Source organism: Zootermopsis nevadensis, unplaced genomic scaffold (genome assembly GCF_977971745.1).
Source record: "Zootermopsis nevadensis isolate Lab colony 2312 unplaced genomic scaffold, Znev_1.0 Znev_ptg000068l, whole genome shotgun sequence".
NCBI classification, from domain to species: Eukaryota; Metazoa; Arthropoda; class Insecta; order Blattodea; family Termopsidae; genus Zootermopsis; species Zootermopsis nevadensis.
The window spans coordinates 2,241,281-2,313,369 of NW_028259199.1; the positions used below are offsets into that span (position 1 = coordinate 2,241,281).

Genomic DNA, 72,089 nt, shown 5'->3' on the forward strand with positions numbered 1-72,089 from the left:
TATGTCAACTTCCTGTCAGAGTCACGTCAATGTATGTCCAAGGGTTTGGAGGATAGAGACATTTAAATTATTAGAGATTATTCGAAAGTCTATTTTTAAAAGGCAAATATCTCCCGATCTGTACAAATCTGAGAGACAAAACTTATATAACCTTGAGGGAAAGTATATGTCAAATTCCTGTCAGAGTCACGTTAATGTATGTCCAAGGGTTTGGAGGATAGAGACATTTAAATTTTTATAGATTATTCGAAAGTCAATTTTTAAAAGGGAAATATCTCCCGATCTGTAGGAATCTGAGAGACAAAACTTATGCCGCTTTCTAGGGAATGTATATGTCAACTTCATGTCGCAGTGACGTCAATGTATGTCCAAGGGTTTGGAGGATAGAGACATTTAACTTTTTAGAGATTATTCGAAAGTCAATTTTTAAGATTCAAATATCTCCCGGTCTTTAGGAATCTGAGAGACAAAACTTATGTCACTTTGAGGGAACGTATATGTAAACGTCCTGTCAGTGTCACGTCAATGTATGTCCTAGGGTTTAGAGGATACAGACATTTTATTTTTTAGAGATTATTCGAAAGTCAATTTTTAAAGGGCAAATATCTCCCGATCTGTAGGAATCTGAGAGACAAAACTTATGTCACTTTGAGGGATCGTATATGTCAACTTCCTGTCAGAGTCACGTCAATGTATGTCCAAGGGTTTGGAGGATAGAGACATTTACATTTTTAGAGATTATTCGAAAGTCAATTTTTAAAAGGCAAATATCTCCCGATCTGTACAAATCTGAGAGACAAAACTTATACCACTTTGAGGGAACGTATATGTCAACTTCCTGTCAGAGTCACGTCAATGCATGTCCAAGGGTTTGGAGGATAGGGACATTTAAATTTTTAGAGATTATTCGAAAGTCAATTTTTTAAAGGCAAATATCTCCCGATCTGTAGGAATCTGAGAGACAAACCTTATGTCACTTTGAGGGAACGTATATGTCAACGTCCTGTCATAGTCACGTCAATGTATGTCCAAGGGTTTGGAGGATAGAGACATTTAAATTTTTAGAGATTATTCGAAAGTCAATTTTTAAGATTTAAATATCTCCCGATCTGTAGGAATCCGAGAGACAAACCTTATGTCACTTTGAGGGAACGTATATGTCAACTTGCTGTCAGAGTTACGTCAATGTATGTCCAAGGGTTTGGAGGATAGAAACATTTAAATTTTTAGAGATTATTCGAAAGTCAATTTTTAAACGGCAAATATCTCCCGATCTGTAGGAATCTGAGATACAAAATTTATGTCACTTTGAGGGATGGTATATGTCAACTTCCTGTCAGAGTCACGTCAATGTATGTCCAAAGGTTTGGAAGATAGAGACATTTAAATTTTAGAGATTATTCGAAAGTCAATTTTTAAAAGGCAAATATCTCCCGATCTGTAGGAATCTGAGAGACAAAACTTATGTCACTTTGAGGGAACGTATATGTCAACCTCATGTCAGAGTCACGTCAATGTATGTCCAAGGGTTTGGAGAATAGAGACATTTAAAATTTTTAGAGATTATTAAAAAGTCAATTTTTGAAAAGGCAAATATCTCCCGATCTGTAGGCATCTGAGAGACAAAACTTATGTCACATTGAGGGAACGTTTATGTCAGAGTCATGTCATAGTCACGTCAATGTATGTCCAAGGGTTTGGAGGATAGAGACATTTTAATTTTTCGAGATTATTCGAAAGTCAATTTTTAAAAGGCAAATATCTCCCGATCTGTAGGAATCTGAGAGACAAGCCTTATGCCACCTTGAGAGAACTTATATGTCAACTTCATGTCAGAGTCTCGTCACTGTATGTCCAAGGGTTTGGAGGATAGAAATATTTGAATTTTTCGAGATTATTCGAAAGTCAATTTCTAAAAGCAAATATCTCCCGATCTCTAGGCATCTGAGAGACAAACCTTATGTCACTTTGAGGGAACGCAAATGTCAACTTCATGTCATAGTCACGTCAATGTATGTCCAAGGGTTTGGAGGATAGAGACATTTAAATTTTTAGATATTATTCGAAAGTCAATTATTAATAGGCAAATATCTCCCGATCTGTAGGAATCTGAGAGACAAAACTTATGTCACTTTGAGGGAACGTATATGTCAACGTCCTGTCAGAGTCACGTCAATGTATGTCCAAGGGTTTGGAGGATAGGGAGATTTGAATTTTTCGAGATTATTCGAAAGTCAATTTTTGAAAAGGCAAATATCTCCCGATCTGTAGGAATCTGAGAGACAAAACTTATGTCACTTTGAGGGAACGTATATGTCAACTTCATGCCAGATTTAAGTCATTATATGTCCAAGGGTTTGGAGGATAGAGACATTTGAATTTTTAGAGATTATTCGAAAGTCAATTTTTGAAAAGGCAAATATCTCCCGATCTGTAGGAATCTTAGAGACAAAACTTATGTCACTTTGAGGGAACGTATATGTCAACTTCATGTCAGAGTCACGTCAATGTATGTCCAAGGGTTTGAAGGATAGAGACATTTTAATTTTTCACAGTTATTCGAAAGTCAATTTTTCAAAGGCATATATCTCGCGATGTGTAGGAATCTGTGAGACAAACCTCATATCAGTATGAGGACACTTATATGTCAACTTCATGTCAGAGTCACGTCAATGTATGTCCAAGGGTTTGAAGGATAGAGATGTTTTAATTTTTCACGGTTATTCAAAAGTCAATTTTTCAAAGGCATTTATCTCGCGATGTGTAGGAATCTGAGAGAAAGAACTCATGTCACTGTGGGGTCACGTACATGTCAACTTCATGTCAGAGTCACGACAATGTACGTCCAAGGGTTTGCAGGATAGAGAACTTTTACTTTTTCGCGGGTATTCGAAAGTCAATTTTTCAAATTCATATATCTTCCGATCTGTAGGAAACTGAGAGACAAAACTCCTGCCGTGTCTTCAAACTGTTGGTAACGTATCTGAAACACGCGTGTCATTGCTAAATGTACCTCTGCCTTGTCTTCACGGTGGTACTGTCTTTTCTCAATCTCGTACGTCATAGGTAAATGTACTCTTGTCGTGTCTTATGGAATTCATCGGAATAAAGTATAAATATCACAAAACAACGCACTTGCATACAGCACACCAGCTCAAGGAACACAATACATCATCATACAGTAGCGTATGACACAATAAATTGCCATTTGAAATATTATAAATTCTGTGTGATGTGTGACTAATTTTTGTCTTAACAAACAAAATACGAGCTACAAAACATGCATGATGTGGGTGGGTGCGTGTTTGGGTTAATCTTCGTATGTATACATAGATTGGTAAATACATGAACGGATGGATAGATATGTAGATGGGTAAATAGATAAATAGGCAGACACATAGACAGGAGACAGAGAAACAGATACACAGAGAGAGAGAGATAGAGATATTCAGATAGATAGAATAGATAGATTATATAGGTAGAGAAACCGAGATATCTAAAGCCGGCCTGATAATCTTTTATACTCCTACTATTCTGTGGCCTGAGTGAACAACCGTCTGTCATCAAATGTTATATGAGTAAGGATCGCTTTTCACTACATCCTCGAAGCTAATTCTGAAAATACCTAAACCCCATCTCTAATGAGTATTTGTATTCATAACATATTAATAATATAATTGGCTTCTTTCTCTAAATAACTAAACTAAAATATTTAATCCAAGAATGTATTCCACACATACTCAAGTGTATCCACTCATGTAGCCAAAAATCTATTATGTCATATGAAAAAAGTAACGCAGTCCTCATACACGCCATGTGGGACGCTTGGCTGGAGAGGCAGTACAGTGTATACACAAAAGAATGGTGCGGTTTCAAACGTTAATAAAAAAATTATTTACCAACTTACATGTGCACAACATACACCGTCAGCGGCGGCAACTCTCAAAGTTTCTCATGCGTTCATTACAATCCTTCAATGTGTGCATCCTGGATCACACGACACACATCCACATGGTAATCAAACTCATCCCACACCAGCGCTGTGGAAAGACATGGTTGAGAAGCACTCGTACATTCCTATGAAAATGTCCAGTTGTAGAATGTAATCGTCATAATTGGTATTCAGTTGGGGTAACAATCAGCTTTCCAACATGTCCAGAAATGAGTCGCTGTCTAAGTTGCTTCAGCGAAGAAAGATGAGCCGTGCACTTTTTTGCTGGACACCGCACAGAAAACGTTGACTTTTGGAGAGTCACGCTGGTGCTCGGTTCCCCAGATACGGACATCGTGTATGTTCACCTTGCCACTGATGTGGAATGTGGCTTCATCGGAGAAGATCAGTCTTTCGACGAACCCATCTTCCTCCATTTTAAACCGCATCTCCTCGCAAAAGCCTCGCCTTTTCACTTTGTCTGATGGTTTAAGGGCCTGCACCAATCGCAATCTTGTACGGTTTGGCATGTCCAATTCCATGCTTCCTCTAGCCACTGACTTGCGGGGACTTCGCTGAAACGCCTCACGAACTCTTTCAATGTTGTCATCAGTCATACGAGGTCGACCAGGACTCTTGCCTTTACACAAGCATCCAGTTTCTACAAACTGTCGGTACCACCTGCTTATGTTATTCTTGTGTGGTGCGTCTTTTTGAAACCGTGCACGAAACTCACGCTCTGGACACCTCAAAACGGAGCACACAGAAAGCCTTCTCCTGCTGCAACGCCATCTTTGAAACCGGCCACGCAGTAAGCATGAGAAACTTGGACAGTTGCCATGTTCACAGCACCTGTTACTACTAGACACTATATTATCTTCACATCAAATTTTATGTCTTCCCTTCGGGGTTTTTTTCATACCCAAAATCCGTATTCACTTGTAATTTCTAAGTCATCCCCGATTTTTACCACGATTAATACTTTATTTCTGGATCCTCTGCAAGTCCGCGGTTCAACTACCGACAGCGACACAATCAAGTTCGGTCCAATTCAATAATATACACAGAAGATACCGTGAATTTTTCCTTCGGGTAAAACCGGCTGGAACGTGATGCTGTCCACGTATCTCTATCTAGCTAGCTGTTAAAGATGCACGTACCTAAACCTTCAATAACCCATACGCCTTCATGCCGTAGTGCGTAATTAAACACGGACGCAACTTATATTTAAAAAGAAATTAGTCTATCCCGTGTAAGTAATAAGATGATGAGAAAGAGCGAGAAGATGAAGATTTGCAATTCGTTTTCCTTCAAGGATGGAAACAAGGACTTCATTAGATAAAACCTCTCAACTACGGGATACTGGCAAAAACTAAGCTACAAACTACTTCTACTGCAACATTGAAGAGATAAATTTCACCCACCAGCGATGAACTGGAGGTTTCTTAGATGACGTCGTCGCTGGACATGGCAATCGTCCGTTGTTTCTCGTGTCGTCTGCTACAAGTTCACTCACGTTTCAGAGCTACGCGCTGCCTCCATTCACAAAGCAATGAGCAATTTTAGTTGACTTCTTTTTTTGGGGGGGGAGGCTCTCTATGATTTCTGTATTATTTGATTTATATATAATATGAGCGACGTTCTTTGCAAATGACTTGACAATGCAAGCTTTCATAACTCTGAAAGAACAAGGGAATTAATAGAAAGTGTCGGATGCAAAGTTGAATTTTTGCCACCAAACTCGCTAGATTTAAATCCAATTGAGAACTTTTGGTTTGCCATCAATGCACACTTTAATTTGCTAGTACGCTACTATATAATTAATAATTATAATGTAACAAGTCATGGAAATTTTAGCTGCTGTTAAAATCTGATCTCATTGAAAGTCAACTCATATGCGAAAATTTAAAGACGAAATAGTGACATGTCGTTCTTCTACCTGTTATAAAGGGAGATGAAAACAGAGGTATACAAGCAAGTGTTACAGTTTTCGATGTTTCTACAATCGGAAAAAATAAAAGTACAAGTTATTTATTTATTTATTTATTAAATAACATCTTGAACATATAACAATCTGAAAACTTCATTTAAAATCTCAGTGGCGGCGTTTCAATTATTTCGGCTTCAAAAAGCCTGTATTATTTTATTCACATGTTATTTGTATGTGATTTCGTTGTCCACTACGTCTCGTCCCTAATTTCAGTGTGGATCTCCCATCAATCCACACTTTAATGTCATAGTACTGATGCCTACGATACCATAAATCTCAATCACTTTCACTGAATGAACTTTGTCTGCGTCAGAGGTGGTTAAATTTGAACTGTACGTCTGTCCTGCAATATGATTGTAATCTAAGGGCAAAGCTATGTAAATAAAGAACGATAATGTAGTTTTCAGCCCCATGAAATTTTCCAAATTTAAAATCTTCCCCGCTTTATAGTTTGTGTTAGCAGACGCTTAAGTCACCTCAAAATTACTTAACTTGAAAAGCTAGCCGTTACTCAGATCATCAAAACAGAAAATCCCCACTTTTTAAAATCCTCAATATCTTCTATATATGCTTTAGCAAATCCCACCACTGCAACTTAACGCATGGTCTGTGACCTCACACCCTCAACATTTCTAATATTGTGGGCAAACTAACTGCGTCTTTGCTGGATTCCGCTGATATTCCGTTGCAGCGCAGCGGCTGGACTGCAGGGTCGATGATGTTGTTAGTGGTTAAGAATGCATGCAGCTACAACTCTACACTAACCCGTCTATCCTCTGAGGGTAGGAAGAAGGCGAAAAAGAAGAAAAGAAAGAAGAAGACGAGTAAATAGAAAGAATCTGAATTCATTTTGCTCAAGGGATGGAACAAGCAAAACATTAATTGGAGACTCAAAATTAAGGAACATTGGAAGGAGTTTAACCCCTGCACCCCAGGCGTTAGTCGTGTGTTAATTTAAAATTAAAGTAATTCGTTTCACTCGCCAGCAAAGATGGTAGAAACGAAATATGCCGGAGAGATGACCGCCGACACTGGAAACACGACAAGAGTGCAGCGTCCGGGTTCCCCGGAGCGTGTAGACGCAACCGCACGGGTGAAAATGCCATGAAGATCCTCCTCTGAGTTTCGGAACCACGAAGATTCACTTGCCGTTCCCCTGAAACCAGACAGAATGTCCCATATAATGACAAGAATTTATATGTAGGGTCTAAAGCTCCATATTATTCATATTAACATTAATTACGATGATAGCAAACCAAATTAAAACATAACCGTGTGTTGTTCATTAATATTTACAACTTTTATTTATCAGACTAGAAGACAAAAGATTCTAAATTCATGGTCAACGTTATTTTGATTAGAACATACAAACAGCTTGGTTGAAAGTTATCTCCTAAACACAACACACTCTTTTCTGAAATGCTAGACTAATTATAGAAAAAGCACTCATTAAAAGCAGCTTCGGGGGGGGGGGGGGATGCGGGTATTATCTGTCCCGACACTACGCCTCGGCCTCGCAAGATAGAAATTTGTGCCTTACATCTTCAATCTGCGCGTAAATTGTTATCTCCTGTTCTCACTGTGGTAATTGTGATGATTAAGTTTACCGACGTTTAGGAAATGATATTGCTACCTCCATCATAACAGCGATGATGGTGGGCCCTTATGATGACGCAACATCACAAAAGACATTCATAAAACATTTTTCGGTTATGATTATTTGCTCCCAAGCGATTTTGGACCTTACGGGATAACATTTATAAATAACCGTTGCCATGGTAACGCTGCTAAGAGATGTTGGGTCTAATCGGATAATTCTTATGATTATTATTGTTTACTACTTTATATTTTTGCCGTCATTCTTAGCGGGCAATTTATTAGTCTTAAAATTTTGTCCGTTATACCCCATAAAATGGCATGATTCTTCTAAAATATGAACTTGAAATTACATTGAATAAAGCGATAGCTGTCTACATTTAATGTGTCTTAAAATATGCTTCAGAATACTAAAAAGGACGAGAAAGATCTCTAACGATTGTCTGTCGACGGGGAGAGATTCGAACCCGAAACCTATCGAGTAGGACAACTCAATATTTATTTCTTTTATGTTTACTTACCCAACTCTCCTGATCTGTGGAACTAACCCTGACCGATCATTAAACAGACTACGTGCATGATGAGGGACTATACATCAAAGGAAGACAGTGATTTCTATCTACACCAAGACATTCCAACAGCACCAGGTTCTAGCCAGTGTGCTCAACGGTTAAACGGGTACGGGGTTACTGCGACCTGCTGTAAACATCTGACCAGTTAACGACGTATTACGGAACAGAGAATGACGTCCACATGTTCATAATCCCATGCTCTGGCAAAACAGATACGGGTGTAATTTGTCAATATTCGATTTAAAAGAAATTGGATAATAATCATTTTATGCGGAAAAGTTTACAAAGATATGAGAGACTCAAACAAGGAACAGAAATGTGATTAGTCCGTGAAACATTAAACAAGAATAATCTCTTTTAAAATTGACATATTGCAGAGGATATAGAGTCTGGATGTAATGACTCATACGACCCGGATTTAAAGAAATCAGATATTATTCGTTCAAGTATCATGTGGAGTAACAAATATTTCCGAGGAATATATTTCTTCCATCCTCAGGGTTAAAGATCGGTGAGCATTAATGTTACATTCTACAACATTAGGTGTAACTGGGAGGATAATATTAAAATTGTTCTTACGGAAGTACTTTTCAAGGTTGCGAAATGGATTAATATGGCTCAGGAAAGACACCAGTGACGGGATTTTGTGAACACTACGCTGAACTTTCCATTCAAGGCGGATAATTTGACTGGCTGAGCCTATTGTTAGCTTCTAACTCCCACCTCAGAAATTCGCAAGACTACCTTTGATGGTCATATCGATGGCAAAGCATGTAAAATTTAAAAAAGAAAGTAGTATGGCATCTGGTGTCATTTCAATAAAATAAATTCTTTCTAAAATAATTAATAATGCCATACACGCATACGATAAAAATAGAAATTAAAGTCTCACTGATTATTACAGAAATTTGGACATATAATAATAATAATATTTGCTTTAAAGGGTTATTTTGATCTGGGACCATGCACAGCTACTGTATAACTCACAGTCGAACGCACGTATATGTACGATGGTGTCCGACGCTACCAGAAGCTTGCTGGAATATCGGCTGGATACCGGCCCTGCGATACGACCTTAAGGTCAAAACGTGCCCCCCATTTCCAAACAACCATTCGCAGTCAATACTCTTCGTTTCTAACACGTACTACTAACATTACACAGGCCGATTTTCGTCAAATTCGATATTAACTGTATGTCACTATCTGTTACCTTCCATTGGTACTATCAGCCATGACCCTCGTTATTAATTTATGTATTAAAAGTACAAATCCACGATTAAGAATATCCATAAATTTAAACTTGCATGCATCTAGGACAAAAAATTCTGAATGGATTAGGCATTGGACAAGGCAGGTAGCTCCAAAATTGACTTTCGATATTACGCCCGTGCGCACAGACATGTTTAATTTGTTACCATGCACTTGGGCAAACATTACACGGATCCCTAGGGTCAAATCAACAGGTCACGCCGCCATTGTGCCAATTCTTTCAAGTACTGCATAATTTTTTGAAAGCGTCTCCACGAACAGCGGAGAATTTTATGGAAGTGCATTAAGACGCACTCTTTCAACCAAGGTCAACAGTTCATGACACGAAATAACAGAAAAAGATAATTATTTGTCTGAATTCGATTCCACAAGGAATTTAATCCATGGTTACACGTGATATGAGCAATGCGACAAAGTTGGAGAATGTGTAATATTCCTAAGAATTCCATTCACGCAGTGCATTTATTGAGACTATCTGCTGGTTTCTTCCAGCTTAAAACATGTTTTCAAACACGGCAGCAATTTCTTTCTCGTACTGAACACGTACACGTGTTCAACTTATCAAATGGGACACGAAGTGCTGGAAACAGCGACTTCTTCAAGTTTTGCTATTATTCTCGAGACAATGTTCAATGGCGCAACAAATATTCGAGCTGAGGAACGACTGGATTTTAGAGCAACACACACCTGAACGCGGTCCTAAATTCGTCAGAATCTGTCGAGAATCGATGAACCAATTTACTGTAACCTGAGTGTCAACCCATCCTAATCTTCGGAACTTATTAAAAACACAGACAGACAGACAGACAGAGAGAGAGATGCTTCAACTAAGTTAACAGTCCTATAATATTTCTTGATGATTTAGACAGGCGTAATACTTCGTTTCTCACTCTGTAAGACAATCCGAACTTGAAAACACTTAGGGAAAGAGATTCAAGAACATTATTTACAAGCGAGTGGGGCGAAGTAATACTGATAAAGAAAAAGGTATGTAAACGGTACATTAAGCCTTCAACAGAGAATGCTTAATACCAATTAGTTCAATTCTGAAAGTTTACTTCAACGTATGTACCAAGTGTTTTATTTATGATGCCTTTTATATTTATGGATTTTCTATGATTCTCACTATAAACAACGATCATTTCCTTAAACAGCGTTAACCAGTTGATCTTCGTAATGGTGAAGAGTTGTGTTTTCTTCGAGGTACGGACTGGATTCTTAAATATAAATCAGACGAACTATGATTCTCGGAATAAATAGCGATCATTTCCTTAAACAGCGTTAACCAGTTGATCTTCGTAATGGTGAAGAGTTGTGTTTTCTTCGAGGTACGGACTGGATTCTTAAATATAAATCAGACGAACTATGATTCTCGGAATAAATAGCGATCATTTCCTTAAACAGCGTTAACCAGTTGATCTTCGTAATGGTGAAGTGTTGTGTTTTCTTCGCGGTACGGACTGGATTCTTAAATATTATTCAGACGAACTATGATTCTCGGAATAAACAGCGATCATTTCCTTAAACAGCGTTAACCAGTTGATCTTCGTAATGGTGTAGAGTTGTGTTTTCTTCGCAGTACGGACTGGATTCTTAAATATAAATCAGACGAACTATGATTCTCGGAATAAACAACGATCATTTCCTTAAACAGCGTTACCCAGTTGATCTTCGTAATGGTGAAGAGTTGTGTTTTCTTCGAGGTACGGACTGAATTCTTAAATATAATTCAGACGAACTATGATTCTCGGAATAAACAGCTCACAAAACTAGTCGCGTCCCTGGCAGACGGTTAATCCAAATCAATACAGACTCCGTACGCAATACTCGGTCCACCTAACACCAACAGCATTTCCTTACGAAATTTATCCAACAGAAATGAAGTAAGGACGACCAGTCAGTTTTTAAAATTTCTGTGTTTATACACGAAGAGAAAGGCCTTGACCAGTTAAACGACTGTCAGCTACACGATGACTGCCGTACATGTTTACAAGACAGACGCAAGAAACTGGTCTCATACCGCAAGTGTGCGTGTCCATCACCGGACACGCAACGTCTCTGCGATTGTCAGCATTTTCTCCTTTTCCAATCTTTCCCATCAACAATTCTCAAATGATCTGTAACTTTTCCTTTCTGTTTCCAACTCATAAAAGAACTCGATTCCTTACCGTACGTAGGGGGTTTCAAACATTCTTTGATTTTTGACGATATCGGTACCTTCGCGAAATCCCATCCACGTAGACCAGGTTTTACTCAGACACTACATTACCGTCGAGACATACTAATTTCTAATTTCCCACAGAACACTATCTACGAAAGTCATTATAATTTTGAATCAACCTCGAAATAATACATCACCGTACTCACCCGAGTCCATCGCTCACTGGTGCCTCATCGTTTCAGACGTCTCGAGCCAGACGACGTCACAGAGCAGCGTCCAGGAGCGAGGCGTGGAAAAATCTTCTGGTTCAGAAATTCACGACGGCGATGAAGAATGATGATATCATAATCACCGTGAATGTGAAGAGGACTCCGCCAATCACCTCAAAGCAGACATAATGACAAGAATTTATAATTACGTCGCTTCTGTACGTACGCTCTGAAACTCGATCAGTGGGCATTATCTGACAATTTCTCATTGTACTCACCGGAGTCCTTAGTTCGCTGCTGCTGTAATATAATTTTCGGGTTGTCGTGTTAGCGACCTCACGATGTAAGCGGCCGTCATCCTCACCGCTCCGTAAACCTCAAGTCTTGAACGAGTGTCACGTGGTTGTTACCACTGACCTAGAAGGAGACGGAATGCGTGGGCAGAATCACAGAACAATCAAAACGTAAAATAAAATAATATCTCAGAATACTTAGTTCAGTATTGCAACGTCATTTCAGCCATCTTGTCTTGTGTGACGTATGCCAAGTCACGTTGTATCGGTAACAGCACGCAATATAAGTTTTTCTCTCAACGTACTTTCAGAACTCTCTACTTCAGAGGACGGAATATTTCATGCAACTCACCTTGAATGACTTAAGTAGGCTCGCGTTGTACAGGACGTAGCACCCGAGGACCCACAACAGGACACATGTACTCTCGCATGTGCGTGTCACAGTCCTTGAGAAAAATATATAGACGATCTTATATCACTCCACTTTCTCCATGGAAAAGCGACGTAATTCACCTGTAAAGCCGCCAGACAGAAATGCCGATAAGTCAGGGTCGTTATCTATCCGACCAGGTTAAATCTGTATTCATTATGATAAGGTCAAATCCAGGAGTCAATTATAATCAATATTACAATTTTCATCGCTTTGTGCTTACATTACACGTACAGTGAATGGAAAAAGAGGTGGAAATCCACACAATAAGAATTTATTATTATTATTTTCGCTTCAGATTTCAGGATTAAATTTTCAATGGTGCAAGGGTTAATAAAATCTAACTCAAAGACGTTTGTAATTTCTAGAGAAAATCGGTTAGTATTTTCACTGTCACGAAATCGCCTGCATTCTTTAGAGCTTCGTACTACCACCACGAAACCTTCAACAACTCTTTGGCTGTCGAATAAATCGAGAATTAAACCAAACACAAGCTGAGACGTAATATCAAAATGGCCGACTGAAGCTCCAACTTACCTAAAGACTGCGTACATACGCGCTGTACCGAAGCAGGAGACAGACAAACGGAAAGAACTCAACTTGTTCGAGGAAACAAGTTTCGCGGAGCATGCTGGGAAAGGCAAAGATGAAAAACTCATCCAACGCGTGTCGGCAGAGATGACTAAGGGGCAGATAAAATTATACGTCCAGTAATAAAACACTAAAAGCGAAAATACTACGAGCAGCGAAAACTCAATGATTTAATCGGATGAAACCAAATCGAGGGACCGAGGATCCTGTAAATGGTCGTACAGAATAAAACAAGGCTCAAAAACATAAAATAAATGGCACCGTCCTCTGTGCGGGAACATCGGGACCCACCACAAGCGCCGTCCCGCACAGAGGGCGCAAGAGGTTATTTTGCTTTAAGAGGTTTGTTTTAAGTTCCTATGACCACTTAGCGGCTGGGGTTGAGCCCCCCTGTCGGTATTATTCCATATCAATTACCGCGCTTTCGTTGCTGGTACTATTTTCGAATTTTGAGTGGTCCTCTCATTATACCTAATCTTACTATGTTCCTGCTATATCCCCTAGACAAGATCTGTTGCCAGGTCGGTTAGTCGAAAGAGTTGAACGACTCGCCTCGCCCACGAGGTCCTGTTTTGCGTAGCGTGCGAGCGCAAAGCCAACGAGTTGGACTCGTCCGACTCGGGTGGTTCGTTGGAACCCGGCGCCCGGGCCATTGTCCGGAGCCGGGTCCGCGCCTCTGCTCGCTCAAGAAACGGCCTGGGCCTCCACCTCCCTTCGTGGGGTTAGGGCGCGGGGGTTAGGGCGCGGGGGTTAGGGCGCCCGTTTTGAATTCTGGTTGTGGATCCTATGTGGGATAATATGGGGATTTTTGGTGGGGAATCCTGCAGGATCGTGGGTAATATTATGTGGTGAATCCAGGGGAATATCCTGGGAATCATGGGTTGCGATCGTGGGAAATTCTGTTGGAAATGTTTGGTGGCAGATTCTGCTAGATCTGGGTAGGGAATCCTTGGTGGGGATCCTAGGAAATCTGTGGGGAATACTAGGATGGTCATGGGGAGTCCTGGTAAATCCGAGGAATCCTGGAGGGGGTTATAGGGGATCCTAGAGGTGATTGTCTTCGGGGATCCTGCCGTGATCCTAGAGGGCAGTGTCCAGGGAATCCTGGGGTCCTAGGGGATCCTGTGGTTCCTGGGATATGGTGATGCTGCAGGGATCCTGAGGGGATGGTCCCGGGGGGGCGATCTTGGGTAGGGGTGATCATGAGGGTTGGCCCAAAGAAGGGGATAGCCCTGGGAAGGGGTGCGACTGGGGTAGTGGCCCTGGGGTAAAGGGTGTGGCCCTAGGGTGGCTGGCTAGCAGAAATATTGGTGAGAAGATATAACCTTGAGATTTTTTAAGACCAGTATCTACGAAACTATTGGGCCGAATTTGTCGTGGCTTCCTTGACCTATACGTGACCTCATTTTGACATGAGTATGGTCAATCAGGTATTTGCCGTTTGGCATAAATACGTATGACCTTGAGAATTTTAAAGACCTCTATCTGGCAAACTTTTGGGGCGATCTTGTCTTGACTTTGTCATGACCTTGACCTAACAGTGACATCAATGTTACAAGAGAATAATCACTCTGATAACTGACGAAGATGTGAGGGCGAAATAATGTACAACAGTGGTCCCCAACGCGGTGCCCGCGTTGATACGGAAAGAGGTTATACTGAATAATAAATGCCGTTCAACCATGAACATTATAAAATCAAAGCACAGTTCTCTACGTACTAATGCCCATCTTGACGATTGCGAGCAGCAACATTTTCCTACTCTTCCAAATTTGTAAAACTGGCCGCTGAAATGCAGCGCCAAACATCACACTAACTTCCCACTTGGGTAATAATAATTGTACTTATAAAAGTACGTATTTTTTATTGCGTGGTTTCTTGTATCAATAAACGTCGTGTTCTTTTGTGTATTATTTGGTGTCCGTATCTTATTTGTCCAGAGAAAACAAAATTTGGCTTTGTTAATTGGTTGGTGCCCGCCACAATCTCATAAACTCTCAAATGTGCCCTTGGGCAAAAAAAAAGGTTGGGGACCACTGACGTAGGGCAATACATGCCAAACATTATCATCAGTGCGTTTGGTGTAATCACGCACGTCTGCTGATATCGAAGTTTCAACGTTCCTACGTGCGGATATCCGTATATCCCATGTACACATAAGATCGAGATTAGATACATTTCTTTTGTACATTCATATTTATTTATGACGGACTTTGCTCGACTGTCTTAACTACCACGCACCGTGGGACATAGCCGCAGAGCTCGACCGTCCATGTACGACGCAGTGCGAAGAATGAAACAATAAGAGAAGGGGGGAACTCCAAATTAAAATATAAATAAACATCACGTACAAGCAGCTTACCGTGTCTCGTTTGTGTGCGGTAGTTGGCTGCCTGAGTCAAAGTCACACGGTGCGTAATATCTGACTGGCTAACTTCTTCGGTGCGTGCTACTTTCCGCGTTGCCTGACAGCACAAGTCCCTCGGCGATACCGACTACATAAGAATAAAATTAAGAATATATAAATACGCATGTGTATATAAATATGCATATATATTTTTGAGAGAATAAGAAATTTTGGTAGAATCAAAAAAGAGTAAAAACATAATATAATAAGAAATCACATAAAGTACGTTGCCGTGGCTTCTGTGTGCGCGCGCGAGTGCGGTGCATGCTACTTGGTCGGTCGAGTTCCGAGTCAATGTCCGGCGGTGCGTTGTAGTTTTCTGTAATGCTTGGCACCACAAACCCCTCGGCGATACCGACTTGGTAAGAATAAAAAATAATATATATATGCATACATACGTTTTTATGTACGTATTTATATATATTTTTGCAAATAAGTGTTAGTGAGCTGTCAAGGGGAGGCTGCCCGTGCCTCTGGCGGCAGCCGAGGAGCCGACTGCCGGCCTGCGGACCCCGACGACCGGCGATTGCTGATTTACGGGTGGCTCAGAACGCAGTGCCGCGAGCGAGGCAGGCCTCGAAGAGGGGACAGATACAATGGTCGGCCGGTCGCCGGGAACTCTTTCGCGGGAAAGGCCCCATGGCCAGCCCGGCCGAGACCGTGAGAAGCAGAGATTGGGTGCTGCACAGACGGAGTCTCGCATGGACTGGGTGTCATTCAACGTTTCTGGTAGGTATAGAATGGGAAAAATTTCGACATTTTCATAATTTTTTTAAAAAAAACTAAAATTGCTGGAAATTGTCAAAAAAAACAACACAAAACCCAAAAATTTTGAATTATTTCAAAATTTTTTGAAGTTTACATTTTTCAAATTCTTTAAGCTTTCTGCGTCCTTTCGAAGTAAAGAACTATATTGAGGAGACTTTATGGCCTTACAATTTAATGACATTGCACATTAAACAACAAAGGTCCTAATACAGATCCTTGAAAGTTACCAGACAATAAATCAAAAGGAAATGACAAAACTTCAGAATAACGTACTTGCGAATGTCTGCTGGTTAGGTAACTAAGAAATCAATCATATATCCAGCAGACAGTTCATAGTCACCAAGTTTGTGCAAACGTAAGACATGCAAAACAACACTGATAAATGTTTTAATATTTGCCGTCAAATCACAATTTTTAATAAGATGATAAAATATAAAATATTTAAAATATCATTTCACGTTCCGCATCGAATGATCGATTTACAAATTGGAACGTCTCTTACGACATGTTTCGGTTATATTTAACCGTCTTCAGGTATAAATTAGATTGGTAAATTTAAAACTCGAATTACAATCCTTTACAATGTTATGCAGTTTATGAAAGATGTTCTTATCAGATTACTCTTATATATTAGAACGAAGGTATTGTTTTTTATATGGCGTGGTTCATCTGATGTTCAATATTAGTCTGTAAAGCAATGATTTAAAGAAAACATTAATAAATATGGAGTAATATAGAAAACAAAATGATAAAATCAACATAAAAGGCATCATGTACACATAAGATCGAGATTAGATACATTTCTTTTGTACATTCATGTATGTCTGAAGGTTGATATGGGTTGCCATTATCCACACATTGAAGGCAGATTCATATTTATTTATGACGGACTTTGCCACAGTACGTACGTGTTTGCCGTGTGGTATTCTACGTCCATACAGCATCCAGTTGATGTGATGTGTCCAAATGGGGGGGGGGAGGGAGGAGATCATAAATGCAGAGGGAGTTAAAGAGAGAAAAGTAATGCCGCACCAGCTTGGCCCAAAAGTTATATTCTGAGCAAAAAATTTCGAAAAGGAATTCCCACAGTGGCAAAGCGTGACTTTTTCAAAAGTGTTGGCCAAACCCCACTCCGGGATGGGGGTCAGGGGAGTTAAAACTTTGGCAGTTGAGTTTTTGGATCGTAATTTATCTTCCATGATGAACAATTAAGTGTTAGCAGTCGAGGTTTGGCTAGCATCTTAGCTTCGTAGGTCATGTAATCCTCTACTTACCCCCTCAAACCAGAACTATATTGTAAGATTTGAGGTTTCCACAGCAGATATTGTTTCTGTCATAATTGCGTTTGCGCAAATAGACTGGGAGCTTACGCCTGAATGAGGTACCCATCAACGCTTGTAGGGGGAGGTATTCCCATATGTCATTTCAGATAAATCCATTAAAACAGCACACCCAAGTTACTGCTATTCTTATGGGCACACACTCCAGAAGCATCTATACGTTAATGTGATTAAGTCAAGGTTCTTTACAATGTCTTCCGTGGTTTAATGCGTCACTGGGACATACGATTGTGTGGGTCGTATTAACCCGGCCAGTATCGCACTCCATTGCAGCACGCTGCCACTACAAACAGTCCTACATATCGGGTGGGATATCTAGTTGCTACAGGTTGCAGCGTGAACTTGTAACTTAATCAGTACACGAACTGTAAAGAAGTTCTTGACATAATCTCGCACAGTGCTAGGACAATGGATGTAAAATAAAATGTCGTACCTTTAGTTGCAACGAAGGTAACTGTTGCGAGCAGCGACAACTGGGACAATCATAATTAATAAGGAAGCTGGCCATGTCGTTGACCGATTGACTAACTAACTAGATGGCTTACCGAACCCGAAGGTTCATCACCGAACTAACCAAAGCTCTGTCCTGGGCCAACAAAATCCAGTCTCCTTCAAATCCTATCTCCCACAGATCCCGCCTGACATTATCCTCCCATCTACGTCTAGGTCTCCCCAGAGGTCTCTTCCCCTCAGGCTTCCTCCTGCCTGAGATTATCCTCCCATCTACGTCTAGGTCTCCCCAGCGGTCTCTTCCCCTCAGGCTTCCCAACCAATACCCGGTGCACACCTCTTGTCCCATCCATGCGCGCTACATGTTCCACCCATCTCATTCTTCTCGACTTAATCACCCTGACAATACTGGGAGAGGAGAACATCATTATGCAGTTTTCTCCACGCCCCATCGTCTTCTCTCCTAGGCCCAAATATCCTCCTCAACACCCGATTCTCAAACACCTGCAATCTGTGTTCCTCCCTCTGAGTGAGAGACCATGTTTCGCACCCATACAAAACAACAGGCAAAATTATTGTTTTGTATACTTTAATCTTCAGGTTCTTAGAAATCAGACGGGAAGACAAAATATTTTGGACTGAGAAGTTGCAAGCATTTCCGGAATTTAGTCTCCTCCTAACTTCGTCGTGAGCATCATTTTGAATCGTTTTTGTTGTTCCCAAGTATTTGAACTTTGTCACACTTTCAAAGGATTTATGAGCCACCTTAATGTCTGTCGGGTACATCATCGTGTTCACAAAAGCCCGCCACCGGGGTCTAGCCTGAGTCAGTTGCATCCAGTTCACTCCATTGAGACCCATCTCCGTAAGATTCGTCTTAATGTTATCTTCCCACCTACGCCGAGGTGTTCCCTTCAGGCCTTGTAAACTTTCAACTCGCCCTAAAAACATCGGCTGAGGAGCTCGTCATGCATTTTCTCTGTTATCCGTCCCACCTTCATTTTGGGTCCAGACATCTTCCTCGACACTCTGTTCTCAGAGCTCCTCAGTCTATGTTCCTCCCTCAATGTGAAAGACCACGTTTTGCACCCATAAATACTTTGCACTCAATAATAGCAAGCACTCCCCGGATTTAATCTGCTGATGTAGGGAGATTCTTCAATATTTATTCTTCTAAATCCGGAATACAATTTCTTTCAGTTCCCTAAAACGCTTTAATAATGTCGATGTATCAAGAGATGAAAAGCGTTAGAATTATTGTTCAGAATATAAACCCCACTTCTTAAGATCCATTAATTTTTATTAAGATTCTGGGATACGAAACACCTTTCATTCCTTTAAAATATTAATTGCCTACTGGAATATTCTTTTATTATAAATGTTGCCATGAACAAACAGAAGTCAATCTAATGTTACTTGAAATTGTGTTAAAAAAGTTTAATTCTCTTACACGAGTTCACAAATGCAGACGAAAACATTAAATGTGATGAACAACAATATTTATAATTAGGAATCCCTTATCTCAAACTTTGTTCAATTGTAGGAGACCACGACGTCCACCGTCAATGGTCGATCTAATCTAAAATATAATGGAGAGAGTTGAGGGCAGTTTCACAGATTTCTTAATAATTCTTTTATAAGATAAGAACTTGTGATATTCTATATTAGTAAGAATTGCCACAAACAACATATTCCCTCCACCTAACATTTACCTGGGCAATACTCATTACAGCTGAATCTAAACGGTGACAAGCCGCTGCATCCAGTCTGTACAAAAAGTCATTATTTCACGGTCACCAACTCTGAAATGACAAATGTTCATGTAAAAGACAGATCAATGAAAATGTCACCTTATATTTTAAACTGCGACAGTAGCTCAGTCTCTTGTGTGGAAGGAAACGATCTTGGATGAAGATAAGTGCAAAATTCCTCTGACAGCATAGCCGAGTTTCCAGGAAATTCCAAAGTGCAATGTCCGTGACATTCCGCATGAAACCAGGTTCATTCAGAATGGAGTTGCCTCTTTCCACATCCTACGTCATTAGGAACCCTGCTTATTCCAAACTGCATTACAACACTGATATTTAAACACCGCAACCTATCTGCTGTCACACCACAGCGACCAGAATGGCATATCCAGATCACATCAGGTGTTCCGAGTAAAGGTGACGATTCTGAAGAAAAAGTAACACACACATCGCGAAGACAAGTTTACTGCAATTACTGTCATCATCATTATTGCCATCTTCTTCCAAACATCTAATCTGCCATATGCAACTTCCGTGCTCATTCTTTCCCTTTCTGACTGCCTCACTAGAATCGTAACAAACTGGTAATATTACCAACTACAAAACATCAGTGCCTTCCTGGACAAACACGTAGTAGGTAGTTTTAACACTTTTCTTAGTATTCAAATTGAGCTGAGTTGTTTTTTAAAGATTACGAGGACGAACAAGACCTCAAAACAATGTAGAAATACACGAATTCTGTCGGCCAATGTACAAACGTTCTAGGCTACGCTTCAGGAAGTTGTCAAATGTCACTTTCATAAATTACAAAGGGACCCTTTTCCCCCGCCCAGTAACGTATCCAACGCAACGAATTATGGTCGTATTACGTAGGAAAATGGTGGGGACAAACAAAGTCAAATCAGACGACAAAATGATGAAATAAAGCAAACGCGAAAAGCCGTTCAATACGACCTTCGTGACTGTGTGTTCGTAAATAATTTGTTTTGGCTACGGTAAAAAAAATGATCATTTCCTTGTTAACCAAAGCAACGCGCCATTCATTATGCTAAACTACATTCAATTTTTCTGCTACCCTTTTTAAAACAATCCGCACACCTACGCCCACATCTTGGGGAAGATTTTTATTCGAAGTCTTGGTTACTCGTATGGTCACATTTCCAGCAATTACAGAACCAGCAGACAACTGCCTGCCTTCTCTCTGTCGCTCCACACCCAATTCACATAACATGATGGAAGGATGACTGTAAGTGCTAAAGAAACTGGCAGGGTGCTGGGGCCACCAACCCGGTCGCAAATACTTAGACACTCTGTACTGTGGACGTGGGGATTCCCCACTAAGTAAAGGAGAGCCACCAAAAATTTCTTACTTTGAGGAAACATCTCTCCATGACACCAGCAGCAGCACTCTCAATGTAACAACTTTAACAAGTAGAAACACAACAAAATAAAGAAAGCAATTCTACAAAACAATATTTTGCATCTGACATTACGTCAATAAACAGTTTTACGAGATGAGTTTTAGTGCACGCTGATTACTGAATTGCCAGCATGTCTGCATGAGAATTTCTGATTGTGGTCACAATGTTTATTAAGATCCCGGGACCCCTTCAACATCGTCATCGTATGTTGACTGACTACCCAATAACAAGATCAATAAAACGTGCAACAAACAAAGCTACGTTCTGCCTCCAAGAATCATACGCAAAGGAATCTTCACTCACAGACGGCTCGAACATCTAATATTTTAACAAACATCCTGCAAAAGAGCTGTACCACTTAAAGTCCTCTCCCTTCCATTTCAGCACAGATTCTTACAGTAGTAATACGTTTTAGAAATGAAAGGAGGGGAGACACGGGTTTCGTATTGTATGCATTTCCTTCCTGATTTCTGCCCTCTAAAAAAAATAACTGAGGGTTTCGTGGGTGCGATATGGGAGCCCAAGATGAGAGGAAGGAGGGGTTATGTAAAAATATATTTATGAGGGAGCAGCCAAGGTGGTCAACGAACACCAAACAGACATCATATATCATTTCATTTCCAGGTCAACAATCTTTAACCAAACTAAATGGTCAATAACTCTACATTCTTCCTATAAACAATCTGACTGACAAGACTAACAAATTAGTCTTTCCTAAGCCAAGAACTCTTCACAACCATTTTACACACATAATATAACAATCCTGACAACACCAGCACTGGTACATTGTGACCCACATAAGTGGCACTGCCTTTCTATACTTGGTTCCAACCAACCACACCACTCCTCGATCCTAATGCAAATCCCATCCCCACCCCCAACCATGAAATATACCAGAAGTAATACTGAGCCTCATCACATGTCCATGAGACTGACACCTGACAACTCTCAACTTATGGTTAAGTCTCGAATAAATGGAACCTCTGACAGTCATCTCCATTTTTGCAAGCAAATCCAAATTCATAACGAACACCACACCACAAACTTACAAGTTTTGTAACCGATCCCCTTCCTCAACACAGCAAACTCTAAACTTAAGCACAAGAACAGAAAATATCCCGGCAGCTCCGCTCACTGTGCACATCTCACATGTAACAAAACCTTATCACAAATAGTCACCACCCTCGTCTACAAGCTACACCTAACCTCCAATTTTGGTGTCCTATGAACAATATATTCACTAGAGAATCATGAATGCCTCCAGCGTACCACAGATACTGCAATAATGCCAATCCCTCAACACATTTACGTCTTTCAACATATCAACTCTCACATTTAAGTTCACAACATCTAAAGTACCTAATAAAATTGGACAGACTCATCTCTCTCACACGACAACCACATCAAATACATTCTAATGCTCATGTACTCACACAACGAATGCCTGGTTCAGACCGATATCAGTCTCTTGCGGATTCGAGGTTCCTTCTTTGTCCCAGCAGGTTTAATCTTCTGACATCAAGTCGGTCTGCCAACTGTTGCCGCACGTACTTCAACGCTTCTCTGGCTAGCAGTACGCAGGTCACGTGGTGCTCAGTAGAATCTGAAGGATCATTCTGTTTCTCGTAATCTGCTACTCCCACAAAGAGAAAATACATTCACATTCAAGAAATCAAGACATCACACTCTTCAAAGAACAAACAGTTTTACTTCACCAAGCAGTTAACACTCCCACCTTAGCCAATGAACAAGCACCTTCCATTTTCAGAAGACAAATTTTGTCATGTTCATTACAAACCCATTCACAAGTTAACTTTAAATATGGGTCACGACCAGCGACCTGACAAAATCTGAACTCCCTCGCTTACAGATTCATATTGCAACCTTTCTTTCGTCCCCCCCAGCAAATTTAAAACATTCGCCAAGTGGGCCATTATTCCACACGTCATAATACTGCAACTACAAACTCTACAACTCACACACATCACGTCAGACCCACGCAACTTCCGTTGCCACTGATTCAGTGGATATTTAACGAACAGTTCGCTTGCCGTCTGTCTGGAGCCGAGGATGTTGATCGCTGTCTCCAAGATAGGAACAAGTGCCAGGTGTCCCGGCTTACACGGCTCCCTCTCCTCGTGCCCCATTATGACAGCAAGGGAGTCTATAAACACCAGTCGGTCCATGCCCTTCAGGTTCGCCTGTTTTGATGTCATGGAGAAACGACGTAAATGAAAGATTAAGAAATGGCAAGCCTCTACCACACAGCCAACATCTGTAGCACTTCTACTACTAAGGTGAATTCAACCGACAAGGGGCAAGAGGTAGCCGTATCAATTAGATTTATTTTCCATATCACCATTAGTAATGCCACTTTATAATGCCTTCTGGAAGCAAAGGTGGAAACTTCACCGTCAGTAATATAAATTGTTTCAATGTTGAACAATCTAAATTTATAAAACTGAACTCACCAGCTTCCTGTGATATCGCCACCATTGTGTAGTGACAAACAAGGAACACCGTCATAACTCTTTCATGGCTGCAGCAACAAACACTCCTACCAACTTACACAACAGGCCTTACTGGTTTTTCCAGATATGAAGCAGAAATAAGTACGTCAGACGCTTTCAACAAGTTCACATACTAAATATGGTTTAAAGAGAGATTTCAGGTTCTCACAGTCGTCTTTGGGTTCTAACACCACTTGGACTTACAGAAAACCAACACCGATTACGATTTTTAAACATTTAATGGTTCGCTATATCAGCTGAAGTTATCCTTGTGACTAAGCGCAATGCCATGAGGCAGTGGGAGCATGGAGGTAAACTCCATGCATTCTCAATTACGATGTGCGATCAGAAAGTTTCTAGACTGCGCCTATAAAAACCCGTACACTTATCTCAGGTATTAAATTCATCCATCACCCTCGAAGTAGTTCCCCTGGGAGTGAACACAACGATCCCAGCGCCGCTGCCAAGCCTGGAAGCATCCCTGGAAATCTTTCTTTGTCAGCCTGTCAAGCACCATCTGCGATTCTGCCTGAATCTCTTCTATCGTCTCAAATCTCCTTCCCTTTAGCTGAATTTTCATCTTTGGGAAGAGGAAGAAGTCACACGGAGCTTAGAAAGGAAGTTGGGGTCGGTTCTTGCAAGATCTTTGAGCTCCTGACAAACGAGAAGTCGATTCTGCTTCTGGTCCTCAGACAGGATGCGTCGCATGTGGAGTTCTTCCTTTAGAATCAGCTGACAGGTCCCATAGCCTATCCTAACAATGTCGCACAAGTCGTTGATGGTACGACGTCGATCTTCGTGAATGGCCTGCCGAATCTTCGTAACATTTTCGGGCGTTGTGCTCGAAGATGGTCGTCCAGAACGCTCGTCATCATCGACAGAGGTTCGGCCATTTTTAAAACGTGAATGCCACACAAAAGTTTGTGCACGACCCATTGTGGACTCCCCAAATGCTTGCTTTAGCATTTCATAGGTTTCCGTAGCCGTTCTGGCGAGTCTTTGGCAAAATTTGATGCACACGCCATTCCAAAATCGCAGGAGGGTCGGTGTAATGCACTACCAAAACGCCCGTAACTAAGAAACAAATGCTAATTCGATGATGCCGGCTGGCACACTGATTCACTATGAATGTAGGCCGCACCCCCTAAAGGCAGAAGCTCGTACTACATCCGGTTCACCCTCTATTGACACAGCCTGAAACTTTCTGATCGCACCTCGTATAGAACTATGTGGAGGTCAGCCTCAAAATGTGGTTCCTTACACTGGCAAAGAAAAATCACGTTCTTCATTGTTTCTTTTTAGTCTCAATAGAAGAAATAGACAAGTTCTTTATTTCATTAAAACCATTTACTACTTTTCAGGAAAAAAAGGTCTTCTTCTTTCAATAATGGCATTATAATTCAGAAAAGAAGTTTATTAAACAATTTACTCAAATAGATGAACTTGCCTGTGACTGACGTCTGGTGAGTGGCTCTGGCTTGCTTGTCCTGCAATCTGTAGGGAATCCCATGGACTGCGGAGATCTCCACATGTGGATCATCAAAACTGCAACAGAGAATCACAATGAGTACAGATAATTACACTCACATCCTAATGTTCAATGGTCACAACAGTGGCCAATGCAGTAGCTGCTTCCTAAATCAGCAACTGATGTACGGGGCACAGAGCAAATGGGAAATCTGGGTTTATGATATGACAAAGAAATACATTACTTGTAGAAGCCTCCTGGTACTGGCAGGATACTAAACACAAACTAATTGTGATACAGCCTCTAACGGGCTCACTGTACCAGTAAATAATGAGTTCTGGGTGCTCAGAGAAAAGTCTATAACAGTGCCTCATGGACTGCCTTGGGACTCGCTTACAATTCTGCGTTGAAAAGCCAGTGATTAACAATCTGTTATGTCATGTTAGTACCATCAGGCTGGAAAAACATCTTTTATTTTGTACACTATTTTAATATCAAGAATGAGGTTAGTTTGACAATATTCTTCTGCCTCCAACTGCTCTTATATACCTTGGACAGGAGAAAAGCTGCTGCACTGTATTCTCATCATCATTAAAATTCAGGGATGCCACCAAGAAACAGCGAATTACTTCCCAGCACTGACGACGGTAGAACGGATCCGTCGTGCTTGACTTCAGAGCACTAGATGCTGTCTCCACGACCTGGAAAACACAAGCAACAGTTTCAAGTTATAACGAGTGACAACGCAGGCCAGATTCACTGGTAAGGGAAGTCAAATGTTTTAGTTAAAGTAACTTTCACGTACTGCACTTACTGTAATACTCTAAACACCTTTTCTCCACATCAGGGCGCATGTCATATTTATTTCCAGAACCTTTGGGTTTCATGGACACCTAGACTTTTATTTTGTATGTAAAAAACAAATTTGACAAATCTCAGCAACACTGAAATAAAAATTAACTACAAGCATATAATTTTTGTATAATCTATGCTAACCCTAATAAACGTCAAAAAGGAACGTACTATACAGGTATCAAGTTATTTAATAATCTTCCACCAACAATTAAAACTCTAAATGATTTAAAGGTGTTCAAGCGTGCATTGAGAGGTCACCTCTTCACTCACTCTTTCCATTCTGCAGATTATTTCACCTCTGCTGAAATTTCTTAAGATTTATGTATTTCTATAATCTATATTTAAAGTGGTTTTGCATTTCTATTTAAAATTCTGAGGTTTATGTATATTAATTTGTAATTTTTTTTAATACCTGTATTGCAGAATCTGAAGGTTATGTACATTCACATATGAAACACGTCCTTGCATTGTGTCAAAAGTACTGAGGTTTACATATATTGAATGAAGTCCTGAAGTTTATGTTTATTGTATGAAATGACTTGTACTGCATCCTTTGGATTACTCCTAAGAAGGATCTATGGAATGCAAAGAAACTCTACTCTCTAACATACCTGAATAATGCAATTCCTTATCACACACACTAATAAGGCTTTTTACATGCAAAAGAAAATAATCACAACAATGGCAGGTGTCAAAAGCTGCTTACCTTATAGAGAATAATTTCGTAAATTTAATATACTTCCACTTGCAAGTGAATTTATATTCTGCTTGCTATCATTTGTGGTGGAAAAGTTGGATAATTTTAAAAGAAATACAGATGTACATAATTGAATTACAAGATGTAAACCCTGCTAAATGTCAAAGAGGAGTGTACTTTACACGTGTCAAGTTATTTAATAATTAAAACTCTAAATTGTGATATAAATGTATTCAAGCCTGCACTGAAATTAGCTTTCATACTTGAATTGCAAAATCTGAAGGTTATGTACATTCATATGTGAAACACGTTCTTGTAATTGTGTCAAAAGTACCGAGGTTTACGTATATTGAATGAAGTCCTGAAGTTTATGTTTACTGTATGAAATGACTTGATCTGCATCCCATGGTTTAGTCCTAAGAAGGATCTATGGAATGCAAAGAAACTCTACTCTCTAACATACCTGAATAATGCAATTCCTTATCCAAGTAACAAACACTCCAGGTGCTTCGTTCTGTCTCGTTCTTCACATCTCCAACTCCAAATAAGCTGCTTCCCCATCACGCACACAACTGATCTTCTGAAACACTGATATTCAGACAAATTGGTCCTCCATGTCTTCGTTGATGCCAGTAAACACACACTACAGCTACAGTTCACATGAAAGTTGCTACTCAGCACATCCCCTGATCTCAAACTCCTCTTTGAGACAGACTAGGCACTCCCACTAAATCTATAACAGTACACCTCCTAGGAAAGCAAGGTATATAATCGCACGAGGGCCTGAGGTCTTCCTTGTGGCATTGTGAGGCATGCTACGAACACCCCATATTTGGTCACTAGGAATCAAAAGTGGGCAACTGTGGTGTGGTGTGGTGTGGTGGCCACATAACCAACATTACAACCTGTAACCCTAGCTGCTTACTTCTAGCTTCTTCACTGCGATAAGCTCTTGCACAAAGTTAAATCAACAGCTACTGAATTTCCACATGCAAGTCACAAAAACAGAGGCTGCCACCACGAGTCTGTGGGTCATCCCAACCGCATCGACTGATGAATTGTGTCCATCATGCACAGTGGTCATGTCAGCTACCGGAGCAAAGTCTTGCTACCTCCGTAGTAATGATGGACTCGAAACTGCATAACGGCTGAAGTATCCCATATGCTTGCATTCACGCCTACCTGAAACAAAACCATGTACAGAAATAAACATCCGCATTGAGAGACCAGTATTAATTCTTACTACGAAGGCACTCTACACCACATTAATAACCTACTGGCAACTAATCCGGCCTTTCGTGCAACCAAAATATTTCCCACTTTACGTACTTCACACAGGAGAAAGATGACAAACATCAGTTAAAATAAACTTGCAAGCATTGGAAATATAAGAGAGTAAAGCTGCACTCGACTGGGCATGCATCCTACCATCACGCCGTCCGAAGTAAACAATAACAGCAGAGGAGCTGCGCCATTTTCTCGCACGCAGGGACGGCAACGTCTGAAAAACAGCGAACACATCCCGCCACCGGCGGAGCACGAGGGATATTCAATGATCAATATGTGCGCACCCTGACGAACTGTCCTGTCATCTACCGACAATACACCTGAGGTACATGCCCGTCCGCGAACACTACACGGCACTGCCGAACCAAATGCTGACTGAAATACCACTCCAAAGACTGTAAAATTATGAAGACCTCAAACTTTATTCCGTGAATACCATTAGTGACACATCTTATCCTTTAAAAACGACAGGAAGTAAAGAAAAAAAGTAAGGCGAAACGAGCTACCAACTTCGCCTATAAGAAACCAACTACCAATCACTTCCATAACCTCAAAAATCATAAAATAATTTATGAATCCAACCACACCCAATAAACTACAGCTCAATCAACTTAGCACGAAGCACTATGAAACAAGTAGCCCACAATTTGCATCTACATCGCCTACATCCTAGGGCACATTTGTCACATAACCTGTCGGTCGCCGTTATGATACTGCTCAGATTGATACCAGACACAACTCTTGAATACCTGCACGTCTACCTATAAATCACCCAGTGAAATCGTCCACGTCCTTTCCAACACGAACTTATCCCCGTCACATTTCATGTTGGCACTCAAGACATCACGGAAATTCAGCACCGACATTCTCCCTACGCGATAATTTCTCACAAGTAATTTTGCAGAAGGGCGAAAACGTCTCGCGAGCTGAGTCATTTGAAAAGTACGACCAACATCACCTATAAGACACCAACTAATAAACATTTCCATAACCTAAATATCTTCCATCATTTATGAAAACAGGTGGGATTTCGTAAACTACAGCTCAATGAACGAAGCACTATAAACGATTATTGCATATGTCGCCACTACACAGCCCCTCTGCCACCAGGTTGTACTTCACGAGCATCTATAACACACCCAACGACCCAGCCCACTGGTGACCGTACTTCAACAACACCAACTTCACTTCGTCAGACTCCATTTTGGCACATGCAGCAATCAACACTTAATACACTACCAACAAAATTAATGCCGGCAATATTCGCTGAAAACCACTTGCAGAAAAACACACACAATCCAGAAAACTCATTGCACTTACCTGACTTACAAAAAGCAATCTCATCACTGGCAAGTCACACTTTTCGATCATAGGACAACTGCTATTGCGCATCTCCCGTTAACGACTGTATGGAAACTCCCTCTCGGTGATGATCACCAAGTATTCCCGTTACCTCCCGCTTTGACATCTCTTTACAGATTTACATAGAGAAAATGCAAACTAAGTAATGCGTGGTCAGCACACTTTTAAAGCCCTCCTGGGTCAGAGAACGGACACCCACTATTATCAAGACTGTCCGGTATAGCTATGCCAGAGATCTTCATCACCGCACTTCCTAAACGAGTGAAACTGCAGAGCCCCCCCCCCAACTGCTTCCGAACAGATTCACAATGACTGACGTTTTGAAGATCTTTCTGTGGCATTAGCTTGAACTGAGAATGTGAAATGGGATGAAGCAGATAAAAGGAAATAACATATTCTTTCCAGGAAGCAGACTCTTATCAACGCAATGTGATTGCGGCCGACATTTCTACTATTTTACTACACTCCGTAGAACACCCCACACACATAACTAGACATCCACACCTTACACGTTCACATAATTCATATCTAAGTTGCTATCACACTTGCAACACAATTACCACAACAGAGCAAGCCCCTGTCAATGGGTTAAATTTTTAGAAATTATTCGAAAGTCAAATTTCAAAAGGCAAATATCTCCCGATCTGTAGGAATCTGAGAGACAAACCTTATGTCACTTTGAGGGAAACTATATGTCAACTTCCTGTCAGAGTCACGTCAATGTATGTTCAAGGGTTTGGAGGATAGAGACATTTTAATTTTTCGAGATAATTCGAAAGTCAATTTGTGAAAGTCAAATATCTCCCGATCTGTAGGAATCTGAGAGACAGACCTTATGTCACTTTGAAGAAACGCATATGTCAACTACATGTCAGAGTCACGTTAATGTATGTCCAAGGGTTTGGAGGATAGAAACATTTAAATTTTTCGAGATTATTCGAAAGTCAATTTTTAAAAGGCAAATATCTCCCGATCTGTAGGAATCTGATACACAAAACTTATGTCACTTTGAGGGAACGTATATGTCAACTTCATGTCATAGTCACGTCAATGTATGTCCAAGGGTTTGGAGGATAGAGACATTTAAATTTTTAGAGATTATTCGAAAGTCAATTTTTAAAAGGCAAATATCTCCCGATCTGTAGGAATCTGAGAGACAAAACTTATGCCACTTTGACGGAACGTATATGTCAACTTCATGTCATAGACACGTCAATGTATGTCCAAGGGTTTGGAGGATAGAGACATTTAAATTTTTCGAGATTATTCGAAAGTCAATTTTTAAAAAACAAATATCTAACGATCTGTAATCATCTGAGAGACAAAACTTATGTCACTTTGAGGGAACGCATATGTCAACTTTTTGTCAAAGTCACGTAAAAGTATGTCCAAGGGTTTGGAGGATAGAGACATTTTAATTTTTCGAGATTATTCGAAAGTCAATTTTTAAAAGGCAAATATCTCCCGATCTGTAGGAATCTGAGAGACAAAACTTATGTTTTTTGAGGAAACGTATATGTCAACTTCCTGTCATAGTCACGTCAATGTATGTCCAAGGTTTTGGACGATAGAGACATTTAAATTTTTCGAGATTATACGAAAGTCAATTTTTAAAAGGCAAATATCTCCCGATCTGTAGGCATCTGAGAACGCATATGTCAACTTCATGTCAGAGTCTCGTCAATGTATGTCCAAGGGTTTGCAGGATAGATACATTTAAATTTTTCGAGATTATTCGAAAGTCAATTTTTGAATAGGCAAATATCTCCCGATCTGTATTAATCTGAGAGACAAAACTTATGTCACTTTGAGGGAACGTATATGTGAACTTCATGTCATAGTCACGTCAATGTATGTCGAAGGGTTTGGAGGATAGAGACATATAAATTTTTAGAGATTATTCGAAAGTAAATTATTAAAAGGCAAATATCTCCCGATCTGTAGGCATCTGAGAGACAAAGCTTATGTCACTTTGAGGGAACGTATATGTCAACTTCATGTCAGAATCTCGTCAATGTATGTCCAAGGGGTTGGACGATAGAGACATTTAAATTTTTAGAGATTATTCGTAAGTCAATATTTAAAAGGCAAATATCTCCCGATCTGTAGGCATCTGAGAGACAAAACTTATGTCACTTTGAGGGAACGCATATGTCAACTTCATGTCAGAGTCTCGTCAATGTATGTCCAAGGGTTTGGAGGATAGAGACATTTTAATTTTACGAGATTATTCGAAAGTAAATTCTTAAAAGGCAAATATCTCCCGATCTGTAGGAATCTGAGAGACAAAACTTATGTCACTTTGAGGGAACGTATATGTAAATGTCCTGTCAGAGTCACGTCAATGTATGTCCAAGGGTTTGGAGAATAGAGACATTTTAATTTTACAAGATTATTCGAAATTCAATTTTTAAAAGGCAAATATCTCCCGATCTGTATTAATCTGAGAGACAAAACTTATGTCACTTTGAGGGAACGTATATGTCAACTTCATGTCAGAATCTCGTCAATGTATGTCCAAGGGTTTGGACGATAGACACATTTAAATTCTTCGAGATAATTCGAAAGTCAATTTGTGAAAGTCAAATATCTCCCGATCTGTAGGAATCTGAGAGACAAACCTTATGTCACTTTGAGGAAACGCATATGTCAACTACATGTCAGAGTCACGTTAATGTATGTCCAAGGGTTTGGAGGATAGAGACATTTAAATTTTTCGAGATTATTCGAAAGTCAATTTTTAAAAGGCAAATATCTCCCGATCTGTAGGAATCTGATACACAAAACTTATGTCACTTTGAGGGAACGTATATGTCAACTTCATGTCATAGTCACGTCAATGTATGTCCAAGGGTTTGGAGGATAGAGACATTTAAATTTTTAGAGATTATTCGAAAGTCAATTATTAAAAGGCAAATATCTCCCGATCTGTAGGAATCTGAGAGACAAAACTTATGCCACTTTGACGGAACGTATATGTCAACTTCATGTCATAGACACGTCAATGTATGTCCAAGGGTTTGGAGGATAGAGACATTTAAATTTTTCGAGATTATTCGAAAGTCAATTTTTAAAAAACAAATATCTAACGATCTGTAATCATCTGAGAGACAAAACTTATGTCACTTTGAGGGAACGCATATGTCAAATTTTTGTCAAAGTCACGTAAAAGTATGTCCAAGGGTTTGGAGGATAGAGACATTTTAATTTTTCGAGATTATTCGAAAGTCAATTTTTAAAAGGCAAATATCTCCCGATCTGTAGGAATCTGAGAGACAAAACTTATGTTTTTTGAGGAAACGTATATGTCAACTTCCTGTCATAGTCACGTCAATGTATGTCCAAGGTTTTGGACGATAGAGACATTTAAATTTTTCGAGATTATTCGAAAGTCAATTTTTAAAAGGCAAATATCTCCCGATCTGTAGGCATCTGAGACACAAACCTTATGTCACTTTGAGGGAACGCATATGTCAACTTCATGTCAGAGTCTCGTCAATGTATGTCCAAGGGTTTGCAGGATAGATACATTTAAATTTTTCGAGATTATTCGAAAGTCAATTTTTGAATAGGCAAATATCTCCCGATCTGTATTAATCTGAGAGACAAAACTTATGTCACTTTGAGGGAACGTATATGTGAACTTCATGTCATAGTCACGTCAATGTATGTCGAAGGGTTTGGAGGATAGAGACATATAAATTTTTAGAGATTATTCGAAAGTCAATTATTAAAAGGCAAATATCTCCCGATCGGTAGGCATCTGAGAGACAAAGCTTATGTCACTTTGAGGGAACGTATATGTCAACTTCATGTCAGAATCTCGTCAATGTATGTCCAAGGGGTTGGACGATAGAGACATTTAAATTTTTAGAGATTATTCGAAAGTCAATAATTAAAAGGCAAATATCTCCCGATCTGTAGGCATCTGAGAGACAAAACTTATGTCACTTTGAGGGAACGCATATGTCAACTTCATGTCAGACTCTCGTCAATGTATGTCCAAGGGTTTGGAGGATAGAGACATTTTAATTTTACGAGATTATTCGAAAGTAAATTTTTAAAAGGCAAATATCTCCCGATCTGTAGGAATCTGAGAGACAAAACTTATGTCACTTTGAGGGAACGTATATGTAAATGTCCTGTCAGAGTCACGTCAATGTATGTCCAAGGGTTTGGAGGATAGAGACATTTTAATTTTACAAGATTATTCGAAATTCAATTTTTAAAAGGCAAATATCTCCCGATCTGTATTAATCTGAGAGACAAAACTTATGTCACTTTGAGGGAACGTATATGTCAACTTCATGTCAGAATCTCGTCAATGTATGTCCAAGGGTTTGGACGATAGACACATTTAAATTCTTCGAGATTATTTGAAAGTCAATAGGTAAAAGGCAAATATCTCCCGAACTGTAGGCATCTGAGAGACAAACCTTATGTCATTTTGAGGGAACGCATTTGTCAACTTCATGTCAGAGTCTCGTCAATGTATGTATAAGGGTTTGGAGGATAGAGACATTTTAATTTTTCGAGATTATTCGAAAGTCAATTTTTAAAAGGCAAATATCTCCCGATCTGTAGGAATCTGAGAGACAAACCTAATGTCACTTTGAGGGAACATATATGTCAACTTCCTGTCAGAGTCACGTCAATGCATGTCCAAGGGTTTGGAGGATAGAGACATTTAAATTTTTAGAGATTATTCGAAAGTAAATTTTTAAAAGGCAAATATCTCCCGATCTGTAGGAATCTGAGAGACAGAACTTATGTCACTTTGAGGGAACGTATATGTAAACGTCCTGTCAGAGTCACGTCAATGTATGTCCAAGGGTTTGGAGGATAGAGATATTTTAATTTTACGAGATTATTCGAAAGTCAATTTTTAAAAGGCAAATATCTCCCGATCTGTAGGAATCTGAGAGACAAAACTTATATCACTTTGAGGGAACGTATATGCCAACTACATGTCAGAATCTCGTCAATGTATGTCCAAGGGTTTGGACGATAGAGAAATTTTAATTTTTCGAGATTATTCGAAAGTCAATTTTTAAAAGGCAAATATCTCCCGATCTGTGGGCATCTGAGAGACAAACCTTTTGTCACTTTGAGGGAAAGCATATGTCAACTTCATGTCAGAGTCTCGTCAATGTATGTTCAAGGGTTTGGAGGATAGAGACATTTTAATTTTTCGAGATTATTCGAAAGTCAATTTTTGAAAAGGCAAATATCTCCCGATCTGTATTAATCTGAGTGACAAAACTTATGTCACTTTGAGGGAACGTATATGTCAACTTCATGTCATAGTCACGTCAAGGTATGTCGAAGGGTTTGGAGGATAGAGACATTTAAATGTTTAGAGATTATTCGAAAGTAAATTTTTAAAAGGCAAATATCTCCCGATCTGTAGGAATCTGAGAGACGAAACATATGTTACTTAGAGGGAACGTATATGTCAACTTCATGTCAGAATCTCGTCAATGTATGTCGAAGGGTTTGGACGATAGAGACATTTTAATTTTTAGAGATTATTCGAAAGTCAATTTTTAAAGGCAAATATCTCCCGATCTGTAGGAATCTGAGAGACAAAACTAATGTCACTTTGAGGGAACATATATGTCAACTTCCTGTCAGAGTCACGTCAATGTATGTCCAAGGGTTCAGAGGATAAACACATTTTAATTTTTCGATATTATTCCAAAGTCAATTTTTGAAAAGGCAAATAAATCCCGATCTGTAGGAATCTGAGAGAAGAAACTTATGTCACTTAGAGGGAACGTATATGTCAACTTCATGTCAGAATCTCGTCAATGTATGTCCAAGGGTTTGGAGGATAGAGACATTTAAATTTTTAGAGATTATTTGAAAGTCAATTTTTAAAAGGCAAATATCTCCCGAACTGTATGCATCTGAGAGACAAAACCTCAGGTCACTTTGAGGGAACGCATCTGTCAACTTCATGTCACAGTCTCGTCAATGTATGTCCAAGGTTTTGGACGATAGAGACATTTTAATTTTTCGAGATTATTCGAAAGTCAATTTTTAAAAGGCAAATATCTCCCGATCTGTAGGCATCTGAGAGACAAACCTTATGTCACTTTGAGGGAACTCATATGTCAACTTCATGTCAGAGTCTCGTCAAATATGTCCAAGGGTTTGGACGATAGAGACATTTTAATTATTCGTGATTATTTGAAAGTCAATTTTTAAAAGGCAAATATCTCCCGATCTGTATGCATCTGAGAGACAAACCTTATGCCACTTTGTGGGAACGCATATGTCAACTTCATGTCAGAGTCTCGTCAATGTATGTCCAAGGGTTTGGAGGATAGAGACATTTTAATTTTTCGAGATTATTCGAAGTGAATTATTAAAAGGCAAATATCTCCCGATCTGTAGGAATCTGAGAGACAAAACTAATGCCACTTTGAGGGAACATGTATGTCAACTTCCAGTCAGAGTCACGTCAATGTATGTCCAAGGGTTTGGAGGATAGAGACATTTAAATTTTTAGAGATTATTCGAAAGTCAATTTTTAAAAGGCAAATATCTCCCGATCTGTAGGAATCTGAGAGACAAAACTTATGTCACTTTGAGGGAACGTTTATGTAAATGTCCTGTCAGAGTCACGTCAATGTATGTCCAAGGGTTTGGAGGATAGAGACATTTAAATTTTTAGAGATTATTCGAAGGTCAATTTTTAAAGGCAAATATCTCCCGATCTGTAGGAATCTGAGAGACGAAACTTATGTCACTTAGAGGGAACGCATATGTCACCTTCATGTCAGAGTCTCGTCAATGTATGTCCAAGGTTTTGGACGATAGAGACATTTTAATTTTACGAGATTATTCGAAAGTCAATTTTTTAAAGGCAAATATCTCCCGATCTATAGGCATCTGAGAGACAAACCTTATGTCACTTTGAGGGCACGCATATGTCAACTTCATGTCAGAGTTTCGTCAATGCATGTCCAAGGGTTTGGAGGATAGAGACATTTTAATTTTTCGAGATTATTCGAAAGTCAATTTTTGAAAAGGCAAATATCTCCCGATCTGTATTAATCTGAGAGACAAAACTTATGTCACTTTGAGGGAATTTATATGTCAACTGCTTGTCATAGTCACGTTAATGTATGTCGAAGTGTTTGGAGGAAAGAGACATTTTAATTTATCGAGATTATTCGAAAGTCAATTTTTAAAAGGCAAATATCTCCCGATCTGTAGGAATCTGAGAGACAAAACTTATGTCACATTGAGGGAACGTATATGTCAACTTCCTGTCAGAGTCACGTCAATGTATGTCCAAGGGTTTGGAGGATAGAGACATTTAAATTTTTAGAGATTATTCGAAAGTCAATTTTTAAAAGGCAAATATCTCCCGATCTGTAGGTATCTGAGAGACAAAACGTATGTCACTTTGAGGGAACGTATATGTTAACTTCATGTCAAAATCTCGTCAATGTATGTCCAAGGGTTTGGACGATAGAGATATTTTAATTTTTCGAGATTATTCGAAAGTCAATTTTTAAAAGGCAAATATCTCCCGATCTGTAGGCATCTGAGAGACAAACCTTATGTCACTTTGAGGGAACGCATATGTCAACTTCATGTCAGAATCTCGTCAATGTATGTCCAAGGGTTTGGACGATAGACACATTTAAATTTTTCGAGATTATTTGAAAGTCAATTTTTAAAAGGCAAATATCTCCCGATCTGTAGGCATCTGAGAGACAAACCTTATGTCACTTTGAGGGAACGCATATGTCAACTTCGTGTCAGAGTCTCGTCAATGTATGTCAAAGGGTTTGGAGAATAGAGACATTTTAATTTTTCGAGATTATTCGAAAGTGAATTATTTAAAGGCAAATATCTCCTGATCTGTAGGAATCTGAGAGACAAAACTAATGTCACTTGGAGGGAACATATATGTCAACTTCCTGTCAGAGTTACGTCAATGTATGTCCAAGGGTTTGGAGGATAGAGACATTTAAATTTTTAAACATTATTCGAAAGTCAATTTTTAAAATGCAAATATCTCCCGATCTGTAGGAATCTGAGAGAAAAAACTTATGTCACTTTGAGGGAACGTATATGTCAACTACATGTCAGAGTCACGTCAATGTATGTCCAAGGGTTTGGATGATAGAGACATTTAAATTTTTAGAGATTATTCGAAAGTCAATTTTAAAAGGAAAATATCTCCCGATCTGTAGGAATCTGAGAGACAAAACTTATGTCACTTTGAGGGAACGTATATGTAAATGTCCTGTCAGAGTCACGTCAATGTATGTCCAAGGGTTTGGAGGATAGAGACATTTAAATTTTTAGAGATTATTCGAAGGTCAATTTTTAAAGGCAAATATCTCCCGATCTGTAGGAATCTGAGAGACGAAACTTATGTCACATAGAGGGAACGCATATGTCACCTTCATGTCAGAGTCTCGTCAATGTATGTCCAAGGTTTTGGACGATAGAGACATTTTAATTTTTCGAGATTATTCGAAAGTCAATTTTTAAAAGGCAAATATCTCCCGATCTGTATTAATCTGAGAGACAAAACTTATGTCACTTTGAGGGAACGTATATGTCAACTTCTTGTCATAGTCACGTTAATGTATGTCGAAGTGTTTGGAGGAAAGAGACATTTTAATTTTTCGAGATTATTCGAAAGTCAATTTTTAAAAGGCAAATATCTCCCGATCTGTAGGAATCTGAGAGACAAAACTTATGTCACATTGAGGGAACGTATATGTCAACTTCCTGTCAGAGTCACGTCAATGTATGTCCAAGGGTTTGGAGGATAGAGACATTTAAATTTTTAGAGATTATTCGTAAGTCAATTTTTAAAAGGCAAATATCTCCCGATCTGTAGGAATCTGAAAGACAAAACTTATGTCACTTTGAGGGAACGTATATGTTAACTTCATGTCAGAATCTCGTCAATGTATGTCCAAGGGTTTGGACGATAGAGATATTTTAATTTTTCGAGATTATTCGAAAGTCAATTTTTAAAAGGCAAATATCTCCCGATCTGTAGGCATCTGAGAGACAAACCTTATGTCACTTTGAGGGAACCCATATGTCAACTTCATGTCAGAGTCTCGTCAATGTATGTTCAAGGGTTTGGAGGATAGAGACATTTTAATTTTTCGAGATTATTCGAAAGTCAATTTTTAAAAGGCAAATATCTCCCGATCTGTAGGAATCTGAGAGACAAAACTTATGTTTTTTGAGGAAACGTATATGTCAACTTCCTGTCATAGTCACGTCAATGTATGTCCAAGGTTTTGGACGATAGAGACATTTAAATTTTTCGAGATTATTCGAAAGTCAATTTTTAAAAGGCAAATATCTCCCGATCTGTAGGCATCTGAGAACGCATATGTCAACTTCATGTCAGAGTCTCGTCAATGTATGTCCAAGGGTTTGCAGGATAGATACATTTAAATTTTTCGAGATTATTCGAAAGTCAATTTTTGAATAGGCAAATATCTCCCGATCTGTATTAATCTGAGAGACAAAACTTATGTCACTTTGAGGGAACGTATATGTGAACTTCATGTCATAGTCACGTCAATGTATGTCGAAGGGTTTGGAGGATAGAGACATATAAATTTTTAGAGATTATTCGAAAGTAAATTATTAAAAGGCAAATATCTCCCGATCTGTAGGCATCTGAGAGACAAAGCTTATGTCACTTTGAGGGAACGTATATGTCAACTTCATGTCAGAATCTCGACAATGTATGTCCAAGGGGTTGGACGATAGAGACATTTAAATTTTTAGAGATTATTCGAAAGTCAATATTTAAAAGGCAAATATCTCCCGATCTGTAGGCATCTGAGAGACAAAACTTATGTCACTTTGAGGGAACGCATATGTCAACTTCATGTCAGAGTCTCGTCAATGTATGTCCAAGGGTTTGGAGGATAGAGACATTTTAATTTTACGAGATTATTCGAAAGTAAATTCTTAAAAGGCAAATATCTCCCGATCTGTAGGAATCTGAGAGACAAAACTTATGTCACTTTGAGGGAACGTATATGTAAATGTCCTGTCAGAGTCACGTCAATGTATGTCCAAGGGTTTGGAATATAGAGACATTTTAATTTTACAAGATTATTCGAAATTCAATTTTTAAAAGGCAAATATCTCCCGATCTGTATTAATCTGAGAGACAAAACTTATGTCACTTTGAGGGAACGTATATGTCAACTTCATGTCAGAATCTCGTCAATGTATGTCCAAGGGTTTGGACGATAGACACATTTAAATTCTTCGAGATAATTCGAAAGTCAATTTGTGAAAGTCAAATATCTCCCGATCTGTAGGAATCTGAGAGACAAACCTTATGTCACTTTGAGGAAACGCATATGTCAACTACATGTCAGAGTCACGTTAATGTATGTCCAAGGGTTTGGAGGATAGAGACATTTAAATTTTTCGAGATTATTCGAAAGTCAATTTTTAAAAGGCAAATATCTCCCGATCTGTAGGAATCTGATACACAAAACTTATGTCACTTTGAGGGAACGTATATGTCAACTTCATGTCATAGTCACGTCAATGTATGTCCAAGGGTTTGGAGGATAGAGACATTTAAATTTTTAGAGATTATTCGAAAGTCAATTATTAAAAGGCAAATATCTCCCGATCTGTAGGAATCTGAGAGACAAAACTTATGCCACTTTGACGGAACGTATATGTCAACTTCATGTCATAGACACGTCAATGTATGTCCAAGGGTTTGGAGGATAGAGACATTTAAATTTTTCGAGATTATTCGAAAGTCAATTTTTAAAAAACAAATATCTAACGATCTGTAATCATCTGAGAGGCAAAACTTATGTCACTTTGAGGGAACGCATATGTCAACTTTTTGTCAAAGTCACGTAAAAGTATGTCCAAGGGTTTGGAGGATAGAGACATTTTAATTTTTCGAGATTATTCGAAAGTCAATTTTTAAAAGGCAAATATCTCCCGATCTGTAGGAATCTGAGAGACAAAACTTATGTTTTTTGAGGAAACGTATATGTCAACTTCCTGTCATAGTCACGTCAATGTATGTCCAAGGTTTTGGACGATAGAGACATTTAAATTTTTCGAGATTATTCGAAAGTCAATTTTTAAAAGGCAAATATCTCCCGATCTGTAGGCATCTGAGAACGCATATGTCAACTTCATGTCAGAGTCTCGTCAATGTATGTCCAAGGGTTTGCAGGATAGATACATTTAAATTTTTCGAGATTATTCGAAAGTCAATTTTTGAATAGGCAAATATCTCCCGATCTGTATTAATCTGAGAGACAAAACTTATGTCACTTTCAGGGAACGTATATGTGAACTTCATGTCATAGTCACGTCAATGTATGTCGAAGGGTTTGGAGGATAGAGACATATAAATTTTTAGAGATTATTCGAAAGTAAATTATTAAAAGGCAAATATCTCCCGATCTGTAGGCATCTGAGAGACAAAGCTTATGTCACTTTGAGGGAACGTATATGTCAACTTCATGTCAGAATCTCGTCAATGTATGTCCAAGGGGTTGGACGATAGAGACATTTAAATTTTTAGAGATTATTCGTAAGTCAATATTTAAAAGGCAAATATCTCCCGATCTGTAGGCATCTGAGAGACAAAACTTATGTCACTTTGAGGGAACGCATATGTCAACTTCATGTCAGAGTCTCGTCAATGTATGTCCAAGGGTTTGGAGGATAGAGACATTTTAATTTTACGAGATTATTCGAAAGTAAATTCTTAAAAGGCAAATATCTCCCGATCTGTAGGAATCTGAGAGACAAAACTTATGTCACTTTGAGGGAACGTATATGTAAATGTCCTGTCAGAGTCACGTCAATGTATGTCCAAGGGTTTGGAGGATAGAGACATTTTAATTTTACAAGATTATTCGAAATTCAATTTTTAAAAGGCAAATATCTCCCGATCTGTATTAATCTGAGAGACAAAACTTATGTCACTTTGAGGGAACGTATATGTCAACTTCATGTCAGAATCTCGTCAATGTATGTCCAAGGGTTTGGACGATAGACACATTTAAATTCTTCGAGATAATTCGAAAGTCAATTTGTGAAAGTCAAATATCTCCCGATCTGTAGGAATCTGAGAGACAAACCTTATGTCACTTTGAGGAAACGCATATGTCAACTACATGTCAGAGTCACGTCAATGTATGTCCAAGGGTTTGGAGGATAGAGACATTTAAATTTTTAGAGATTATTCGAAAGTCAATTATTAAAAGGCAAATATCTCCCGATCTGTAGGAATCTGAGAGACAAAACTTATGCCACTTTGACGGAACGTATATGTCAACTTCATGTCATAGACACGTCAATGTATGTCCAAGGGTTTGGAGGATAGAGACATTTAAATTTTTCGAGATTATTCGAAAGTCAATTTTTAAAAAACAAATATCTAACGATCTGTAATCATCTGAGAGACAAAACTTATGTCACTTTGAGGGAACGCATATGTCAACTTTTTGTCAAAGTCACGTAAAAGTATGTCCAAGGGTTTGGAGGATAGAGACATTTTAATTTTTCGAGATTATTCGAAAGTCAATTTTTAAAAGGCAAATATCTCCCGATCTGTAGGAATCTGAGAGACAAAACTTATGACACTTTGAGGAAACGTATATGTCAACTTCCTGTCATAGTCACGTCAATGTATGTCCAAGGTTTTGGACGATAGAGACATTTAAATTTTTCGAGATTATTCGAAAGTCAATTTTTAAAAGGCAAATATCTCCCGATCTGTAGGCATCTGAGAGACAAACCTTATGTCACTTTGAGGGAACGCATATGTCAACTTCATGTCAGAGTCTCGTCAATGTATGTCCAAGGGTTTGCAGGATAGATACATTTAAATTTTTCGAGATTATTCGAAAGTCAATTTTTGAATAGGCAAATATCTCCCGATCTGTAGGAATCTGAGAGACAAAACTTATGTCACTTTGAGGGAACGTATATGTGAACTTCATGTCATAGTCACGTCAATGTATGTCGAAGGGTTTGGAGGATAGAGACATATAAATTTTTAGAGATTATTCGAAAGTCAATTATTAAAAGGCAAATATCTCCCGATCTGTAGGCATCTGAGAGACAAAACTTATGTCACTTTGAGGGAACGCATATGTCAACTTCATGTCAGAGTCTCGTCAATGTATGTCCAAGGGTTTGGAGGATAGAGACATTTTAATTTTACGAGATTATTCGAAAGTAAATTCTTAAAAGGCAAATATCTCCCGATCTGTAGGAATCTGAGAGACAAAACTTATGTCACTTTGAGGGAACGTATATGTAAATGTCCTGTCAGAGTCACGTCAATGTATGTCCAAGGGTTTGGAGGATAGAGACATTTTAATTTTACAAGATTATTCGAAATTCAATTTTTAAAAGGCAAATATCTCCCGATCTGTGGGCATCTGAGAGACAAACCTTTTGTCACTTTGAGGGAAAGCATATGTCAACTTCATGTCAGAGTCTCGTCAATGTATGTTCAAGGGTTTGGAGGATAGAGACATTTTAATTTTTCGAGATTATTCGAAAGTCAATTTTTGAAAAGGCAAATATCTCCCGATCTGTATTAATCTGAGTGACAAAACTTATGTCACTTTGAGGGAACGTATATGTCAACTTCATGTCATAGTCACGTCAAGGTATGTCGAAGGGTTTGGAGGATAGAGACATTTAAATGTTTAGAGATTATTCGAAAGTAAATTTTTAAAAGGCAAATATCTCCCGATCTGTAGGAATCTGAGAGACGAAACATATGTTACTTAGAGGGAACGTATATGTCAACTTCATGTCAGAATCTCGTCAATGTATGTCGAAGGGTTTGGACGATAGAGACATTTTAATTTTTAGAGATTATTCGAAAGTCAATTTTTAAAGGCAAATATCTCCCGATCTGTAGGAATCTGAGAGACAAAACTAATGTCACTTTGAGGGAACATATATGTCAACTTCCTGTCAGAGTCACGTCAATGTATGTCCAAGGGTTCAGAGGATAAACACATTTTAATTTTTCGATATTATTCCAAAGTCAATTTTTGAAAAGGCAAATAAATCCCGATCTGTAGGAATCTGAGAGACGAAACATATGTTACTTAGAGGGAACGTATATGTCAACGTCCTATCAGAGTCACGTCAATGTATGTCCAAGGGTTTGGAGGATAGAGACATTTAAATTTTTAGAGATTATTTGAAAGTCAATTTTTAAAAGGCAAATATCTCCCGACCTGTATGCATCTGAGAGACAAAACCTCAGGTCACTTTGAGGGAACGCATCTGTCAACTTCATGTCACAGTCTCGTCAATGTATGTCCAAGGTTTTGGACGATAGAGACATTTTAATTTTTCGAGATTATTCGAAAGTCAATTTTTAAAAGGCAAATATCTCCCGATCTGTAGGCATCTGAGAGACAAACCTTATGTCACTTTGAGGGAACTCATATGTCAACTTCATGTCAGAGTCTCGTCAAGTATGTCCAAGGGTTTGGACGATAGAGACATTTTAATTATTCGTGATTATTTGAAAGTCAATTTTTAAAAGGCAAATATCTCCCGATCTGTATGCATCTGAGAGACAAACCTTATGCCACATTGTGGGAACGCATATGTCAACTTCATGTCAGAGTCTCGTCAATGTATGTCCAAGGGTTTGGAGGATAGAGACATTTTAATTTTTCGAGATTATTCGAAGTGAATTATTAAAAGGCAAATATCTCCCGATCTGTAGGAATCTGAGAGACAAAACTAATGCCACTTTGAGGGAACATGTATGTCAACTTCCAGTCAGAGTCACGTCAATGTATGTCCAAGGGTTTGGAGGATAGAGACATTTAAATTTTTAGAGATTATTCGAAAGTCAATTTTTAAAAGGCAAATATCTCCCGATCTGTAGGAATCTGAGAGACAAAACTTATGTCACTTTGAGGGAACGTTTATGTAAATGTCCTGTCAGAGTCACGTCAATGTATGTCCAAGGGTTTGCAGGATAGAGACATTTAAATTTTTAGAGATTATTCGAAGGTCAATTTTTAAAGGCAAATATCTCCCGATCTGTAGGAATCTGAGAGACGAAACTTATGTCACTTAGAGGGAACGCATATGTCACCTTCATGTCAGAGTCTCGTCAATGTATGTCCAAGGTTTTGGACGATAGAGACATTTTAATTTTACGAGATTATTCGAAAGTCAATTTTTAAAAGGCAAATATCTCCCGATCTATAGGCATCTGAGAGACAAACCTTATGTCACCTTGAGGGCACGCATACGTCAACTTCATGTCAGAGTTTCGTCAATGCATGTCCAAGGGTTTGGAGGATAGAGACATTTTAATTTTTCGAGATTATTCGAAAGTCAATTTTTGAAAAGGCAAATATCTCCCGATCTGTATTAATCTGAGAGACAAAACTTATGTCACTTTGAGGGAATTTATATGTCAACTTCTTGTCATAGTCACGTTAATGTATGTCGAAGTGTTTGGAGGAAAGAGACATTTTAATTTATCGAGATTATTCGAAAGTCAATTTTTAAAAGGCAAATATCTCCCGATCTGTAGGAATCTGAGAGACAAAACTTATGTCACATTGAGGGAACGTATATGTCAACTTCCTGTCAGAGTCACGTCAATGTACGTCCAAGGGTTTGGAGGATAGAGACATTTAAATTTTTAGAGATTATTCGAAAGTCAATTTTTAAAAGGCAAATATCTCCCGATCTGTAGGAATCTGAGAGACAAAACGTATGTCACTTTGAGGGAACGTATATGTTAACTTCATGTCAAAATCTCGTCAATGTATGTCCAAGGGTTTGGACGATAGAGATATTTTAATTTTTCGAGATTATTCGAAAGTCAATTTTTAAAAGGCAAATATCTCCCGATCTGTAGGCATCTGAGAGACAAACCTTATGTCACTTTGAGGGAACGCATATGTCAACTTCATGTCAGAGTCTCGTCAATGTATGTTCAAGGGTTTGGAGGATAGAGTCATTTTAATTTTTCGAGATTATTCGAAAGTCAAATTTTAAAAGGCAAATATCTCCCGATCTATAGGAATCTGAGAGACAAAACTTATGTCACTTTTAGGGAACGTATATGTCAACTTGCTGTCAGAGGCACGTCAATGTATGTCCAAGGGTTTGGAGGATAGAGACATTTAAATTTCTAGAGATTATGTGAAAGTCAATTTTTAAAAGGCAAATATCTCCCGATCTGTAGGAATCTGAGAGACAAACCTTATGTCACTTTGAGGGAATGCATATGTCAACTTCATGTCAGAATCTCGTCAATGTATGTCCAAGGGTTTGGACGATAGACACATTTAAATTTTTCGAGATTATTTGAAAGTCAATTATTAAAAGGCAAATATCTCCCGATCTGTAGGCATCTGAGAGACAAACCTTATGTCACTTTGAGGGAACGCATATGTCAACTTCATGTCAGAGTCTCGTCAATGTATGTTCAAGGGTTTGGAGGATAGAGTCATTTTAATTTTTCGAGATTATTTGAAAGTCAATTTTTAAAAGGCAAATATCTCCCGATCTGTAGGCATCTGAGAGACAAACCTTATGTCACTTTGAGGGAACGCATATGTCAACTTCGTGTCAGAGTCTCGTCAATGTATGTCAAAGGGTTTGGAGAATAGAGACATTTTAATTTTTCGAGATTATTCGAAAGTGAATTATTTAAAGGCAAATATCTCCTGATCTGTAGGAATCTGAGAGACAAAACTAATGTCACTTGGAGGGAACATATATGTCAACTTCCTGTCAGAGTTACGTCAATGTATGTCCAAGGGTTTGGAGTATAGAGACATTTAAATTTTTAGAGATTATTCGAAAGTCAATTTTTAAAATGCAAATATCTCCCGATCTGTAGGAATCTGAGAGAAAAAACTTATGTCACTTTGAGGGAACGTATATGTCAACTACATGTCAGAGTCTCGTCAATGTATGTCCAAGGGTTTGGAGGATAGAGACATTTAAATTTTTAGAGATTATTCGAAAGTCAATTTTAAAAGGCAAATATCTCCCGATCTGTAGGAATCTGAGAGACAAAACTTATGTCACTTTGAGGGAACGTATATGTAAATGTCCTGTCAGAGTCTCGTCAATGTATGTCCAAGGTTTTGGACGATAGAGACATTTTAATTTTTCGAGATTATTCGAAAGTCAATTTTTAAAAGGCAAATATCTCCCGATCTATAGGCATCTGAGAGACAAACCTTATGTCACCTTGAGGGCACGCATATGTCAACTTCATGTCAGAGTCTCGTCAATGCATGTCCAAGGGTTTGGAGGATAGATACATTTTAATTTTTCGAGATTATTCGAAAGTCAATTTTTGAAAAGGCAAATATCTCCCGATCTGTATTAATCTGAGAGACAAAACTTATGTCACTTTGAGGGAACGTATATGTCAACTTCTTGTCATAGTCACGTTAATGTATGTCGAAGTGTTTGGAGGAAAGAGACATTTTAATTTTTCGAGATTATTCGAAAGTCAATTTTTAAAAGGCAAATATCTCCCGATCTGTAGGAATCTGAGAGACAAAACTTATGTCACATTGAGGGAACGTATATGTCAACTTCCTGTCAGAGTCACGTCAATGTATGTCCAAGGGTTTGGAGGATAGAGACATTTAAATTTTTAGAGATTATTCGTAAGTCAATTTTTAAAAGGCAAATATCTCCCGATCTGTAGGAATCTGAAAGACAAAACTTATGTCACTTTGAGGGAACGTATATGTTAACTTCATGTCAGAATCTCGTCAATGTATGTCCAAGGGTTTGGACGATAGAGATATTTTAATTTTTCGAGATTATTCGAAAGTCAATTTTTAAAAGGCAAATATCTCCCGATCTGTAGGCATCCGAGAGACAAACCTTATGTCACTTTGAGGGAACACATATGTCAACTTCATGTCAGAGTCTCGTCAATGTATGTTCAAGGGTTTGGAGGATAGAGACATTTTAATTTTTCGAGATTATTCGAAAGTCAAATTTTAAAAATCAAATATCTCCCGATCTATAGGAATCTGAGAGACAAAACGTATGTCACTTTGAGGGAGGGTATATGTCAACATGCTGTCAGAGGCACGTCAATGTATGTCCAAGGGTTTGGAGGATAGAGACATTTAAATTTCTAGAGATTATTTGAAAGTCAATTTTTAAAAGGCAAATATCTCCCGATCTGTAGGAATCTGAGAGACAAACCTTATGTCACTTTGAGGGAACGCATATGTCAACTTCATGTCAGAATCTCGTCAATGTATGTCCAAGGGTTTGGACGATAGACACATTTAAATTTTTCGAGATTATTTGAAAGTCAATTTTTAAAAGGCAAATATCTCCCGATCTGTAGGCATCTGAGAGACAAACCTTATGTCACTTTGAGGGAACGCAGATGTCAACTTCGTGTCAGAGTCTCGTCAATGTATGTCCAAGGGTTTGGACGATAGAGACATTTTAATTTTTCGAGATTATTTGAATGTCAATTTTTAAAATGCAAATATCTCCCGATCTGTAGGCATCTGAGAGACAAACCTTATGCCACTTTGTGGGAACGCATATGTCAACTTCATGTCAGAGTCTCGTCAATGTATGTCAAAGGGTTTGGAGAATAGAGACATTTTAATTTTTCGAGATTATTCGAAAGTGAATTATTTAAAGGCAAATATCTCCTGATCTGTAGGAATCTGAAGACAAAACTAATGTCACTTTGAGGGAACGCATATGTCAACATCCTGTCAGAGTCACGTCAATGTATGTAAAAGGGTTTGGAGGATAGAGACATTTAAATTTTTCGAGATTATAAGAAAGTCAATTTTTAAAAGGCATATATCTCCCGATCAGTAGGAATCTGAGAGAAAAAACTTATGTCACTTTGAGGGAACGTATATGTCAACTACATGTCAGAATCTCGTCAATGTATATCGAAGGGTTTGGACGATAGAGATATTTTAATTTTTCGAGATTATTCGAAAGTCAATTTTTAAAAGGCAAATATCTCCCGATCTGTAGGCATCTGAGAGACAAACCTTATGTCACTTTGAGGGAACGCATATGTCAACTTCATGTCAGAGTCTCGTCAATGTATGTTCAAATGTTTGGAGGATAGAGACATTTTAATTTTTCGAGATTATTCGAAAGTCAATTTTTAAAAGGCAAATATCACCCGATCTGTAGGCATCTGAGAGACAAACCTTATGTCACTTTGAGGGAACGTATATGTCAACTACATGTCAGAATCTCGTCAATATATGTCCAACGGTTTGGACGATAGAGATATTTTAATTTTTCGAGATTATTCGAAAGTCAATTTTTAAAAGGCAAATATCTCCCGATCTGTAGGAATCTGAGAGACAAACCTTATGTCACTTTGAGGGAACGTATATGTCAACTTCCTGTCAGAGTCAAGTCAATGTATGTCCAAGGGTTTGGAGGATACAGACATTTAAATTTTTAGAGATTATTCTAAAGTCAATTTTTAAAAGGCAAATATCTCCCGATCTGTAGGAATCTGAGAGACAAAACTTATGTCACTTTGAGGGAACGTATATGTAAATGTCCTGTCAGAGTCACGTCAATGTATGTCCAAGGGTTTGGAGGATAGAGACATTTAAATTTTTAGAGATTATTCGAAAGTCAATTCTTAAAAGGCAAATATCTCCCGATCTGTAGGAATCTGAGAGACGAAACTTATGTCTCTTAGAGGGATCGTATATGTCAACTTCATGTCAGAATCTCGTCAATGTATGTCCAAGGGTTTGGAAGATAGAGACATTTTAATTTTTAGAGATTATTCGAAAGTCAATTTTTAAAAGGCAAATATCTCCCGATCTGTAGGCATCTGAGAGACAAACCTTATGTCACTTTGAGGGAACGCGTATGTCAACTTCATGTCAGAGTCTCGTCAATGTATGTTCAAGGGTTTGGAGGATAGAGACATTTTAATTTTTCGAGATTATTCGAAAGTCAATTTTTAAAAGGCAAATATCTCCCGATCTGTAGGAAGCTGAGAGACAAAACTTATGTCACTTTGAGGGAACGCATATGTCAACTTGCTGTCAGAGGCACGTCAATGTATGTCCAAGGAATTGGAGGATAGAGACATTTAAATTTTTAGAGATTATTTGGAAGTCAATTTTTAAAAGGCAAATATCTCCCGATCTGTAGGCAACTGAGAGACAAACCTTATGTCACTTTGAGGGAACGCATATGTCAACTTCATGTCAGAGTCTCGTCAATGTATGTCCAAGGTTTTGGACGATAGAGACATTTTAATTATTCGAGATTAATCGAAAGTCAATTTTTAAAAGGCAAATATCTCCCGATCTATAGCCATCTGAGAGACAAAACTTATGTCACTTTGAGGGAACGCATATGTCAACTTCATGTCAGAGTCTCGTCAATGCATGTCCAAGGGTTTGGAGGATAGAGACATTTAAATTTTTCGAGAGTATTCGAAAGTCAATTTTTGAAAAGGCAAATATCTCCCGATCTGTATTAATCTGAGAGACAAAACTTATGTCACTTTGAGGGAACGTATATGTAAATGTCCTGTCAGAGTCACGTCAATGTATGTCCAAGGGTTTGGAGGATAGAGACATTTAAATTTTTAGAGATTATTCGAAGGTCAATTTTTAAAGGCAAATATCTCCCGATCTGTAGGAATCTGAGAGACGAAACTTATGTCACATAGAGGGAACGCATATGTCACCTTCATGTCAGAGTCTCGTCAATGTATGTCCAAGGTTTTGGACGATAGAGACATTTAAATTTTTCGAGATTATTCGAAAGTCAATTTTTAAAAGGCAAATATCTCCCGATCTATAGGCATCTGAGAGACAAACCTTATGTCACCTTGAGGGCACGCATATGTCAACTTCATGTCAGAGTCTCGTCAATGCATGTCCAAGGGTTTGGAGGATAGATACATTTTAATTTTTCGAGATTATTCGAAAGTCAATTTTTGAAAAGGCAAATATCTCCCGATCTGTATTAATCTGAGAGACAAAACTTATGTCACTTTGAGGGAACGTATATGTCAACTTCTTGTCATAGTCACGTTAATGTATGTCGAAGTGTTTGGAGGAAAGAGACATTTTAATTTTTCGAGATTATTCGAAAGTCAATTTTTAAAAGGCAAATATCTCCCGATCTGTAGGAAGCTGAGAGACAAAACTTATGTCACTTTGAGGGAACGCATATGTCAACTTGCTGTCAGAGGCACGTCAATGTATGTCCAAGGAATTGGAGGATAGAGACATTTAAATTTTTAGAGATTATTTGGAAGTCAATTTTTAAAAGGCAAATATCTCCCGATCTGTAGGCAACTGAGAGACAAACCTTATGTCACTTTGAGGGAACGCATATGTCAACTTCATGTCAGAGTCTCGTCAATGTATGTCCAAGGTTTTGGACGATAGAGACATTTTAATTATTCGAGATTAATCGAAAGTCAATTTTTAAAAGGCAAATATCTCCCGATCTATAGGCATCTGAGAGACAAAACTTATGTCACTTTGAGGGAACGCATATGTCAACTTCATGTCAGAGTCTCGTCAATGCATGTCCAAGGGTTTGGAGGATAGAGACATTTAAATTTTTCGAGAGTATTCGAAAGTCAATTTTTGAAAAGGCAAATATCTCCCGATCTGTATTAATCTGAGAGACAAAACTTATGTCACTTTGAGGGAACGTATATGTCAACTTCATGTCATAGTCACGTCAATGAATGTAGAAGGGTTTGGAGGAAAGAGACATTTTAATTTTTCGATATTATTCGAAAGTCAATTTTTAAAAGGCAAATATCTCCCGATCTGTAGGAATCTGAGAGACAAAACTTATGTCACTTTGAGGGAACGTATATGTCAACTTCCTGTCACAGTCACGTCAATGTATGTCCAAGGGTTTGGAGGATAGAGACATTTAATTTTTTAGATATTATTCGAAAGTCAATTTTTAAAAGGCAAATATCTCCCGATTTGTAGGAATCTGAGACACGAAACTTATGTCACTTAGAGGGAACGTATATGTCAACTTCAGGTCAGAATCTCGTCAATGTATGTCCAAGGGTTTGGACGATAGAGACATTTTAATTTTTAGAGATTATTCGAAAGTCAATTTTTAAAAGGCAAATATCTCCCGATCTTTAGGCATCTGAGAGACAAACCTTATGTCACTTTGAGGGAACGCGTATGTCAACTTCATGTCAGAGTCTCGTGAATGTATGTCCAAGGGTTTGGACGATAGAGACATTTTAATTTTTCGAGATTATTTGAAAGTCAATTTTTAAAAGACAAATATCTCCCGATCTGTAGGCATCTGAGAGACAAACCTTATGCCACTATGTGGAAACGCATATGTCAACTTCGTGTCAGAGTCTCGTCAATGTATGTCTAAGGGTTTGGAGGATAGAGACATTTTAATTTTTCGAGATTATTCGAAAGTGAATTATTAAAAGGCAAATATCTAGCGATCTGTAGGAATCTGAGAGGCAAAACTAATGTCACTTTGAGGGAACGTATATGTCAACTTCCTGTCAGAGTCACGTCAATGTATGTCCAAGGGTTTGGAGGATAGAGACATTTAAATTTTTAGAGATTATTCGAAAGTCAATTTTTGAAAGGCAAATATCTCCCGATTTGTAGGAATCTTAGAGACAAAACTTATGTCACTTTGAGGGAACGTATATGTAAATGTCCTGTCTGAGACACGTCAATGTATGTCCAAGGGTTTGGAGGATAGAGACATTTTTATTTTTCGAGATTTTTCGAAAGTCAATTTTTAAAGACAAATATCTCCCGATCTGTATTAATCTGAGAGACAAAACTTATGTCACTTTGAGGGAACGTATATGTCAACTTCATGTCATAGTCACGTCAATGTATGTACAAGGGTTTCGTGGATAGAGACATTTAAAATTTTTAGAGATTATTTGAAAGTCAATTTTTAGAAGGCAAATATCTCCCGATCTGTAGGAATCTGAGAGACAAACCTTATGTCACTTTGAGGGAACGCATATGTCAACTTCATGTCAGAGTCTCGTCAATGTATGTCCAAGGGTTTGGAGGATAGAGACATTTAAATTTTTAGAGATTATTCTAAAGTCAATTTTTAAAAGGCTAATATCTCCCGATCTATAGGCATCTGAGAGACAAACCTTAGTCGCCTTGAGGGAACGCATATGTCAACTTCATGTCAGTGTCTCGTCAATGCATGTCCAAGGGTTTGGAGGATAGAGATATTTTAATTTTTCGAGATTATTCGAAAGTCAATTTTTGAAAAGGCAAATATCTCCCGATCTGTATTAATCTGAGAGACAAAACTTATGTCACTTTGAGGGAACGCATATGTCAACTTCATGTCAGAATCTCGTCAATGTATGTCCAAGGGTTTGGAAGATAGAGACATTTTAATTTTTAGAGATTATTCGAAAGTCAATTTTTAAAAGGCAAATATCTCCCGATCTGTAGGCATCTGAGAGACAAACCTTATGTCACTTTGAGGGAACGCATATGTCAACTTCATGTCAGAGTCTCGTCAATGTATGTTCTAGGGTTTGGAGGATAGAGACATTTTAATTTTTCGAGATTATTCGAAAGTCAATTTTTAAAAGGCAAATATCTCCCGATCTGTAGGAATCTGAGAGACAAAACTTATGTCACTTTGAGGGAACGCATATGTCAACTTGCTGTCAGAGGCACGTCAATGTATGTCCAAGGAATTGGAGGATAGAGACATTTAAATTTTTAGAGATTATTTGGAAGTCAATTTTTAAAAGGCAAATATCTCCCGATCTGTAGGCAACTGAGAGACAAACCTTATGTCACTTTGAGGGAACGCATATGTCAACTTCATGTCAGAGTCTCGTCAATGTATGTCCAAGGTTTTGGACGATAGAGACATTTTAATTATTCGAGATTAATCGAAAGTCAATTTTTAAAAGGCAAATATCTCCCGATCTATAGGCATCTGAGAGACAAACCTTATGTCACTTTGAGGGAACGCATATGTCAACTTCATGTCAGAGTCTCGTCAATGCATGTCCAAGGGTTTGGAGGATAGAGACATTTAAATTTTTCGAGATTATTCGAAAGTCAATTTTTGAAAAGGCAAATATCTCCCGATCTGTATTAATCTGAGAGACAAAACTTATGTCACTTTGAGGGAACGTATATGTCAACTTCATGTCATAGTCACGTCAATGTATGTCGAAGGGTTTGGAGGAAAGAGACATTTTAATTTTTCGATATTATTCGAAAGTCAATTTTTAACAGGCAAATATCTCCCGATCTGTAGGAATCTGAGAGACAAAACTTATGTCACTTTGAGGGAACTTATATGTCAACTTCCTGTCACAGTCACGTCAATGTATGTCCAAGGGTTTGGAGGATAGAGACATTTAATTTTTTAGATATTATTCGAAAGTCAATTTTTAAAAGGCAAATATCTCCCGATTTGTAGGAATCTGAGAGACGAAACTTATGTCACTTAGAGGGAACGTATATGTCAACTTCAGGTCAGAATCTCGTCAATGTATGTCCAAGGGTTTGGACGATAGAGACATTTAAATTTTTCGAGATTATTTGAAAGTCAATTTTTAAAAGACAAATATCTCCCGATCTGTAGGCATCTGAGAGACAAACCTTATGCCACTTTGTGGAAACGCATATGTCAACTTCGTGTCAGAGTCTCGTCAATGTATGTCCAAGGGTTTGGAGGATAGAGACATTTTAATTTTTCGAGATTATTCGAAAGTGAATTATTAAAAGGCAAATATCTCCCGATCTGTAGGAATCTGAGAGACAAAACTAATGTCACTTTGAGGGAACATATATGTCAACTTCCTGTCAGAGTCACGTCAATGTATGTAAAAGGGTTTGGAGGATAGAGACATTTAAATTTTTAGAGATTATTCGAAAGTCAATTTTTGAAAGGCAAATATCTCCCGATTTGTAGGAATCATAGAGACAAAACTTATGTCACTTTGAGGGAACGTATATGTAAATGTCCTGTCTGAGACACGTCAATGTATGTCCAAGGGTTTGGAGGATAGAGACATTTTAATTTTTGAGATTTTTCGAAAGTCAATTTTTTAAAGACAAATATCTCCCGATCTTTAGTAATCTGAGAGACAAAACTTATGTCACTTTGAGGGAACGTATATGTCAACTTCATGTCATAGTCACGTCAATGTATGTAGAAGGGTTTGGAGGATAGAGACATTTAAATTTTTAGAGATTATTCGAAAGTCAATTTTTGAAAAGGCAAATATCTCCCGATCTGTAGGAATCAGAGAGACAAAACTTATGTCACCTTGAGGGAACGTATATGTGAAGTAGATGTCAAAATCTCGTCAATGTATGTCCAAGGGTTTGGAGGATAGAGACATTTAAATTTTTAGAGATTTTTCGAAAGTCAATTTTTAAAAGGCAAATATCTACCGATCTGTAGGCATCTGAGAGACAAAACTTATGTCACTTTGAGGGAACATATATGTCAACTCCCTGTCAGAGTCACGTCAATGTATGTCCAATTGTTTGGAGGATAGAGACATTTAAATTTTTAGAGATTATTCGAAAGTCAATTTTTGAAAAGGCAAATATCTCCCGATCTGTAGGAATCAGAGAGACAAAACTTATGTCACCTTGAGGGAACGTATATGTGAAGTAGATGTCAAAATCTCGTCAATGTATGTCCAAGGGTTTGGAGGATAGAGACATTTAAATTTTTAGAGATTATTCGAAAGTCAATTATTAAAAGGCAAATATCTCCCGATCTGTAGGAATCTGAGAGACAAAACTTATGTCACTTAGAGGGAACGTATATGTCAACTTCATGTCAGAATCTCGTCAATGTATGTCCAAGGGTTTGGAGGATAGAGACATTTAAATTTTTAGAGATTATTCGAAAGTCAATTTTTGAAAATGCAAATATCTCCCGATCAGTAGGAATCTGAGAGACAAAACTTATGTCACTTTGAGGGAATGTACATGTCAACTTCATGTCAGAGTCTCGCCAATGTATGTCCAAGGGTTTGGAGGATAGAGGCATTTTAATTTTTCGAGATTATTCGAAAGTCAATTTTAAAATTCAAATATCTCCCGATCTGTAGGAATCTGAGAGACAAAACTTATGTCACTTTGAGGGAACGTATATGTAAACTTCCTGTCAGAGTCACATCAATGTATGTCCTAGGGTTTGGAGGATAGAGACATTTTAATTTTTCCAGATTATTCGAAAGTCAATTTGGAAAGGCAAATATCTCCCGATCTGTAGGAATCTGAGAGACAAAACTTATTTCACTTTGAGGGAACGTATATGTCAACTTCCTATCAGAGTCTCGTCAATGTATGTCCAAGGGTTTGGAGGATAGAGACATTTTAATTTTTCGAGATTATTCGAAAGTCAATTTTTAAAATGCAAATATCTCCCGATCTGTAGGAATATGAGAGACAAAACTTATGTCACTTTGAGGGAACGCATATGTGACCTTCTTGGCATAGTCATGTCAATGTATGGCCAAGGGTTTGGAGGATAGAGACATTTAAATTTTTAGAGATTACTCGAAAGTCAATTTTTAAAAGGCAAATATCTTCCGATCTGTAGGAATCTGAGAGACAAAACTTATGTCACTTTAAGGGAACGTATATGTCAACTTCATGTCAGAGTCTCGTCTATGTATGTCAAGGGTTTTGGACGATAGAGATATTTTAATTTTTCGAAATTATTCGAAAGTCAATTTCTGAAAAGTCAAATATCTCCCGATCTGTAGGAATCTGAGAGACAAAACTTATGTCGCTTTGAGGGAAAGTATATGTCAACTATATGTAATAGTCAAGTCAATGTATGTCCAAGAGTTTGGAGGATAGAGACATTTAAATTTTTAGAGATAATTCGAAAGTCAATTTTTAAAAGGCAAATATCTCCCGATCTGTAGGAATCTGAGAGACAAAACTTATGTCACTTTGAGGGAACTTATATGTCAACTTCCTGTCACAGTCACGTCAATGTATGTCCAAGGGTTTGGAGGATAGAGACATTTAATTTTTTAGATATTATTCGAAAGTCAATTTTTAAAAGGCAAATATCTCCCGATTTGTAGGAATCTGAGAGACGAAACTTATGTCACTTAGAGGGAACGTATATGTCAACTTCAGGTCAGAATCTCGTCAATGTATGTCCAAGGGTTTGGACGATAGAGACATTTAAATTCTTCGAGATTATTTGAAAGTCAATTTTTAAAAGACAAATATCTCCCGATCTGTAGGCATCTGAGAGACAAACCTTATGCCACTTTGTGGAAACGCATATGTCAACTTCGTGTCAGAGTCTCGTCAATGTATGTCCAAGGGTTTGGAGGATAGAGACATTTTAATTTTTCGAGATTATTCGAAAGTGAATTATTAAAAGGCAAATATCTCCCGATCTGTAGGAATCTGAGAGACAAAACTAATGTCACTTTGAGGGAACATATATGTCAACTTCCTGTCAGAGTCACGTCAATGTATGTAAAAGGGTTTGGAGGATAGAGACATTTAAATTTTTAGAGATTATTCGAAAGTCAATTTTTGAAAGGCAAATATCTCCCGATTTGTAGGAATCATAGAGACAAAACTTATGTCACTTTGAGGGAACGTATATGTAAATGTCCTGTCTGAGACACGTCAATGTATGTCCAAGGGTTTGGAGGATAGAGACATTTTAATTTTTGAGATTTTTCGAAAGTCAATTTTTTAAAGACAAATATCTCCCGATCTTTATTAATCTGAGAGACAAAACTTATGTCACTTTGAGGGAACGTATATGTCAACTTCATGTCATAGTCACGTCAATGTATGTCCAAGGGTTTGGAGGATAGAGACATTTAAATTTTTAGAGATTATTTGAAAGTCAATTTTTAAAAGGCAAATATCTCCCGATCTGTAGGCATCTGAGAGACAAACCTTATGTCACTTTGAGGGAACGCATATGTCAACTTCTTGTCAGAGTCTCGTCAATGTATGTCCAAGGTTTTGGACGATGGAGACATTTAAATTTTTCGATATTATTCGAAAGTCAATTTTTAAAGGCAAATATCTCCCGATCTGTAGGAATCTGGGAGACAAAACTTATGTCACTTTGAGGGAACTTATATGTCAACTTCCTGTCAGATTCACGTCAATGTATGTCCAAGGGTTTGGAGGATAGAGACATTTAAATTTTTAGAGATTATTCGAAAGTCAATTTTTAAAAGGCAAATATCTCCCGATCTGTAGGAATCTGAGAGACAAAACTTATGTCACTTTGAGGGAACGTATATGTAAATGTCCTGTCAGAGTCACGTCAATGTATGTCCAAGGGTTTGGAGGATAGAGGCATTTTCTTTTTTCGAGATTTTTCTAAAGTCAATTTTTAAAAGACAAATATCTCCCGATCTGCAGGCATCTGAGATACAAAACTTATGTCACCTTGAGGGAACGTATATGTCAACTTCATGTCATAATCAAGTCAATGAATGTCCAAGGTTTTGGACGATAGAGACATTTAAATTTTTCGAGATTATTCGAAAGTCAATTTTTAAAAGGCAAATATCTCCCGATCTATAGGCATCTGAGAGACAAACCTTATGTCACTTTGAGGGAACGCATATGTCAACTTCTTGTCATAGTCACGTTAATGTATGTCGAAGTGTTTGGAGGAAAGAGACATTTTAATTTTTCGAGATTATTCGAAAGTCAATTTTTGAAAAGGCAAATATCTCCCGATCTGTATTAATCTGAGAGACAAAACTTATGTCACTTTGAGGGAACGTATATGTCAACTTCATGTCATAGTCACGTTAATGTATGTCGAAGGGTTTGGAGGAAAGAGACATTTTAATTTTTCGAGATTATTCGAAAGTCAATTTTTAAAAGGCAAATATCTCCCGATCTGAAGGAATCTTAGAGACAAAACTTATGTCACTTTGAGCGAACGTATATGTCAACTTCCTGTCAGAGTCACGTCAACGTATGTTCAAGGGTTTGGAGGATAGAGATATTTTAATTTTTCGAGATTATTCGAAAGTCAATTTTTAAAAGGCAAATATCTCCCGATCTGTTGGCATCTGAGAGACAAACCTTATGTCACTTTGAGGGAACGTATATATCAACTACATGTCAGAATCTCGTCAATGTATGTCCAAGGGTTTGGACGATAGAGAGATTTTAATTTTTCGAGATTATTCGAAAGTCAATTTTTAAAAGGCAAATATCTCCCGATCTGTAGGCATCTGAGAGACAAACCTTATGTCACTTTGAGGGAACGTATATGTCAACTTCATGTCATAGTCACGTCAATGTATGTCCAAGGGTTTGGAGGATAGAGACATTTAAATTTTTAGAGATTATTTGAAAGTCAATTTTTAAAAGGCAAATATCTCCCGATCTGTAGGCATCTGAGAGACAAACCTTATGTCACTTTGAGGGAACGCATATGTCAACTTCATGTCAGAGTCTCGTCAATGTATGTCCAAGGTTTTGGACGATAGAGACATTTTAATTTTTCGAGATTATTCGAAAGTCAATTTTTAAAACTCAAATATCTCCCGATCTATAGGCATCTGAGAGACAAACCTTATGTCACCTTGAGGGAACGCATATGTCAACTTCATGTCGGAGTCTCGTCAATGCATGTCCAAGGGTTTGGAGGATAGAGACATTTAAATTTTTCGAGATTATTTGAATGTCAATTTTTAAAGGCAAATATCTCCCGATCTGTAGGAATCTGAGAGACAAACCTTATGTCACTTTGAGGGAACGCATATGTAAATGTCCTGTCAGAGTCACGTCAATGTATGTCCAAGGGTTTGGAGGATAGAGACATTTAAATTTTTAGAGATTATTCGAAAGTCAATTCTTAAAAGGTAAATATCTCCCGATCTGTAGGAATCTGAGAGACGAAACTTATGTCTCTTAGAGGGATCGTATATGTCAACTTCATGTCAGAATCTCGTCAATGTATGTCCAAGGGTTTGGAAGATAGAGACATTTTAATTTTTAGAGATTATTCGAAAGTCAATTTTTAAAAGGCAAATATCTCCCGATCTGTAGGCATCTGAGAGACAAACCTTATGTCACTTTGAGGGAACGCATATGTCAACTTCATGTCAGAGTCTCGTCAATGTATGTTCAAGGGTTTGGAGGATAGAGACATTTCAATTTTTCGAGATTATTCAAAAGTCAATTTTTAAAAGGCAAATATATCCCGATCTGTAGGAATCTGAGAGACAAAACTTATGTCACTTTGAGGGAACGCATATGTCAACTTGCTGTCAGAGGCACGTCAATGTATGTCCAAGGAATTGGAGGATAGAGACATTTAAATTTTTCGAGAGTATTCGAAAGTCAATTTTTGAAAAGGCAAATATCTCCCGATCTGTATTAATCTGAGAGACAAAACTTATGTCACTTTGAGGGAACGTATATGTCAACTTCATGTCATAGTCACGTCAATGAATGTAGAAGGGTTTGGAGGAAAGAGACATTTTAATTTTTCGATATTATTCGAAAGTCAATTTTTAAAAGGCAAATATCTCCCGATCTGTAGGAATCTGAGAGACAAAACTTATGTCACTTTGAGGGAACGTATATGTCAACTTCCTGTCACAGTCACGTCAATGTATGTCCAAGGGTTTGGACGATAGACACATTTTAATTTTTAGAGATTATTCGAAAGTCAATTTTTAAAAGGCAAATATCTCCCGATCTTTAGGCATCTGAGAGACAAACCTTATGTCACTTTGAGGGAACGCGTATGTCAACTTCATGTCAGAGTCTCGTGAATGTATGTCCAAGGGTTTGGACGATAGAGACATTTTAATTTTTCGAGATTATTTGAAAGTCAATTTTTAGAAGACAAATATCTCCCGATCTGTAGGCATCTAAGAGACAAACCTTATGCCACTATGTGGAAACGCATATGTCAACTTCGTGTCAGAGTCTCATCAATGTATGTCTAAGGGTTTGGAGGATAGAGACATTTTAATTTTTCGAGATTATTCGAAAGTGAATTATTAAAAGGCAAATATCTAGCGATCTGTAGGAATCTGAGAGACAAAACTAATGTCACTTTGAGGTAACATATATGTCAACTTCCTGTCAGAGTCACGTCAATGTATGTCCAAGGGTTTGGAGGATAGAGACATTTAAATTTTTAGAGATTATTCGAAAGTCAATTTTTGAAAGGCTAATATCTCCCGATTTGTAGGAATCTTAGAGACAAAACTTATGTCACTTTGAGGGAACGTATATGTAAATGTCCTGTCTGAGACACGTCAATGTATGTCCAAGGGTTTGGAGGATAGAGACATTTTTATTTTTCGAGATTTTTCGAAAGTCAATTTTTAAAAACAAATATCTCCCGATCTGTATTAATCTGAGAGACAAAACTTATGTCACTTTGAGGGAACGTATATGTCAACTTCACGTCATAGTCACGTCAATGTATGTCCAAGGGTTTGGAGGATAGAGACATTTAAATTTTTAGAGATTATTTGAAAGTCAATTTTTAAAAGGCAAATATCTCCCGATCTGTAGGCATCTGAGAAACAAACCTTATGTCACTTTGAGGGAACGCATATGTCAACTTCTTGTCAGAGTCTCGTCAATGTATGTCCAAGGTTTTGGACGATGGAGACATTTAAATTTTTCTATATTATTCGAAAGTCAATTTTTAAAGGCAAATATCTCCCGATCTGTAGGAATCGGAGAGACAAAACTTATGTCACTTTGAGGGAACTTATATGTCAACTTCCTGTCAGATTCACGTCAATGCATGTCCAAGGGTTTGGAGGATAGAGACATTTAAATTTTTAGAGATTATTCGAAAGTCAATTTTTAAAAGGCAAATATCTCCCGATCTGTAGGAATCTGAGAGACAAAACTTATGTCACTTTGAGGGAACGTATATGTAAATGTCCTGTCAGAGTCACGTCAATGTATGTCCAAGGGTTTGGAGGATAGAGGCATTTTCATTTTTCGAGATTTTTCGAAAGTCAATTTTTAAAAGACAAATATATCCCGATCTGTATTAATCTGAGAGACAAAACTTATGTCACCTTGAGGGAACGTATATGTCAACTTCATGTCATAGTCACGTCAATGTATGTCCAAGGGTTTGGTGGATAGAGACATTTAAAATTTTTAGAGATTATTTGAAAGTCAATTTTTAGAAGGCAAATATCTCCCGATCTGTAGGAATCTGAGAGACAAACCTTATGTCACTTTGAGGGAACGCATATGTCAACTTCATGTCAGAGTCTCGTCAATGTATGTCCAAGGGTTTGGAGGATAGAGACATTTAAATTTTTAGAGATTATTCTAAAGTCAATTTTTAAAAGGCTAATATCTCCCGATCTATAGGCATCTGAGAGACAAACCTTATGTCGCCTTGAGGGAACGCATATGTCAACTTCATGTCAGTGTCTCGTCAATGCATGTCCAAGGGTTTGGAGGATAGAGATATTTTAATTTTTCGAGATTATTCGAAAGTCAATTTTTGAAAAGGCAAATATCTCCCGATCTGTATTAATCTGAGAGACAAAACTTATGTCACTTTGAGGGAACGTATATGTCAACTTCTTGTCATAGTCATGTCAATGTATGTCGAAGGGTTTGGAATAAAAGACATTTTAATTTTTCGAGATTATTCGAAAGTCAATTTTTAAAAGGCAAATATCTCCCGATCTGTAGGAATCTGAGAGACAAAACTTATGTCACTTTGAGGGAACGCATATGTCAACTTCATGTCAGAGTCTCGTCAATGTGTGTCCAAGGTTTTGGACGAAAGAGACATTTAAATTTTTCGAGATTATTCGAAAGTCAATTTTTAAAAGGCAAATATCTCCCGATCTATAGGCATCTGAGAGACAAACCTTATGTCACTTTGAGGGAACGCTTATGTCAACTTCATGTCAGAGTCTCGTCAATGCATGTCCAAGGGTTTGGAGGATAGAGACATTTTAATTTTTCGAGATTATTCGAAAGTCAATTTTTGTAAAGGCAAATATCTCCCGATCTGTATTAATCTGAGAGACAAAACTTATGTCACTTTGAGGGAACGTATATGTCAACTTCATGTCATAGTCACGTTAATGTATGTCGAAAGGTTTGGAGGAAAGAGACATTTTAATTTTTCGAGATTATTCGAAAGTCAATTTTTAAAAGGCAAATATCTCCCGATCTGTAGGAATCTGAGAGACAAATCTTATGTCACTTTGAGGGAACGTATATGTCAACTTCCTGTCAGAGTCACGTCAATGTATGTCCAAGGGTTTGGAGGATAGAGACATTTAAATTTTTAGAGATTATTCTAAAGTCAATTTTTAAAAGGCTAATATCTCCCGATCTGTAGGCATCTGAGAGACAAACCTTATGTCACTTTGAGGGAACGTATATATCAACTACATGTCAGAATCTCGTCAATGTATGTCCAAGGGTTTGGACGATAGAGAGATTTTAATTTTTCGAGATTATTCGAAAGTCAATTTTTAAAACTCAAATATCTCCCGATCTATAGGCATCTGAGAGACAAACCTTATGTCACCTTGAGGGAACGCATATGTCAACTTCATGTCGGAGTCTCGTCAATGCATGTCCAAGGGTTTGGAGGATAGAGACATTTAAATTTTTCGAGATTATTTGAATGTCAATTTTTAAAAGGCAAATATCTCCCGATCTGTAGGAATCTGAGAGACAAACCTTATGTCACTTTGAGGGAACGCATATGTAAATGTCCTGTCAGAGTCACGTCAATGTATGTCCAAGGATTTGGAGGATAGAGACATTTAAATTTTTAGAGATTATTCGAAAGTCAATTATTAAAAGGCAAATATCTCCCGATCTGTAGGAATCTGAGAGACGAAACTTATGTCTCTTAGAGGGAACGTATATGTCAACTTCATGTCAGAATCTCGTCAATGTATGTCCAAGGGTTTGGAAGATAGAGACATTTTAATTTTTAGAGATTATTCGAAAGTCAATTTTTAAAAGGCAAATATCTCCCGATCTGTAGGCATCTGAGAGACAAACCTTATGTCCCTTTGAGGGAACGCATATGTCAACTTCATGTCAGAGTCTCGTCAATGTATGTTCTAGGGTTTGGAGGATAGAGACATTTTAATTTTTCGAGATTATTCGAAAGTCAATTTTTAAAAGGCAAATATCTCCCGATCTGTAGGAATCTGAGAGACAAAACTTATGTCACTTTGAGGGAACGCATATGTCAACTTGCTGTCAGAGGCACGTCAATGTATGTCCAAGGAATTGGAGGATAGAGACATTTAAATTTTTAGAGATTATTTGGAAGTCAATTTTTAAAAGGCAAATATCTCCCGATCTGTAGGCAACTGAGAGACAAACCTTATGTCACTTTGAGGGAACGCATATGTCAACTTCATGTCATAGTCTCGTCAATGTATGTCCAAGGTTTTGGACGATAGAGACATTTTAATTATTCGAGATTAATCGAAAGTCAATTTTTAAAAGGCAAATATCTCCCGATCTATAGGCATCTGAGAGACAAACCTTATGTCACTTTGAGGGAACGCATATGTCAACTTCATGTCAGAGTCTCGTCAATGCATGTCCAAGGGTTTGGAGGATAGAGACATTTAAATTTTTCGAGATTATTCGAAAGTCAATTTTTGAAAAGGCAAATATCTCCCGATCTGTATTAATCTGAGAGACAAAACTTATGTCACTTTGAGGGAACGTATATGTCAACTTCATGTCATAGTCACGTCAATGTATGTCGAAGGGTTTGGAGGAAAGAGACATTTTAATTTTTCGATATTATTCGAAAGTCAATTTTTAAAAGGCAACTATCTCCCGATCTGTAGGAATCTGAGAGACAAAACTTATGTCACTTTGAGGGAACTTATATGTCAACTTCCTGTCACATTCACGTCAATATATGTCCAAGGGTTTGGAGGATAGAGACATTTAATTTTTTAGATATTATTCGAAAGTCAATTTTTAAAAGGCAAATATCTCCCGATTTGTAGGAATCTGAGAGACGAAACTTATGTCACTTAGAGGGAACGTATATGTCAACTTCATGTCAGAGTCTCGTGAATGTATGTCCAAGGGTTTGGACGATAGAGACATTTTAATTTTTCGAGATTATTTGAAAGTCAATTTTTAAAAGACAAATATCTCCCGATCTGTAGGCATCTGAGAGACAAACCTTATGCCACTTTGTGGAAACGCATATGTCAACTTCGTGTCAGAGTCTCGTCAATGTATGTCCAAGGGTTTGGAGGATAGAGACATTTGAATTTTTCGAGATTATTCGAAAGTGAATTATTAAAAGGCAAATATCTAGCGATCTGTAGGAAACTGAGAGACAAAACTAATGTCACTTTGAGGGAACATATATGTCAAATTCCTGTCAGAGTCACGTCAATGTATGTCCTAGGGTTTGGAGGATAGAGACTTTTAAATTTTTAGAGATTATTCGAAAGTCAATTTTTGAAAGGCAAATATCTCCCGATTTGTAGGAATCTTAGAGACAAAACTTATGTCACTTTGAGGGAACGTATATGTAAATGTCCTGTCTGAGACACGTCAATGTATGTCCAAGGGTTTGGAGGATAGAGACATTTTCATTTTTCGAGATTTTTCGAAAGTCAATTTTTTAAAGAAAAATATCTCCCGATCTGTATTAATCTGAGAGACAAAACTTATGTCACTTTGAGGGAACGTATATGTCAACTTCATGTCATAGTCACGTCAATGTATGTCCAAGGTTTTGGAGGATAGAGACATTTAAATTTTTAGAGATTATTTGAAAGTCAATTTTTAAAAGGCAAATATCTCCCGATCTGTAGGCATCTGAGAGACAAACCTTATGTCACTTTGAGGGAACGCATATGTCAACTTCTTGTCAGAGTCTCGTCAATGTATGTCCAAGGTTTTGGACGATGGAGACATTTAAATTTTTCGATATTATTCGAAAGTCAATTTTTAAAGGCAAATATCTCCCGATCTGTAGGAATCTGAGAGACAAAACTTATGTCACTTTGAGGGAACTTATATGTCAACTTCCTGTCAGATTCACGTCAATGTATGTCCAAGGGTTTGGAGGATAGAGACATTTAAATTTTTAGAGATTATTCGAAAGTCAATTTTTAAAAGGCAAATATCTCCCGATCTGTAGGAATCTGAGAGACAAAACTTATGTCACTTTGAGGGAACGTATATGTAAATGTCCTGTCAGAGTCACGTCAATGTATGTCCAAGGGTTTGGAGGATAGAGGCATTTTCATTTTTCGAGATTTTTCGAAAGTCAATTCTTAAAAGACAAATATATCCCGATCTGTATTAATCTGAGAGACAAAACTTATGTCACCTTGAGGGAACGTATATGTCAACTTCATGTCATAGTCACGCCAATGTATGTCCAAGGGTTTGGTGGATAGAGACATTTAAAATTTTTAGAGATTATTTGAAAGTCAATTTTTAGAAGGCAAATATCTCCCGATCTGTAGGAATCTGAGAGACAAACCTTATGTCACTTTGAGGGAACGCATATGTCAACTTCATGTCAGAGTCTCGTCAATGTATGTCCAAGGGTTTGGATAATAGAGACATTTTAATTTTTCGAGATTATTCGAAAGTCAATTTTTAAAAGGCAAATATCTCCCGATCTATAGGCATCTGAGAGACAAACCTTATGTCGCCTTGAGGGAACGCATATGTCAACTTCATGTCAGTGTCTCGTCAATGCATGTCCAAGGGTTTGGAGGATAGAGATATTTTAATTTTTCGAGATTATTCGAAAGTCAATTTTTGAAAAGGCAAATATCTCCCGATCAGTAGGAATCTGAGAGACGAAACTTATGTCACTTTGAGGGAACGTATATGTCAACTTCTTGTCATAGTCACGTCAATGTATGTCCAAGGGTTTGGAATAAAGAGACATTTTAATTTTTCGAGATTATTCGAAAGTCAATTTTTAAAAGGCAAATATCTCCCGATCTGTAGGAATCTGAGAGACAAAACTTATGTCACTTTGAGGGAACGCATATGTCAACTTCATGTCAGAGTCTCGTCAATGTGTGTCCAAGGTTTTGGACGATAGAGACATTTAAATTTTTAGAGATTATTCGAAAGTCAATTTTTAAAAGGCAAATATCTCCCGATCTATAGGCATCTGAGAGACAAACCTTATGTCACTTTGAGGGAACGCTTATGTCAACTTCATGTCAGAGTCTCGTCAATGCATGTCCAAGGGTTTGGAGGATAGAGACATTTTAATTTTTCGAGATTATTCGAAAGTCAATTTTTGAAAAGGCAAATATCTCCCGATCTGTATTAATCTGAGAGACAAAACTTATGTCACTTTGAGGGAACGTATATGTCAACTTCATGTCATAGTCACGTTAATGTATGTCGAAAGGTTTGGAGGAAAGAGACATTTTAATTTTTCGAGATTATTCGAAAGTCAATTTTTAAAAGGCAAATATCTCCCGATCTGTAGGAATCTGAGAGACAAATCTTATGTCACTTTGAGGGAACGTATATGTCAACTTCCTGCCAGAGTCACGTCAATGTATGTCCAAGGGTTTGGAGGATAGAGACATTTAAATTTTTAGAGATTATTCTAAAGTCAATTTTTAAAAGGCAAATATCTCCCGATCTGTAGGAATCTTAGAGACAAAACTTATGTCACTTTGAGGGAACGTATATGTAAATGTCCTGTCGGAGTCACGTCAACGTATGTTCAAGGGTTTGGAGGATAGAGATATTTTAATTTTTCGAGATTATTCGAAAGTCAATTTTTAAAAGGCAAATATCTCCCGATCTGTAGGCATCTGTGAGACAAACCTTATGTCACTTTGAGGGAACGTATATATCAACTACATGTCAGAATCTCGTCAATGTATGTCCAAGGGTTTGGACGATAGAGAGATTTTAATTTTTCGAGATTATTCGAAAGTCAATTTTTAAAAGGCAAATATCTCCCGATCTGTAGGCATCTGAGAGACAAACCTTATGTCACTTTGAGGGAACGTATATGTCAACTTCATGTCATAGTCACGTCAATGTATGTCCAAGGGTTTGGAGGATAGAGACATTTAAATTTTTAGAGATTATTTGAAAGTCAATTTTTAAAAGGCAAATATCTCCCGATCTGTATGCATCTGAGAGACAAACCTTATGTCACTTTGAGGGAACGCATATGTCAACTTCATGTCAGAGTCTCGTCAATGCATGTCCAAGGGTTTGGAGGATAGAGACATTTAAATTTTTCGAGATTATTTGAAAGTCAATTTTTAAAAGGCAAATATCTCCCGATCTGTAGGAATCTGAGAGACAAACCTTATGTCACTTTGAGGGAACGCATATGTAAATGTCCTGTCAGAGTCACGTCAATGTATGTCCAAGGGTTTGGAGGATAGAGACATATAAATTTTTAGAGATTATTCGAAAGTCAATTTTTAAAAGGCAAATATCTCCCGATCTTTAGGAATCTGAGAGACGAAACTTATGTCTCTTAGAGGGAACGTATATGTCAACTTCATGTCAGAATCTCGTCAATGTATGTCCAAGGGTTTGGAATATAGAGACATTTTAATTTTTAGAGATTATTCGAAAGTCAATTTTTAAAAGGAAAATATCTCCCGATCTGTTGGCATCTGAGAGACAAACCTTATGTCACTTTGAGGGAACTTATATGTCAACTTCCTGTCAGATTCACGTCAATGTATGTCCAAGGGTTTGGAGGATAGAGACATTTAAATTTTTAGAGATTATTCGAAAGTCAATTTTTAAAAGGCAAATATCTCCCGATCTGTAGGAATCTGAGAGACAAAACTTATGTCACTTTGAGGGAACATATATGTCAAATTCCTGTCAGAGTCACGTCAATGTATGTCCAAGGGTTTGGAGGATAGAGACTTTTAAATTTTTAGAGATTATTCGAAAGTCAATTTTTGAAAGGCAAATATCTCCCGATTTGTAGGAATCTTAGAGACAAAACTTATGTCACTTTGAGGGAACGTATATGTAAATGTCCTGTCTGAGACACGTCAATGTATGTCCAAGGGTTTGGAGGATAGAGACATTTTCATTTTTCGAGATTTTTCGAAAGTCAATTTTTTAAAGAAAAATATCTCCCGATCTGTATTAATCTGAGAGACAAAACTTATGTCACTTTGAGGGAACGTATATGTCAACTTCATGTCATAGTCACGTCAATGTATGTCCAAGGTTTTGGAGGATAGAGACATTTAAATTTTTAGAGATTATTTGAAAGTCAATTTTTAAAAGGCAAATATCTCCCGATCTGTAGGCATCTGAGAGACAAACCTTATGTCACTTTGAGGGAACGCATATGTCAACTTCTTGTCAGAGTCTCGTCAATGTATGTCCAAGGTTTTGGACGATGGAGACATTTAAATTTTTCGATATTATTCGAAAGTCAATTTTTAAAGGCAAATATCTCCCGATCTGTAGGAATCTGAGAGACAAAACTTATGTCACTTTGAGGGAACTTATATGTCAACTTCCTGTCAGATTCACGTCAATGTATGTCCAAGGGTTTGGAGGATAGAGACATTTAAATTTTTAGAGATTATTCGAAAGTCAATTTTTAAAAGGCAAATATCTCGCGATCTGTAGGAATCTGAGAGACAAAACTTATGTCACTTTGAGGGAACGTATATGTAAATGTCCTGTCAGAGTCACGTCAATGTATGTCCAAGGGTTTGGAGGATAGAGGCATTTTCATTTTTCGAGATTTTTCGAAAGTCAATTCTTAAAAGACAAATATATCCCGATCTGTATTAATCTGAGAGACAAAACTTATGTCACCTTGAGGGAACGTATATGTCAACTTCATGTCATAGTCACGCCAATGTATGTCCAAGGGTTTGGTGGATAGAGACATTTAAAATTTTTAGAGATTATTTGAAAGTCAATTTTTAGAAGGCAAATATCTCCCGATCTGTAGGCATCTGAGAGACAAACCTTATGTCATTTTGAGGGAACGCATATGTCAACGTCATGTCAGAGTCTCGTCAATGTATGTTCAAGGGTTTGGAGGATAGAGACATTTTAATTTTTGAGATTATTCGAAAGTCAATTTTTAAAGGCAAATATATCCCGATCTGTAGGAATCTGAGAGACAAAATTTATGTCACTTTGAGGGAACGCATATATTAACTTGCTGTCAGAGGCACGTCAATGTATGTCCAACGGTTTGGAGGATAGAGACATTTAAATTTTTAGAGATTATTTGAAAGTCAATTTTTAAAAGGCAAATATCTCCCGATCTGTAGGCATCTGAGAGACAAACCTTATGTCACTTTGAGGGAACGTATATATCAACTACATGTCAGAATCTCGTCAATGTATGTCCAAGGATTTGGACGATAGAGATATGTTAATTTTTCGAGATTATTCGAAAATCAATTTTTAAAAGGCAAATATCTCCCGATCTGTAGGAATCTGAGAGACAAAACTTATGTCACTTTGAGGGAACGCATATGTCAACTTCATGTCAGAGTCTCGTCAATGTGTGTCCAAGGTTTTGGACGATAGAGACATTTAAATTTTTAGAGATTATTCGAAAGTCAATTTTTAAAAGGCAAATATCTCCCGATCTATAGGCATCTGAGAGACAAACCTTATGTCACTTTGAGGGAACGCTTATGTCAACTTCATGTCAGAGTCTCGTCAATGCATGTCCAAGGGTTTGGAGGATAGAGACATTTTAATTTTTCGAGATTATTCGAAAGTCAATTTTTGAAAAGGCAAATATCTCCCGATCTGTATTAATCTGAGAGACAAAACTTATGTCACTTTGAGGGAACGTATATGTCAACTTCATGTCATAGTCACGTTAATGTATGTCGAAAGGTTTGGAGGAAAGAGACATTTTAATTTTTCGAGATTATTCGAAAGTCAATTTTTAAAAGGCAAATATCTCCCGATCTGTAGGAATCTGAGAGACAAATCTTATGTCACTTTGAGGGAACGTATATGTCAACTTCCTGCCAGAGTCACGTCAATGTATGTCCAAGGGTTTGGAGGATAGAGACATTTAAATTTTTAGAGATTATTCTAAAGTCAATTTTTAAAAGGCAAATATCTCCCGATCTGTAGGAATCTTAGAGACAAAACTTATGTCACTTTGAGGGAACGTATATGTAAATGTCCTGTCGGAGTCACGTCAACGTATGTTCAAGGGTTTGGAGGATAGAGATATTTTAATTTTTCGAGATTATTCGAAAGTCAATTTTTAAAAGGCAAATATCTCCCGATCTGTAGGCATCTGTGAGACAAACCTTATGTCACTTTGAGGGAACGTATATATCAACTACATGTCAGAATCTCGTCAATGTATGTCCAAGGGTTTGGACGATAGAGAGATTTTAATTTTTCGAGATTATTCGAAAGTCAATTTTTAAAAGGCAAATATCTCCCGATCTGTAGGCATCTGAGAGACAAACCTTATGTCACTTTGAGGGAACGTATATGTCAACTTCATGTCATAGTCACGTTAATGTATGTCCAAGGGTTTGGAGGATAGAGACATTTAAATTTTTAGAGATTATTTGAAAGTCAATTTTTAAAAGGCAAATATCTCCCGATCTGTATGCATCTGAGAGACAAACCTTATGTCACTTTGAGGGAACGCATATGTCAACTTCATGTCAGAGTCTCGTCAATGCATGTCCAAGGGTTTGGAGGATAGAGACATTTAAATTTTTCGAGATTATTTGAATGTCAATTTTTAAAAGGCAAATATCTCCCGATCTGTAGGAATCTGAGAGACAAACCTTATGTCACTTTGAGGGAACGCATATGTAAATGTCCTGTCAGAGTCACGTCAATGTATGTCCAAGGGTTTGGAGGATAGAGACATATAAATTTTTAGAGATTATTCGAAAGTCAATTTTTAAAAGGCAAATATCTCCCGATCTTTAGGAATCTGAGAGACGAAACTTATGTCTCTTAGAGGGAACGTATATGTCAACTTCATGTCAGAATCTCGTCAATGTATGTCCAAGGGTTTGGAAGATAGAGACATTTTAATTTTTAGAGATTATTCGAAAGTCAATTTTTAAAAGGAAAATATCTCCCGATCTGTTGGCATCTGAGAGACAAACCTTATGTCACTTTGAGGGAACGCATATGTCAACTTCATGTCAGAGTCTCGTCAATGTATGTTCAAGGGTTTGGAGGATAGAGACATTTTAATTTTTCGATATTATTCGAAAATCAATTTTTAAAAGGCAAATATCTCCCGATCTGTAGGAATCTGAGAGACAAAACTTATGTCACTTTGAGGGAACGCATATGTCAACTTGCTGTCAGAGGCACGTCAATGTATGTCCAAGGAATTGGAGGATAGAGACATTTAAATTTTTAGAGATTATTTGGAAGTCAATTTTTAAAAGGCAAATATCTCCCGATCTGTAGGCAACTGAGATACAAACCTTATGTCACTTTGAGGGAACGCATATGTCAACTTCATGTCAGAGTCTCGTCAATGTATGTCCAAGGTTTTGGACGATAGAGACATTTTAATTATTCGAGATTAATCGAAAGTCAATTTTTGAAAAGGCAAATATCTCCCGATCTATAGGCATCTGAGAGACAAACCTTATGTCACTTTGAGGGAACGCATATGTCAACTTCATGTCAGAGTCTCGTCAATGCATGTCCAAG

At 37.9% G+C, this 72,089-nt stretch overlaps 1 protein-coding gene across 15 annotated transcripts; it reads right to left on the minus strand.

The window, feature by feature from the left end:
• Positions 1-5,952: 5,952 nt before the first annotated feature.
• LOC147871067 (transformation/transcription domain-associated protein-like) lies at positions 5,953-28,443 on the minus strand. Of its 15 annotated transcripts, XM_087341291.1 has the most exons (12): positions 27,980-28,435; positions 27,170-27,884; positions 25,704-25,855; positions 25,134-25,231; positions 23,156-23,377; positions 22,610-22,809; positions 19,720-19,809; positions 15,405-15,537; positions 12,374-12,534; positions 12,007-12,145; positions 11,726-11,901; positions 5,953-7,077 (listed from the first exon to the last, which is right to left on the minus strand). In XM_087341291.1, the coding sequence occupies exons 3-6, from the start codon at positions 25,744-25,746 to the stop codon at positions 22,759-22,761; spliced, it is 414 nt and encodes a 137-aa protein (XP_087197417.1). In that variant the 5' UTR covers positions 25,747-25,855; positions 27,170-27,884; positions 27,980-28,435; the 3' UTR covers positions 5,953-7,077; positions 11,726-11,901; positions 12,007-12,145; positions 12,374-12,534; positions 15,405-15,537; positions 19,720-19,809; positions 22,610-22,758. The 15 variants fall into 15 exon arrangements, 14 of the variants coding, with proteins under 14 accessions (XP_087197417.1, XP_087197414.1, XP_087197413.1 ...); XM_087341288.1 differs by lacking the exons at positions 5,953-7,077; positions 11,726-11,901; positions 12,007-12,145; positions 19,720-19,809 and having other exon boundaries at positions 12,375-12,534; XM_087341287.1 differs by lacking the exons at positions 5,953-7,077; positions 11,726-11,901; positions 12,007-12,145; positions 15,405-15,537 and having other exon boundaries at positions 12,375-12,534.
• Positions 28,444-72,089: the final 43,646 nt, after the last annotated feature.

Coding starts and splice junctions, on each gene's coding strand:
- LOC147871067 (XM_087341284.1), bottom strand. CDS start 25,746: ATGATGATGAGAATACAGTGCAGCAGCTTTTCTCCTGTCCAAG. Junction 25,232..25,703: donor CAGCTTTTCTCCTGTCCAAG/GTATATAAGAGC, acceptor TCTCTGTTGCAG/TTTTGATGATCCACATGTGG. Junction 23,378..25,133: donor TCACCAGACGTCAGTCACAG/GCAAGTTCATCT, acceptor ACATCAAAACAG/GCGAACCTGAAGGGCATGGA.